Below are 72,089 nucleotides of genomic sequence, written 5' to 3' on the forward strand. Positions count from 1 at the left end.
ATTGTAAATAAAAATATCTTTACATAGAAAATGTGGCATATACCCACAGTGGATTTGTATTCAGCCATAAAGAATGAAATCATGTTATTTTAAGAAAAATGGATAGAACCAGGAAATGAAAATAGCCTAGGTGTCTATAAATGGATAAATGAATAACAAAAATATTGATATATTTATACAACAAAATATTATACAGACATTAAGAAAAATGGTTAATGCAGAAACTCACAACTGATCAAAATGCAAAACATAAGTGTCAGTAGAGTACTCAGCCACAAATGAAACATCTCTATCACACCTCCCAAGGCTTGGGGACCACTGACAAAAACGGAGCAGAAAGAATGTAAGAGCCAGAAGTCAGGGAGGACTGGAGAGGTAAAGCATCTTCTGGACATGACAGGATCACTGCACTCGTGAGCCCACCTGCTGTTGTGATTGCATGAATAAGCTTAAATCTGTCAATATTCTTGTTACGAGGAAGACAGGTTCATAAGAATCCACTCCTAAACAAGGAGCCATTGATAGATGATGGCATTTAAGGCAAGGAGACTTGATTTTCTTTAAAGGTGCGGCCCTGGTAGATTGAACACATTCCAGTAGATGAGCATACTCCCGTGAGTTTAAGGGCAGCACAGATCGTATTTAGTGAGTTATTGAAACAAAAAGATCAGGTGGGAATGTGGAGGTGGATCTTGGAGGAGTCAGGGGAAGTGATGGAGGAGAAATATCAAAATACACTGTATGAAATTTTCAAAGAATTAATATCTTCTACTGAAATTGTTCTATGACATTTTCATACATGTATAGAATGCATTCTGATTACTCCCCATCACCATCTTTTATCTCCCTTCTATTCCTATCATCCCCAATTTCTTCCCTACAGATAACTTTCCCACATTCATGACATTTTGTCATTTTGTTTAATGTCACACTGAGGTTGACCCTAGCCATCTGGGTGACCATTGGCTTGGAACTATCGATTGGAGCCTGGTGGCTCACCAGCAGATACAGAATGCAACACCTCACCTCCCCCTCTCCTGGAATCTGTTAGTTGGCAATAGTTAAACAGTACACAATAGGGCCCCATGAGTCCCTCCTCTAGGCACAGATGACTGTTGACCAGGGTAGTCTTGTGTAGGCCCTGTGTCAGGAGGTACAATTACTATGAGTTCAGTTGCCATGACTATGTCTTACTTAGAAGCTGGCATGTCACAGCCCTTCTCTTTAACTTCAGGCTCTTACATTCTTTCTGTCTCCTCTTCTGAAACTGTCTCTCAGTCTTAATGGCTAGACAAAGCTAGTCCTAAAAGCAATAGCTCTCTAAGCAATATCTCCAATGCCAAGTGAAAAATAACATCACAGAAGTTATTGCTCAGGGAGGCCACAGAGGTCCCCAACCAATTCGGACTCTTGGCATTACTCTCTTGCTGATCAGAATTAGTTGATAATACCTGTTGCTGAAGATTCCACATATATTATATGTGTGATACTTTTTAAGTCATATATTAAGCTGGGAATGTAGCTCAGTGATAGAGTGTGTAATACATTTACACACTGAGTTCAGTTCCCAGTACCATAAAATTACAAACCAAGTATGTATTCATAAGACAATAAAAAAGTACTTACTTGTAAATACAGGATTAAAATACATTCAGACTTAAATATGTCTAACATTATAACTTTTTCTTCTTATGCTGATTCCTTGAAGAAATAAAATATAAAGAATGAGAAAAGACATCGTCTTTGAAGTACTAATTCAGAATTCCCTGTGATCTGAGCAAGTACCCATCTGTGGTTAATATAGCAACATCCCACTGATCTAAAAACCAGACTTCCAAAACATTCAACTTTCTAAAATCAGAAGAAAGAAAGACATCTGAATAACAATCAGAATTGGCAAGAGAGCTTGGGGTTGGATCCCTAAGCAAAAGGAACAGACATAACCTCAGGCCCAACAAAAATTAAGAAGTTTGGATGGTGATAGCTGAGCAAATGCACATGTTAACTGTCCACAAAACTGGCAGCTGAAGTAGCTGTCACAAAGTTTCTGACTATGGCCATGAACTTTATAACAAAAACCTTATTCTCTACAAGAAGTAGTTGTGTGCTGATAAATTGTTTTAACTACGGTTGTCTAGAGGAAAGCCACAATTTGGAGTATTTGTTAATTTCCATGGTACAAGTACTCTTATTATGGCAGATTTTGAGGTACCAAGATAGAATATGGACCATGGAGCTTTGAAAAGATTTATACAATTGATTCTCCAGGCAGGGCAAGCCAAAATGGGGAAAACATTAGTTGCTACAGGAAATACAAGGCAGGCCTGAGGCCCAGGAAAAGGAATAAAATTCTCCTATAAAACATTTTGTTCCAAGGATTAACAAAGACAGAAGGTAGCTGTTTCTATGTGCTAAAATAAGATATTAATTCCAGTGGCAAAATCATCTTGGATAATCCAAAATTGAGTACATAACTATTTCCCTTGTCATTTCCTTCCAAAAATAATTATCTGAGTGATTTCACTATTAAAGAGCACATGTTTAAACAGCAACCATTTGTAAAAATATAAAAAATTAAAAACCCTGAAAACTGTGCCAATGATATGTTTTTATTAAAAAATTATTATTTGTTTTTAAAATGGAAGGCATGGCCAAGTAAAAATATTTCCTTTCTCCTTTCCTAATGGCTTAGCCTATGAGTCATCCTGTAGGAGTCTTATCATCCCAGAGAGCTGGAAACCTTATTCTTCATAGTAGAAGCAGAAGACTTCACTGCAGGTTCTATTGCTTTTGATAGAAAGGAACATACATGTTAAAATGTAATTGTTTCAGATCGTCACAGGCAAGGCTGAGAAACCCCTAACCTAAAGAATAGCTCCCATATCATTTTGAAACCTCTGAAAAGTGAAGCAGCCAAGCAAATTCTGGCTACCATCATGACACGATACAAGAGACTTCCTGGATGTTCTCTAAAGTAGCAGACATCTTGTTTCCACAGTCTGGTATAAATTTCAGAATGCCTCTTCAATTATCCTTCTTTTACCTAGAGGCAATATAAAGAAATTTGAAATGACTGTGCACTCATTCCCTACTCTGAAACCGGTAAAAGGTAGTTACCTTTCTGCACTACTTGATAAAACTGTAATCAGTAATCAACCATTCTCTTTTTCTTTTTTCCAAAGTATTTATTAAGTGCTTACTATTTCCAAGACTAATGTATCATTCTTGCTAAGTATGAAACCTAATTCTGACCTAGTACTTGGTGATACTGTGACTACATTATAGCTTGTTTATAAATAAGTTCTATAATGAATTCTAAGATAAGATACATTATCTTAAATGAAGACTATATAATGTTGATTATCCTTGATACACTTGTTTGATATAAGTTTATCCTTTTAACAAATATCACAGAGTCTATTTGGAGATGTTTAATTTGAAGCCAGTCTATTTTCTGACATTATAGCTTGCTAGTACAAGCATATGCAATGTCCTACTGAATTTAAAATACTCTAGTCAAGGACATCTAGAAATTTAATGGCGTTCACTATTTTATCCCATTAAACATACACATAAACACACACATGAACATTCAAGTACACACACACACACACACACACACACACACAAATGATATCATTATAAAAAAATTGTCACTGCTACAATGGACTTGGAGGATGGCTTAGTTGCTAAAGTGCCTACTATGCATACATGAGGACCCAAATTTCCTTCCCAACACCTACAGAAAAACACACACATCAGGTGCTGTAGTGGGAATCTGCAATCAGTGCTTGGGAGATGGAGACAATCAGATCCCTGGAGTTTGCTAGCCAGCCAGTTAGCTGCACTAGACTCAATGAGAAACCCTGTCTCAAAAAGAAAAAAAAAGTTTAAGAGTGATTGAGGAAGATGCCCAACATTGACATCTGGCCTCTACACACATGCACACACACATGGAGAGAGAGAGAGAGAGAGAGAGAGAGAGAGAGAGAGAGAGAGAGAGAGAGAGAGAGAGAGAGAGAAAGGAAACAAAATTAAATGAAACTACTATAGGATGGCTTCACCCATAACAATTTTAATGGGAAATTCCATTTAGCATAAGCTGTTGTTGGCATAGAGAAGCCAGTGTCAGGATACAAAGCTATGGATACATCTGAGGCCTTTGGGTCTTTTTTCCATGAATCATCCATGGTATTTGGAGACAGCTTTATACTGTTAGCCTTTCAATATCTGTCTCACCAAAAAGGAAGAATAATAACTTCCTGGAAAGCTAATAGCTTTGCAGTTCCTGGAAATCAGAGAGAGGAACAGCAGGCATTACATTATCCAAGCTATGGAAAAGCATAGTAACAATAAAGCATTTATATACAATATATGCATATAAGTGGATATATGTATAACATGTAGTACTACTATCATAATATGAAAACATTCTGTAAAGTTATGATCTGTAATACATAATATGATGGCATAGATAAACCATTATGTAGACCAGCAGTTCTCAACTTGTGGGTTGCAACCCCTTTGGGGATCAAATGACCCTTTCACAGGGGTCACATATTAGATATCCTGAACTTAAGATATTTAAATTACAATTCATAACAGTAGCAAAATTCCAGTTATAAAGCAGTGATGAAAATAACTTTATAGTTGGCAGTCACCACAATATGAGGAACTGTATTAAAGGGTCGCAAGATTAGGAAGGTTGAGAACCACTGATATAGACAATAGAGCATGTAGGATATAGTGTGTACTGTTACTACCCACATTAATTTCATTGATGTCCTAGGCTGTGGGAAAACCCTGCAGCCAAATTCCTTCTGAAATTTTAAATACTATCAGGCCTTCAGAACCCCACCTTGGTCTAAATTCAAAGATTTCTTTCTTTAGGAGAGACAAGAGCAGTTATTCTGTCACCAAATGACATGTGGTTACACTAACATCCTTGTTGACCTCAGGTAAATAACTATAACACTTAGGTTCTTAATTTTCGGAATGAGGATAGTAGTTGTCCATGTCTGCTAGGATAGTGGTGTCTGTTCAAGGAGTCAAGATGGGTAAAATTTGAAACCCACTGCTGAGTAAACAGCAAGTTCTGGGCAAGTGCTGTGAAAGAAATCACACGGGAGCACCCTGTTGTTCAACATTCTCCGAAGTAGTAAGGCTTCCCTCCTCTCTATCTAATATGAACACAACTCCTTTTCAGTTTTTTCTTTAACATAAGCTTCTTTTCAAAGTGCAAGCAAACCATAGAACTTTTAAGTAGTTGTCAAAATTGACATGATTTGCAAACTGGAATAAAAAACAAGTAATAACACTCTCTTCCCTCAATCGTATAAGGTGATCAATGATTTTCTTCCCTAAATATAAGAAACTCTTATACACACCTGCTTTAAGGTGGAAAATGTTGACAGTTTTATGTTAAGTAGTTAAGTACTCAGGTGAAAACAATTTAATGCTATTGTTAAATCACTTAAAAAGAAGAACATGAGACATGTTAAAGATCATATTCTTACATTTACATGATTATGTCTTCATGTGGTATAACAAGGCTTTCATTACAACAGTTTGTAGCTCGACTCCCTTTATTCTTGACATTGCATAATTTCTCAATAACACTGACTGGGAATTACAGAAAGACAAATATAAAATGAAGTCACCTGCAGATGAATACAGCATACGGACAGTTTATTTCTGAATCCTTGAAATTAAAATTTAAGAGGTGCCTGTTCTCTGTTAGCCTAGAGTCTCAAACAGGTTTTAAATCTACAAATCAAAAGATTAGCATCATTGATGACTCATTGCTTCAGACTAATTCCAAATGTAAGTTCAAAGTTACTGTTCAAAATATTGCCGCCGTTTACTTCCTTAAGAATATCTGCTAAGTGGTATTGAAACACAAAAGCTCAAGAAAAATCAGAGCTTCTACATTCGGACTAAAAGGAGGACACACACAGAGATCTGTTCTTTCTCTAAAGTAGGATTTACTAAATAGTAGGCTTGAGTGGTGTTTGTAAGTACAGCATTGTGGGAGGGAGACAATCAATATGAATTATGGGAAGCCATGGCTGTACCTTGAATAGGCTGTTATTGCACCTGCCACTCACAAATAGGCTGCTGTGAACTGCATGCACCTCCCCCGCTTAATGGAGCGTTTTCATATTCATAGATTTGACACTTTGTAAGTCTTGCCATAGAGTAGGCGATCAAGAAACATACTAAAATAAAAAGCAAATAAATGGATCATTGTCCTAAGTTGTTTACAGGCTAAATTGAGTGGTAAGACTAGCATATGTGGGATAATTAATCTTCAGGACAATAGTGACATCAACAGTCTCGTGCAGAACAAAATGTCAAAGAAGATGTAGAAAAACAGAAACCTTTGTATACCACTTAGAGAAATGCAAAATGGTACAACCACTTTGGAAAGAGTCTACAAGCCCTCAAAATGTTAAACATGAAGTTACTATGTGAGCCAGCAATTCTAGTTTTACATATACTTTATTTCATGAGAAATAAAAAGTGTGTCCATATAGAAACTCATACATGAATGTTCACAGTAGCGTTACTCATAAGGCTCAAACATTGATAGAAGCCTAGATGTCTAATAACCAATGAGTGCATCAACCAAATATTGAATTGTATACAATGGAAAATCATTAGGCCACCAAAGAAAACAGAAGAATGAAGCCCTAATAGTGGCTGTAGTGTAGATGAACCTCAAAATAGTTTTACAAAGTGAAAAGCAGAAATAGATCAAAGTGTCACAAATCAAATTAACTGTCCACTAAAGGCAAACCTATGGAGACAGAAAGTATTTAATGATTGGCACGTGTACTGAAGAGAAATAGGGACGACTGCTAATGAATACCTTTTTTTTTTTTTAAGATGGGATAGCTCTCTTCTAGATTATGTGGTGATAGCTACAACTACTCTGTGAGCATACTAAAACCACTGAATGGAAACCACTTTGAAATGGAAAATGTAGTGTATGTGAATTGCATCTCAATTAAAGTCACATACCAAAGAGGAGTCATTTCAGTGGGTCTCTGGAAAGATAATGATTAATTAGTAATAAATTTAGAAGACGTTTAGAGACTTCAAAAAAGAGGTGAGAATTGAAATAGGTTTTCAGGGGTGCGCTGGGTTTATTCGTGAGGAGGAAAAGTGTTTCAGCTGTAAGAAAGATGACAAAGTGAGTGGGATTGCAGTGCCAATCATACAGAGGACCCACCTAAGCGGAACTGAGATTGTCAATGAACTTCTACTCTCTTATGCTTACAAAGCATGATTGTCTGCCTCGACTTCACATAGAATTCACAGCTAAAGAGCAAGCAACCAAACTGCAAATCATCCCATATTATACTATTTTCCAGCAATGACTTACCATTTTTTCTTTAAACTAACAACTTTCTGAGTTCCATCCCACCAGACAACATTGAGAGAAATCCCACATAGCCCAACATTTATCCAGAGACTTGACCTCCACTGTACAGAAAGTGATGCTTATCTCATGACCATACAGTATCTTATTTGATGTTATGAATTTCAAGAAGAGGGTTGACTGTGTATCTAGAGGAATATGGAATAACTGTAGGAGCTTCGAGCCCTGTGACTTGTCTGGAAATTACTAGTGATGTTTCTCTTGTTAAGGTTTTAATAGCTTACTATGTGATGTTATACATCATGTCTCCATTTGGAACCAGCTCCATTCAGGAGATGGTTTCATGATGTTGCACAGCAGAATGCTATTTTAAAATAACATTTTCAGCACATTCATCAACATTCCAAGAATACTCTGCTTGGCTCTGACGGTAGGATCTGAGAAAAGACTATCTTTGGGGATCTTTGCTGAAACACTGTTCTAATGAAAAAGAAGGGAAGCATGGGCTTCCTGGAATTAGAAGGACATCTAATAGTGATTAATCCACCCACCAACTTGATAATCAAATTCCCTCTGACATTCCTCACTAAGACTTTAATATTTACAGCTTTATGTTCAACCAGCTTATGACTGGACAGTTTTTATCTCAACAGTCCTCATGGCTTGGCCAAAACCACAAATGAAAACAGATACCACAAACCCTAAAAAATGCATACTATCAAGTGCATGCTTCTCACCCCAACATCATAAACATCTGGAGCTGGATAACTCTCTGCTATAGGGGTATCTTGTGCACTGTAGGACACATAGTAACATTCCTGGCTTCCGTCCACTAGATACCACTAGCACTCTATTCTACTTGTGTCAACCAAAATCGTCTCCAGACATTTTCCAATGTCCCTGGGGAACATGCATAGAGGAGAATAAAAGTACCTCCAGTAGAGGCATATAATTTTAAGAGTAACAAGAAGAAATGTATCACTTAACTGTAAATTGGCAAAAATGTACTCTTCACGCCCCAACAGTAAGTTCTTTGTCATTACCTAAATTTATCAAATGTTTGTCAACTTGAATAAATAGATGATGGTGCCTATTTCCTGTTTTAGAATGAGAATAATTAAGTTAAACAGTTATGGCATTACATATTTTCACTATATTTAGTGAATATATATATATGTATATATTGGAAATATATAAACACTGGCATGTAATTGGAAGGCACCTGAAAACATGTTAAAATTTAGAACAAAAATGCTGTTTTGTCAGGCTTTCCTTTATTACAAGCACTTTATCTACACTGTCCTACTTCATTCTGACTTCAGCTCAGTGAGGTAGGTTTGCTGGTGTGATTATGAGATGATAACGCTGAAGTTCACAAAGAATTGGTTGAAAGTTTCTCTGTTAATCAGTAGCCAAGACAGGAGATCCTGCTTGATTCCAAAAGCAAAGCACAGCAGTGCCTTCAAACTGCAGGCTTGATCACAAAGCCCTTAGGCAAAGGAGTATATTGTACATGATTATCCTACATCTGTCTCATCTTAAAGAATTATAAATATGAATGAGAACAACTCAAACACACAGGAAATTATTTTCATCCATTTTGGATCCACCTTCACTGGATATTTTCAAAGCACGAAAGACCGTGAGTGAATCACCCTTTGAGCCCATGCCTAATTTAAGCAAAACTGCATCACAAGTTAATTAGCAAAGTACAAAGTTGCCCTGTGTTTCACATGGAGAACAGCATAGTAGCTTGTGTTGACAAGCTTCATTATGCAAGAGTCACTTATCTTCAAGGCTGGCTTTGGCTATAATTTTGCTCATATAGAGAAATCTACAAATCACTACTTCTTGTAGTTAAGCAAGGTACTGTGCTGACAGTATTAAAGCATGTTTATGGTGCAACAAACTTTGTACATAGAAGCAAAAAGAACCTTCCCCCTAAATGCATGGGAACAATGTTTGAAATATCTACTCCACATTTGTCTTCTACGTCTCTCTTCCCTGAGCCCTGTTACATAAAGGTTTAGGTGTTCTGGGGAATAATTGGGCATCAAGTGTGGCAGGGTGTGGGAGGATACTTAGTTACCTCCATTATTACACACTTTATTTAGGAGGTGGGCAATTCCTATTTTTATCACCTCAGATGAAGATACACCCCAGCAATTTGGGAGGGGGCAGAGCACCAAAACAAGTGGGTAATTTTACTTGAACACCTTGTACTAAGTACAAATCTGATTAGTTCTTTCGTCTTCTTAGAAAGGAACAGATAGCACTGCAAACAATAGTTTGTGTTAACTGCTAAGTGTGAGACAGCTAAGGGGTTAAAATTTAAAGCTGAGTAGAACACCAACAGAGAATAGCAAGTCAATTACACCATGCGATGTCATCACATGGCCGCACGCTTAACCCACGTATGAAGATGTAGTAGCGTATTCTAGAAGGAAACAAAAGAGTGGTCCTGGTTGCCCAGGACTAGGGAGAACATATAGATATACTGGTAAGCATCTCGCTAGTTGATATGGAAACTCTCCTAATATATAAAATATGTCTTTTTGTTTTGTTTCTAATTCAATCCTCTAAAGCCTTGGTGTCAAATCCCACATGGCTATTGAGTACCAGACATATAGCTAGTTAAAATTGAGACATATTATAAAAGCAAAATACATGCTTGTACTTCAAATACTTGGTAAGTAAACAGTATGTGTAATGCATGTTTTCCCTAAACTTTCTAATGCTTGGGTATCAAAGTAATATTTCAGAAACATCAGGTGAAAATAAACATTACGTTCCCTTTTACAGCTTTAATATCATTTAAACATGGCTATTGGAAAGTTTTAATTATATGTGTATATATTATTGCATAATTATATATATATATATATATATATATATATATATATATATATTCCACTGGATGACCCTGTTCTGAAGACTGAAAGTTTGAAAGTTACTTTAGGGCATGATTTATGTTGAACTTGAAGGTACTTCCATGCAAAAGTGTTGCTTGACTGAACTTGGCTCCTGAACTACAAATGTTAACTGCAAACATACTTGAAAACTGAAATTTCATTCACTGCCTTCTTAGCAAAATCTTTTATATAAACAAATCTTCTATGTTTTTGAGACATGAAAATGTAACTATTTTTCTCCCTTTGCAGATTTTCTTAAACCATGTTAAAGTCAAGATGAAACAGGCTCTAATCTGAAATGGACTCATAATTAGGTGCTAAGGTCTACACTCCTGTAATGATTTTAAAAGATACATGGATGGAGAAAGGCCAGGACTGCACGAGATGGGAGAGAAAACATTGCCTATAAGAACACACACATGCTGCAGATACCGAACTTTGACCACTCTGTGCTTTCGTGATGCTGTTATTTGTATCCTGGTTTTCGTATTTCCTCTCTGTGTTCACTACTGTCACCTGACTGCTTCACATCTGAGTCACAAGGCTAAAACCACCCTCCTCACCACTCTGCAGAGCTGTCTGCACTCTTTGTATCTCCAAGTGCTAATTTGTCTTAGACCTTACCACTGAAGCTCATTCTGAACATTTGACTCCAAATGTATCACAGCAGTCGCCAGCCTTCAGATTTACATTAAGGTCAGCCTTACATTAAAGTTTTAAAATTCGACTCTATCTATAACAGTTAAGCAATCAAGTTCGGAGATGAGGATGAGAATTATCCGTGATCAGCTCTGCCAAGCTATTCATGTCAACTCTCAGTCCTCACATTGCAAAACACAAGTTAAAAGTTTAAAAACAGAAGCTGATACTGGGCATAAGAAAAACAAACAAATTAAAATGAAACAATAAATTTTGAAGCTAATATTTTCCATTGCTTTTCTTGATCCATCTAAAAATTATTTCATGTCCTTAGAACTCAACGGAAGTAACAATGTCTGCCAACAGAGACCAAGTTTTCTTTTCAGTTCATAAGCTTTGTGCCCCCTTTGCCTCATCTTAAGAAGTGTTGTGCTTGTGGGTGGTTATGGATTTTTTATGATCTAGAGCTCAAAGAAAATAAGGTCAAAGAATACTGCTGTGGGTAACCTCAGGAAGGAAAAAATGTCTACAAAAATATTAAAAAGAAAAGAGCAGGTCATTCCTCTTAAGGCAGGCCCAGTACAGTAAATCCTCCACCATTTGCGAATGAGTCACTCTAGATAAGCACACATCCTGCTCAACCCAGGGTTAATTCGCTAACCATCTTCTATAAGAGTTTCAACTCTTTAACAGAGACTCATCCATGAATTTTTTTTGAAACCACTGAACCAGTACTTCTTATAGCTATAATTGCATTTGAAACACAGATCAAACAAAGATACGAGTGAGTTTTACAATATTACCACATGAAGTAGATTTGACTCCATGCAGCAACACCAACAATTCATTAGGACTGATATGCCTTTTCAGTAAAATACTTGGGGTACTGATAGTCTAGGTGTGAGTGACCTCTGGCTACCTCTCTGGAAAAGGTTAAAGGAGTTCCTGATTTTCAGTGTTCTCTTTCCCACTGGCAACAATATGGGCAGATCACTGTACCTCTGTAGAATCTGTTACCAAATCCCAGAGTCCCAGAGCACCTAAATGCTATGTCCACTGCCAATGTGCTCTTTTGTGCTTTCCACACATGTTCTCCTTCTCAAAATAAGCTCATTTGTCTATCACGTGTCTCCTTCTATAAGACACACGTGTGATGAAAGAAAGACCTGGATGAAAAGCATATCTGGATCTCAATTCTGTATCTAAGGAGAATTCCCTGTTTTCAATAATAATAATAAAGAAACATCTATTCATTATTATCAACTATAATCACACATTCTAAAGTTCTATCATACGGTTATTGTGTTATCGCAATATATACAATGTTTTTAAATTTTTAAATGCTGAATCACTGACACGGAAATCAGAAATCCTTCATTGCTGAATTGTTGAACAATCAAATTCTAGTCAAATAAGAATGTCTGCCTCCCTTTTCATTAACAATTAATTGAAAACATAGCAAAGAGTAAATTTTAGCCAAGTTGGTAAATTCTCCTTGAGAAGATGACACAAAGCTTAATGTGATGGATTCTGAAGACAGTCTTTGGAATCAGATGTCATGAGTTCCAAACACAATCCCAACACTTACCATCACTGTGACCTTAAGGAAGTTGCTTAGCCTCTACAAGCCTCAGTTTCCTCAACAGGAAAATAGAAGGAATAGATTCCACTAGAAAGCTGCTGTAAAAATTAACTAGTATGCATATAATGCATTGAGTAAAATATTTGATACAGAGTGAGTGAGAGAACTTCTTTTACCCAAATTCCTGATCTTCTGGCAAGAGAAAACTACATTGAGCTTCATCTAGGTAAAGCAATCTCTGAATAATTGAAAGCATTCAAGAATCCACTTTCCAAGATATCAATCTTTTTTCCTTTTTGAAGTTCATAGTATTATTTTGCCTGAAGCAATCTGACTAAGCTAGCAGTAAACACATACACACACACACACACACACACACACACACACACACACACGCGCGCGCGCACGCGCACACACACACACACTCACACACGCACACACACACACATACAGAGAGAGAGAGAGAGAGAAACAGAGACAGAGACAGAGAGAAGGAGAGGAGGGAGAGGGAGAGAGGGAGAGGGAGAGGGAGAGACAGATCCATACCACACAACCACCAGTACTAGGACTAAAATCACCACAGCAGCCACCATCACCACAGCAGCCACTATGACTACTAGCTAGTTAAATAGATCATGGTACACTTGCTTACAAATGCCCATGCAAAATGCATCCTTGCTTCCTGTGGTTAGCAGTTGTGGCTGTTCCTAGCATACTGGCCCTGATTAATGTGTGGGATATGTGGGTTTGGGGACATTAAAATATATCCCAGACTCCAGCAAAAGGCTAGACTATACTCACTTAAACAACCATTGCTCATTTTGTTTTGGTTTCCCAGGACATAAAATAAACTGGCTGTCAAATCCATATTGTAAGTAAACTGAAAATTTTCTTAGGTACATATATGGTAAAGCATCACATAACAAGATAACAGGGGAGCTTTTGTTTCATAAGTAAATGTGCATAGCCAGATTATTACCTTATATAAAAGAGACCATTTAACTCTATCATTGTTTGAATTTATATTTTACAACTCGTTTATTGATATATAATTCACCTACTATAAAACTTACACATTTCAGGTGTCAGTTCACTGGCTGCTTATATATTCAACTCTCACCACAACCAATTTCAGAATATATTTTTCAACTCGAGAAGAAACTCTATATCCATTCATTAACAGTTATTCTTTATTTTCTCCCACTTCAGCCCTAGCCTCAGTCTTGAGGAAGCACCAGTCTACCTTCTGTATCAGATTTGTCTACTCTGGACACACTATAAAAACAGAATTTTATATCATGTGTCTTTTCATATGATATAAACTCACTTCTTTCACTTAGTATACTATTTTCAAGGCTTATCCATGTTGTAGAATATACCAGTACTTCAATTATTTTATCAATGAATAATGTTCCCTTTTAGGATTAGACCACACTTTATTCATCAGTTGATGGAGACTTAGGTTGTTTTTAATTTTTACCATTAGGAGTGATGCATATATATTCATACACATTTTTCTCTTATGTCCTTAGGAGTAGTACTATGAGCTCATATAGTAATTCCATGTTAAGCTATTATGAAACTGACAGACTATTTTCCAAACTGGCTACATCATTTCAAATTCCCACCAGCAGTTTATGAGGGTTCTAATTTCTTCACATCCTAGCTAATAATTTTTATTATATTTTTCATTGTTGGCAGTCTAGTGGTTACAAACTAGTATTTCCTGTGATTTTCATTTACATTTCCCTAATGAATAATAATTTGATTTTCTGCATGTTTACATGCCCTGTTGGTGAGCTTTATGTTTTTAAGAGCTTATTGGTCATCTGGGGGCCAATGGGGAGGAGTTATTGCAGAATTCAACAGAGTAGTGAAGGAACCAGATCTAGGAATGACATTTTATAGCTGAATACTTCTGTTCTGCTAGCGCAATGAACACAATGAACACCTTAAGGGACTTCTGAATAGTTTTAATATTGTGAGTGGACTTTGTGAGCTATCAGTCACTTACCTAAAATATGATAGAATTATCTTCAAAAAAAAAAAAAACACCGGAAATAGAATTATAAGCTACAAGTTCATTGGTCAAAGGTCTTATCACTGGCTTCTGAGTCAAAAATTAAGAAAGTATCATGGCAGCCTATTAAGCAGAAAATGATGTGTGCATATTTGTTGGTAGCTGGAATCAGGGAGAACAGGATGTTTTAATAAAAATGGCAACCAGGTTCCCAATACATGGTATGTGACAAGTATTGTTGTAAACAGGCAAGAATTGTGTAATTTTCAGGGAAAATATCTACCATTCTCTTCATAGTTTTGCAGGGGTCTCTTTTATTACTGTTCATGGTGAAAGTTTGTTTTTCTGTAACAGAGAAAGGAAACAAAGAAGTGACAAAGTCCTTTCCACAACCATGGTCACCTTCTGTTATGGTGAGCAGCAATGGAGACTCCTTAAACATAAAACTCCACCTTGGTATTTATTATAAAACCATTGCAAGTGTTGGATATGTTGGATAACTGTCCCTGGGATGGCTCAAAAGTAATCCAATAGTCTCCAACTGACAGAGTTCTATAAAGAGATATGATGACAGAATTTGGTCAGCAGGGATGCTGTTGGTCAAATTGAAAATAGGATCCTCTTTTAGCTAATTAACTGGCAGATGTCAAAATTGCTGTTCAGTAAGCAGAGGCAGCTAAGAGCAAAGGCAAGCAGGTTTACAGGAAGTAGCATTTCACAATATGTCTCCATTAATTTTCTGATCACGGTTGAGAAGATAACCAAAGTTGGAGATAGTATGGATATCCTAGCAATATAAAGACATCCCATTACTGAGTGTCTTCAATTTCATTGTCTTTTAATAATATGAGAAAATTGATCAACACACACATACACACACACACACACACACCATACTTCACACCACTTAGATATTTCATATTTTCCCTTGTTCCTAGATCTCAATCTTCATCCTGTGAGCCATCCAAGACTATCATTCTTCTTACCCACCCCAACCCATCTCGCCAAAGGCCTCTCAGGATACCTACTCCTTCACTCAATCTGCTACTTTTTCTACTTACTTTCTTCCATATTCTCTGCCTTTTGGCTCTTTGGTTGTTCTTCTCCCAAATTTCTTCCTAGAGAGCATTCCTTGTCTTCACCCATCTACTGTCTCTTAGGTTAGGCAGAGACATTACTTTTCTAAGTATAACAGATACAATAAGGACCATTAAAGTTGAAGTTACTATGGCTCTGCAGGGAAGGGGGTGGAGTTGCCTCAGGATGTATCCCGTGATTCTGTGGCTATGCCAAGTGTTAACTCAGGAGCACAAGTCAGAGCCTGTGTCCACATGCCCTCTGACCTCACAGAATATTTCTGCTAAGCACTGGAACAGAACTCTTGACCTAGGGGCCTTTGCCACTATCCCATAAGTGGTATGAAGGTACACAGGGAATCCATGTTCAGGGATACATGTTCCCGTATTTGAACAGGAGGAAAGGAAGAGTGTGCCATTTACTTTGTGAAATAGATAGTGCTAGAACATGTGCAAACTCCAGTGATCTATTTTTAAGATGAAGATTCTGTTTTTAAGTACATGGTTAGTTTAACAATTTTTAAAAAGAGCAACACAAGAAATAGGGCTGTAAAGCATATGATCTCCTTCTAATGTGTCTTTGCCTCCAGAGAGAAAACAAGATGAGACAAAAAAAAAAGTTGTCCACAAACAAACAACTAGGATGGCTAGGATCAACAAGACAAAGAGTCGGCACCTGTTGATGAGAATGTGAAGAAACTGGACATGTTGAGGATGTGTAAAATTATGTAGTCAGTTTCAGAAAACAGTCTGGCAGCTCCTCAAATGAGTGAATGAAGTCCCCATGATGACCCAGAAAGTCTACTCCTAGGGATATTCCTGAGAAATGAAAATGAAAACATGCATCTACACAAAACACATAACATTCATAGCAGCAAGAAAGAAAGTGGAAGCAAGCCAAAAGTCTGTTATCTGATGAGAGAATAAACAAAATATGTCTATAAAGTGGAAGATTAGGGTTAAGGATATGACTCAGTCTGTAGAGTGCTTCCCTAGCATGCACTTAAGCACTGAGTTCCATCCTCAGTGCCACATAAAACCAGGTAGGATGGCACACACCTGTAATCCTAACACTCAGGTCACGGAAGCTGGACAATCAGAATTTCAAGGTCATCATCACCTACATAATGAGTTCAAGGCCAGCTATACACACACACACACACACACACACACACACACACACACACACACACACGCACCACACACACACACACACACACACACATACATACACACACAGTGTGTGGTGTGTGTGATGTATATGTGTGTATATTTGATGACTATAGACACATACACGCATACATACACACACACAGTTATTAAATAGAAAATTACCTGGATATGAAAAGGAATTACTTTCTGATAACATGTTCCAACACGTATATACCTTGAAAGCATGTTAAGTGAAAGGAGTCAATAGGAAAGGATCATATATTATATTGGCCCATTTATACAAAAATTCCATATTAAGCAGTTGAGAGGCAAAAAGTAAATTATTAGCTTTCAATGGCCTGAAGTGCTAGTTGTCATGGAGATGAATGGAGAATGGGTACTAATAATATGGAGTTACTTTGAGGAAGGCAAAAGCACACTAAACTTTGTCAATTGATATAACTGACCACTCCCCACAAAACCAAAATCCATTAGAGTGCTTATTCCTTCTTTTCTTTGTGCATCAAAACTTCTCAGTAGATTTACTATCCCTAAAATTTGTACCACAGGCTACAATTGAACAAAGGAAAATTCTCACATGGCATTCTGTTCCACAGCTTTTCAAGGGCCCTAGAAAATTTCCTAGACAGCAAACACTCTTTAAAGGTACTCTGGAATTGTGTCTCACTAGTCAAAAAGCCTTCTTAGCAACCTCATACTAATGCACATTTTCAACAATTTTATGAATAGATAGATATTAAAAGCTGCTATTTTTAAGGAACAGCAATTAATTGAGATATTTTCATTGAATTAATGAGGGGATAATATGTAGCTTCCACAAAATAGCTGTTTTGCCCCTTAACAATCTGTGGAGAAAACTCTTGTGAAGGTATATTGGAAGTTATTCACCATTCCATGTTCTCTCTCTCTCTCTCTCTCTCTCTCTCTCTCTCTCTCTCTCTCTCTCTCTCCTTCTCTCTCTCTACCTCCCTCCCTCCCCTCAACAAACATCATATTTCTCAAGAAAAGAAAATACTGCTTTTGAATTGTCTTTCTATAACAAAGAACTAACCACTGATCAGCATGACATGACACAAAACTGAGTCATTTCCACATTCCTGTGCAACACAACACAACTGTGAAAGGAGATAAGTATATTTCAGTTCGAGTTTGCACCACCCAATTACTTTCCTAAAACCAAATCCCCTATCTAGACCAATCCACAGACTTCTGACAGCTGCCTTCACAAGCCACAGGTTGCCAGTTTCTAAGTGGAGCATGCTATGGTTCTCACAAGGGTGCTGACCTGGTTTCTATTTTCAACTGGAATTTCCTCCTCTAGGGTCATTTGATCCCCGCCCTCAGGGACATTTTTCTAGTTCCCTGTTCCCACCCCACCTAGCCCCTTACTTTGGAATCAAAGAGAATTCCAAGCTCAGACTCCAGTACAGCCCAATGGTAAGACTCGTGGTCATTATGCTCAAACTCTTAGGGGAGCTAAGACTGTGAGCCTATGGAAATCCTCTTAGAAGAAAGACACCAAGGTGACTTTTACTCAGGAAGCTGCAGAGATCTAAGGCAAGACCTGCAGGAAATGATAGCAGGAGGCCATTTTGTAGAGCAAAAGCTGTTAAGACGTCTCCATTCAAAGGGTCACAGGAATGTGAAAAAGTCAGCCAAAAGAAACATCAGAGAGTGGAAGACCAGGCCACATCCCTTGGCAAAACACGGCTGCACTGGCAAGACCACAAGCTCACTTACACACACATCCAGCTCTGTGACAAAGTTGCTCTGTAAGCTAACTATGCAGAGTTGAAATCACAGAACAGTTGTGTGTTTATAGTGAGCCTTTAGAAGCTTTTTAGAATCTCTCCTTTACAGGAGCTCTGGCTACAGTGATGTTAAACCTGAAATGTATAAACAAGAAGACCCAGTATTCTAAATCAATAAAAGAATGACAGCTTTCACACTTTAATAGTCCTCTTTGACAAGATGAAAACAGCAACCCTTAAAACATTATTCTGCCTATAATATTTACCTAGTAAGCTATGAAAAATTCCCCATTCTCCCATTTATTTTTAACATCAATTTTTTTTCTGTGAAGTTGTACTTTTTTTTTTTTTTAACATGGCAATACTTAATGTAATAGATGTTATCCTAAAAGGGTAGGGAAAGTATCACAAGTTCAGCAAACACATTTACCTGTTAGTCAGTTTCTTCATTAATCAAATCTGATTTAAATTTCGAGAAACATCACTATTTAAGGAGTCTTTGGTATACAGTATTATAAACCAACAATATAGCTATAATGTACATAATTCAAGTACAGTATTTATAAAACACTGTGTCTGTAGGATTTCGGTCCAAAAAAGTTGTATTTTGAAGTATCTAAAGATTTATAAAGTTTTATATGTTTTTAATGTTATAACGTATCTTTTACAGTTTTTATTTTTAATTAAGTGTATATGTGTGTTTCTGTGTGGGTGTTTGCACATCATTCCAGTGTACATAGGGGCCAGAAGAGGGCATTGGAGCCCCTGGATCTATATTGACAGGGAGTTGTGAGCCAACTTGGGCACCAAAATCTAGATTTATGTCCTCTGGGAGAGCAGATGCACTCTTAACCACTGAATCATCTGCCTAGTCCCCAAAGGTAAGGGGTTTTCTATGTTTTTCTTGAGACAAAGGCTCACTGTGTAGCCCTGACTGGCCTTGAACTCTCTGTAGATCAGGCTGGCCTTGAAACTCATAGAGATTTGCCTGCCTCAATCTCCTGAGTGCTGAGATTAAATGTGTGTGCTACCATGGCAGGCCTTGATTTCAGTTTTTAAAATTACTATTTATATCTTAAATCTAAAGAATTTTCCAGTGATGTAGGAATTGGGAAAAGGAGATCAGCTTCACACACTCCAACCTGTATACATATATGCATTACATTTACGTGAGAGTTTGTCTTATTTTGTACCTTGTACTTACGTAACACTAGACCTGTCTACAGTCTATGGTAGTTTGAGACAACATTTTAGATTAGAAATAAACTTTTGCAGTAAAGAGCTAGACAGCAAAGCTGTACCATCTTTTGCAAATATTTGATTTTGCTATTGTATCCACAGATAACTGAATGGATGTGAATATGTTTTAATAAAACTCTATGTACCCAAAATACAATTCTACATAATTTTTGCATGACCTGAAACATCACGATTTTTTTTCAACCAACTAACAATGTAAAACTTGGGCTGGAGAGATGACTCAATGGTGAAGAGCACTGGCTGCTCCCATAGAGGACCCAGGTTGAATTCCCAGCACCCACATGTAAGCTCAGAACTGTCTGTAACTCTAGTTCCAGGGGATCTGTCACAATCTTTTTACTTTCTTGAGCACCAGGCACAAACATGGTGCACAGATATACATGCAGGCAAAACACACATACATACAAAAGGGTAAATAAATAAAAATGTAAAAGTTATTCATAGTTCTCAATACATATATGAAGGAGGCAGTGGTCTAGACTGTCCCATGGACCACAGTTTGCTGATTCTTGATTTAATAACTAATGCTGCAGTATCAGATATTTGATAGAACAAACTAGAAGAAAAAGCATGAAATGGCAGCTATGAAATTAAGTTGATATAACGAAGAAAAACAAGGCAATATTTTTTAAACTTCAAAGACAAGAGATTTTATGTACCTATTTTATTTTTAATTCACCTTGTTTATTTACATGTCAAGGTGGATAATAAATTAATGATTTAAAAATAATATTTTTCCAACTGTAAATCACCTCATTTGTAATTGCTTCTAGGTTTTAAAATAGGCACCAAGGTTATAAAAACTGTTAAGCGACACTAATAAATAGAAGTAAATATAAAAATCTTCAGGGAGTTGTTGGTCAAAGGACACAAATTTTCAGTTAAACAAGAGGAGAGTTTAATTTTTATTGTTAGTACTAAGTGACTAAGAAAACTATTCTATATTTGAAAACTGCTAACAGATAAGATGCAATGCTCCTACCACAAGACAAGTGTAGGAGGTTATAACTCTGTTAGTTACCTTCATTTACGCATTCCAGAATGCATACATGCCTAAAAACATATTCCATATTATAAGCACAAACATTTTTGACAACTAAGAATAAACTTTGAGGTGCTGGAGAGATTGCTCAGTGCTGAAGAGCTCTTCTGGATACAAAGGGACAGGGAAATGAATGAGATGGAGATGCATGATGTGAAAGACACAAAGAATAAATTAAAAATTTATAATAAAAAGGAGTTCTTCTGGAGGACCCAGGATCAATTTCCAGCACCCAGTCTTGAATACATTGGTACCAGAGATCACTTCCTAAATATAACACCAGTAGCACAGACACTGAGAGAAACAATTAATAAATGGGACCTCTTGAAACTGAGAAGCTTTTGTAGAGCAAAGGACACGGTCAATAAGACAAAATGACAGCCTACAGAATGGGAAAAGATCTTCACCAACCCCACATCTGACAGAGGACTGATATCAGAATATATACAGAACTCAAGAAATTAGACATCAAAATACCCAACAGTCCAATTTAAAAATGGACTATACAGCTAAACAGAGAATTTTCAACAGAAGAATCTCAAATGGCTGAAAGACATTTAAGGAATTGCTCAACATCCTTATTCATCAGGGAAATGTGAATCAAAATGACTCTGAGATACCTCCTTACACTCCTCAGAATGGCTAAGATCAAAACCACTGAAGACAGTTTATGTTGGAGAGGTTGTGGAGCAAGGGGAACACTCCTACACTGTTGGTGGGAATGCAAACTTGTACAGCCACTTTGGAAATCAGTATGGCACTTTCTTAGAAAATTGAGAATCAATCTCCCTGAAGATCCAGCTATACCACTCTTGGGCATATACCCAAGGAATGCTCAATCATACCACAAGGACACATGCTCAACTATGTTCATAGCAGCATTATTTGTAATAGCCAGAACCTGGAAACAACCCAAATGCCCTTCTACTGAAGAATGGATAAATAAAATGTGGTACATACACACAATGGAGTACTACTCAGCAGAGAAAAACGACATCATGAGGTTTGCAGGCAAATGGATGGAACTAGAAAATATCATCCTGAGTGAGGAAACCCAGACTCAGAAAGACAAACATAGTATGTACACACTCATAAGTGAATATTAGATGTAAAGCAAAGGATAACCAGACTGCAACTCACAACTCCAGGGAGGCTACCTAGTAAAGAGGACTCTAAGAAAGACACAAGGACAGCCCAGCGACAGAAAAATGGATGAGATCTACATGAGCAAACTAGGGATGGAGTGGGGTAATGGAGGGCAAGGTTTGGGGGAAAGCAAGCTTAGGGGAGCAGGAGGTCCCACTGGATCAGGAATAGAATGGGAGAACAAGGAAAGAGACACCATGATAAATGAAGACCCCATGGGAATAGGAGGAAGCAATGTGCTAGAGAGGTCTCCAGAAATCCACAAAGATACCTCTACTGTAGACTACTGGCAATGGTCAAGAGAGTGCTTGAACTGACCTACGCTGGTGATCGAATGGCGGAACACCCTAACTGTCATGATATAACTCTCATCCAGTGACTGGAGGAAGCATATGCAGAGATCCAAGGCCAAATCCCAGGTGGAGCTCCAGGAGTCCAATCGACAAGAGAGAGGAGGGATTATATGAGCAAGAGATATCGAGACCATGATTGGAAAAAGCACAGGGACAAATAGCCAAACTAGTGGAAACACATGAACTGTGAACCAATAGCTGAGGATCCCCCATGGAACTGGACCAGGCCCTCTGGATAAGTGAGACAGTTGATGAGCTTGAACTGTTTAGGAGGCCCCCAGGCAGTGGGACTGGGACCTGTCCTTGGTGCATAAGCTGACTTTTTAGAACCTAGGGCTGATGCTGAGACACTTTGCTCAGCCTTGGTGCAGGGAGGAGGGGACTGGACCTGCCTTAACTGAATCTACCAGGCTGGGCTGATTCCCCAGGGGAGACCTTGCCTTGGAGGAGGTGGGAATGGGGGGTGAATTGGGGGGGAAGGCTGGGGGGCGGAGAAGGGAGGACAGGGGAATCTGTGGTTGATATGTAAAATGAGTAGAATATTTCATATGTAAAATATAATAATAATAATAGTAATAATAATAATAATAGCCTCTAACTCCAGTTCCAGGGGATCTGACATCCTCTCCTGGCCTCCACAGGCACTATGCACATGCTACACAGACATGCATGCAAGGAAAACACAAATACACATAAAATAAAAATAAATCTATGTATAAAAAAGAAGAAACACTGAGCCAGCTGTGCTAGTGCACATCTGTAATTACAGTACTGAAGAGGCAGGGGAACAGGATTTTCATGAGTTTGAGAGCAGCCTAAAACAGTGAATTCCAGTACAGTGTAGGCTACAGACTGAGTTCTCATTTCATAGATCATAGAAAAAGTATAGGATAGATGAATAGATAGATGGTAGATGATAGATAGATAGGCAGATAGATAGATAATAGGCAGACAAACAGATAGATAGATAATAGGCAGACAGACAGATAGATAGATGATAGATAAATAGATAGGTGATAGATAGACAGACAGACAGACAGACAGATAGATAGATAGATAGATAGATTGGTTTTTTGAAGTCTTTAAAAAAATTATGAATGCCTCCCTTTTGCTAGTTTGAGGAACTAGAGCTGCTAAAGACAAAGAGACCAGGGAAGACTGTGGCAATTCTGCTTAAACATGAACATCATCTCTATAATATTTTCAAAAATGTATTATTATCCTATTACTGTGGGCATGGGGTAATTGACATTAGCGTAAGGAAACCCAAATTCTACCTCTGTTGTATAATTAGGTAATGATGAAATATATAGATTTTTCACTACAGAACGACTTCACTGACCGAGCTGGAAAAAAAATGGGATAGATTTCTATATTCTTTGTTTGTTTGTTTGTTTTCTTTTGAGACAGGGTTTCTCTGTTTAGCTTTGGAGCCTTTCCTGGAACTCATGGAGATCTGCCTGCCTCTGCCTCCCTAGTGCTGGGATTAGAGGCGTGTGCCACCACCACCCGGCTAGATTTCTATATTCTTAAAAACATTAGTGCTCTCAACAATTTGATTAAAAACTGTGTGTGTGTGTGTGTGTGTGTGTGTGTGTGTGTGTGTGTGTGTGATGAGTGCATTCCTGCATTTCTTAACTTCTTCCTCCACTCACCTTTTTTCTGTAGCCCCATCTCGAAAGGAAAGCATTTCCCTACCTACTACAGTAGTCTCGTAAATGTGATTTGCTCTGGCCAGTGGCAGGTAAGAGGAGACAGCAATGTTCTAGATACCTGTACTTGGTTGATTCTATTTGCTTTCTTGTGCTCCTAACTCTATGTGCTTTCCTAGGTAGACATTATCCTATGAGCCTGAACTCCAGAATAAATACACATGGAGCAGAACTGTCAAAAGAGCCACACTTTCTGGGACTGACTTCTGGACCTCCAGTTAAACAGCTGAGTTCTACCTAGGTAAGCCAGCACAACTGACCTACTGATCCAAGAAGATAGGTGATGTCTGTTTTATGCCACTAAATGCCAGAGTAGTCTGTCACATGGCATTAACTTGACAATAGCTGACTGATACAAACACAACTATAAAGTAAGCATTAGTTCTATGTTCCAATACTTTATAATGATGCTGCATTACATAGAAAAGTGCATCTTATAGTACAGAGACCACCTAGAACAGTGATTCCCAGCCTTTGGGTCACAATCCCTTTGAGGTTGAGTGACCCATGCACAGGGGTCACCAAAGACCCTTGGAAAACACAGATGTTTACATTATGATTCACAATAATAGCAAAATTACAGTTATGAAGTAGCAACAAAAACAATTTTATTGTTGGGTGTAGCTCAAATTTCTAAAGGTCTTATAATAAAAAACCTGGAGCCAGATATTGGGGTAAATGTTAGAGAGACAAAGGAACAAACCACTGCCTCATCCTACCTCTAGGACTCTCAGCCTGAAAAGTCCTCAGCCCATAGGCCTGTAGCCAAATGAGCTTCCTCAGCTGAAATGGCTTCAGCTGAAAAAGCCTCTAGCTGAAAAGCATACTTCTGCTGAAAAGCCTTTATTTAGTTCCTGCCTCCTCAGGCCTTATATACCTTTCTCTGCCCAGCCATAACTTCCTGGGACTAAAGGCATTTGTGCTTCCCAAGCAAAGGCATGAGATCACAAGTGCTGGAATTAAAGATGTGTGCCACCACTGCCTGGCTCTGTTTCTCTCCTAGACTGAATCAATGTCATGTAGTCCAGGGTGGCTTTGAACTCACAGAGATCCAAACGGATCTCTGCCTCCCGAGTGCTAGGATTAAAGGTGTGTGCCACCACTGCCTGGCTTCTATGTTTAATCTAGTGGCTTGTTCTGTTCTCTGATCTTCAGGCAAATTTTATTAGGGTATACAATATATCACCACAGTTGGGGGGCACCACAACATGAGGAACTGAATTAAAGGGCCACAGCATTAAGAATGTTGAGAACCACTGTCCTAGAAGATCCCACAGTTCTTCAAATCAAAGCTGTCCTTAGACTCCCTAGAAGAGCCTAGGTTCTTTTACAAATGTTTGTAATGAATGATGATAAAAGAGTTCTAGCAATGTAGTGGTAGCTGCCTACCTTACTGAAAGGAGGAGGCTTGGTTCCATATGTCTAAGTTGTAAAAATAGTCTCCCTTTCCAATATATATCAAAGCACAATCATATAATGAAACATCCCTAACTGAAGTCTCCAGTAAAAGTGTCCTTATGTTTGCAGACTGGGACAGTGTCAGCACTTGTGACACCTTTTTTCTAAATGTTGGGAACCAAATAAATGCAGGAAGTCTTTATAGCTGTGTCTTAATGATAAGACTTTACTCTGCAGCCACCCTGAAAGAAAAAAACAGCAATTATAGGGTTTTTAAACCAGTTGATCTTGATAAAGGTCAATCTTTCCCCAAGAGAGGTCTATGAATTGCCACTCCCTTTAAAATGAGTAAGAATGCATGTGTGCCATGAATGCCAGGGTTTACATAACCACTGTTCTGCCCAGAGTCACTGCAAATACATGAGGGGCTTGTGTTTATCCTTGTTCATAAATACTTTCGGAAAACTTTGATGAAGACTGCCAGCTCACGTGTACCTTTTCCAGGTGGCTAAGGGTTCAACCATGTGGTGTCATTCATGAAATGAATGCTCCATTAGAAGAGTCATGTAAAGAATACAAGAGAAGCATTCAAGCAGGGTTAAATTCTGTGATGTTTCAATCAAAATAACTTTACTAGTGAGAATTATAAAATCATAACAATCAACTAAAAATATAAAGCAGGGTGTTCATTGGTGGTGGTGGTGGTGGTGGTGGTGATGGTGGTGGTGGTGATGGTGGTGGTGGTGGTGGTGGTGTGTGTGTGTTGTTAACAGAACACCAAAATCCTTCTGATCTCTTTATCAGTTTACCTAATTTTCTCCTAGTGTTTCTGATCAATGATCAATGCGGTCAAGGACATTCCCAGTGTGGGAAAGATGGAGAAAATAGCTAGATTATAGAAGCATCTTTTTTAAGGATTAAGTGAAATGATTTGTGTAGGCTATTCATGTCTTCATGAAAAGTACTCAACAAATATTGCCTATTATTATTACTACTGTCAAACTGAATATTTCTAAAAGATCAAGAACTTTAAATCATTGATTAATCCTTTGACAGTAATGCATCAGGCATATGCTACAAGTGGCCAAGTATGCAGAGTCATGATATGGTTCATGGTTTTGGCCTCTGTCCTTTAATATTTTCCAATGTTTTGTGCATATTGTCTTCAAAGAAACAATTAGAAATAAAATAGACATCTTGAAAATAGATGTACTTATGTTTTAAACTATTTTTGTTCTAAGTTGGGCTGACACATACTTATATAGACATTTTCCTGCAAATGTTATTATTTTGCTTTTTGTGACTGCATAAAATTCCACTGTGTATGTGTATCTAATTTTCTTTATCCATTTTTCAACTTCTGGACAATATGCTGAATCCACTTTCTGGCTATTGTGAATAGTGCAACAATAAACAAAGATGTGCAAGTGTCTCCTTGATACGTCGTCTTAAACTCCTTTGGTTTATTCCTAGAAGTAGTATAGCCGGGTCATATAGTAGCTTGTTGTTTTAAAGAAAGCTCCATACAGATTTCCACAGTGGCTGCGCCAGTTTGTTTTCCCACCTGCAGTGCATAAGGGTTGCTCTTTCCTCACATGCTCACCAACATTTGTTGGCATTTGTTCTCTCTGTTGTTTGTTGTTCTGATGATAGCCATTCTGAATGTGGTAAGATAGAATTTCAAAGAAATTTTAATTTTCGTTTCCCTGATAGCTAAGGATATTGACCCCCCTCCTCTCCTTTTTGAGCATTTATTGGTCATTTGTATTTTTTTCTTCTTCTGAGAACTATTAAGCTCATTCGCCAAATTACTGATTGAATGATTTGGTGGTTAATTTTACAGTCTTCATATAACCTGAATATCAGTACCCTGTCTGATACATAGTTGGCAAAAGAAAAAAGTCTTGCACAGTAAAGGAAATAATCACCAGTGAAGAGCTAGCTCATAAGAATGGGCTGAAAGATCTTTGAAATGGTAATTTTTCTCTTTGCCAAATTAGCTGAGTTACAAGGATATTCAATTGCAGTGTTTGGCTGCAACCAGTTCTTAACCAGAAGAAATAAATAACAATACTTTTGTACTAAAAGCTGAAACTATACTTATCAATCAGAAAAAGCTAAATTAATTCTTTGTTTGTCATTGTTTAGGAAATGAAATACATTAGACTATTCTCATGAGCTTAGAGGGAATAGTATCCATTGTAGTTTTCATTTATAGTAATAAATTTTGATCAGAGCACTCAACAGCGTTCTTCTAAGATACATATATAATTATATATACACATATAAATATAATGACATAATGTAAGTGAAGATTAGATCCTTTAATGAATACATAATATGAATATCCTTACTGGAATATATAGTACACATGGGTGGAGTTTACATAATACATGAAGAGTTTAAATATGCTAATTAATCACTTTAAGCAATTTGGAAGCCCTCTAAAGGAATATAGGATCTTTCATTAATAAGCAAACCCCAAGACTGCATACGCTGAGGTTGGTACTGTTTGGTGGTATCCTCCACTCAGGTTAGTACTGTATATTTGTCAACATCCTCCCCTCCACACACACAATGAAAGGAAACAAAGTGTCTGTCTGCCCTTCTGTGTGCTGGGCTCTGCCTTACCACACTTGCCTCACTAGAATGTCTGGGCTTGGTTCAAGAAGGAGATGGGAAAATAAAAAAACAAGATGCCAGGGGATGGATTGTTGCAGTCTACTTTTGCATCTCCAGATTTTGCCCTCTGGACACATTGCTAGTATCCCTTCCAGTCAATGCTGAGGGTCATTGGGTTGTCATACTATTGCTCTTTCCATGACAAGAGTTCCACATAGCTGATCACTGCGTCCCTTGCCACCCTTCATTGCTTCCCTTACATCTGTCAACATGTCAGAAATAGCTCACTCCTCAAGTTAAGCATTTTGAGTGCCTTTTCTGTTTGTATCTTAACACTATGATTTCCTCTATGATTCAATAGCTTAAAGTAAGAGAATGGCCTATCTTTTGAGACAAAAGTCAAGATGTTTTGTTCAGACCACCATTTTACACTTTGTTTAGATCATCAAGACCAACATCATAACACCTGGTAGAGAACTGAAAGTCATATGCATATATGCAGAAATAACACTGAGTGTTACCATTTCAAATTATTCTACAAATTCAGCATGCCATCCCTTTACTACAGTTTTTTTTTTATTATTATTCTGTGGTTGTAACTAAAGTGGTACAGGGATCTGCAGTATTGTCAAGGGCTCTGTGCCTATATGCAGCATCACCCACCCAACATAAGGTTGCTCAGAGAACAGAGCTGGCCACTCTCCATGCCAAAAATGTGCCTTCAGTTCGTTTATTACTCATACTGACTTAGGCAATTTCTTTACCAGATACTTCGGTCAGCTGTATAAAGGGGCCATCTAAAAAAAATATTGTTAAAGTCAATCTTCAAAAGTTTGTGTTCCCATAGCAACTTTCCTCCAAATTCTTCTGAAAATTCTTTTCAGAAATCTAGTTGACATCCCAATAGCTCACATTTTATTATAATTTTTTAATTAGAAAGTACTAAGAATATATCAGTCAAGATGGAAAGGAAATCCTAATGGACTTTCATTTAAAAGGGTCACAACATCTTTTAAGGAAAGTAGAAGTAAAACCATATTTAAGTGAACAATGATCACATTTAAACTTATGGTCAAATTCCTGGTACTACATCATATCCCTTGTTTGCATCAATTGTTATGGATGTAACTCAGTGGGTGGAGTGCCAGCCTAAAATAACATATTCAAAGCAAAGTAACCTGCCTCAATCTACATAGAGAAAGCAGTACCATATAAGTGGTGATGACAGCCCTTGTTCCTTTTGTCCTTTTGTTTAAAAGAGAAGATGTGTGTTTGGGAAAACTGGTGACTACTTTCCAAAATCTAGCAAGTTGCTAGTAACTCTATTTGCTCCTTGGCTATCATTTTGGAGTTTACATTCGAAAACAAGTCATGCTAATTGTCATTAAGTGAGATGGCCAGAGGTTTAGAAAAGGCCCCTACAATCATGTCAATGGCAGAAAAGAGAAACCACTAACTGCAGGCTAGCATGTGCTTGTCCATATGAGATTGAGGAAGAACAGTTGAGAGGCACAGTCTCCTTCCCCCTTCCTTTTGTTCCTTTCAGTGTCTTGGCTCATAGCAAAGAGTCTATATCACATCCCCAGCCAATGGAACAAAAGAACACATCCTCACTTCTTGCTGTCAGACTGTTGAAAATCTGTTGTTCACTCATGAAGGTTTTCTGAGAATGCTTCACATCCTCTTTTTAGAATTATACCTTCAAGTTTTAGACACAGATTTATCAGATTTGAGCAACTGACACACCTGCTAAGTCCAAACAGAGGGAGCACACCAGGTAAGGCTCCGAGATGTTAATGCATAAAGAAGGAAACATTTTTAATCGCAGAATTTGGTAGAATTGGTACTGAGGAATCAAGAAGCAAAAGTCCCAAGGTGTCAAGACTTCTATAATGGCAATGTCCTTTGCAGTTTAAATATGCTATATTATTGTGTCTTAAAATATGCTATATTATTGTGCCCTACATTTACCCAAGTGTATTTTGTCAATACCATCTCTTAAAAGGCTGAGAAATGTATATGACATGTTTCGAGGTATGTCATGCAAAATGGTTCTCCAAACATTAAAGATTTTGATTTCTATATTAAAAACATCTCAGCTGTGGCTTTGGGTCCTCAGGACAATTGACACTTAGAACTAGGCAATTCCTCATTGGGCATGCTATATATTGTGGGATGCATACCTGCACCTCAGGTCTCTACATACAAGATGACAGGCACAACTCCTGCCAGTAATGACTATCAGAAAACTACCTTGAGACATTGTCAAATGCCCCCTCTTAGAGAACTACTGACTTAAATTAAAAATGAAAGCTGAGGGACATATTGGCAGCCCATAATATGGAGACAAAGAAGCATTTATATGTCTCCAATATCCTTCAATGGTTTGTCTGAAATGAACACTAACCTCTAATACCAGGGACCTCTGAAAATCTGTACTCTATTCTTTTGAAGTCACATGAATTATAACATTGTACTATCTAGAGGTGCTTTGTTGTTGATTCTTAGCTTTTAACAGATTTGGATTCTTGCTTGCTTCAGTACTAAGGAGTGAGCTAAGTACCAGTATCAAATGTTTCCAAACATGGCTGATATCAGAATCACCTACAAAGGTTTTTCAGGTTACTAATTTCTAGTCTGGTCCTTGGAGATGCTAATTTAGTAGGAATTGTGTAAAAAAGATGAAAGCATCATCTTTACAGTGTCCATTTTTCCTCTAACCCACCAAATAATCAATGAAGAGTTAACTTTGGAAACTCCTGTTATATGCTATGTAAAAACAGAATCTAACTTGTGCCACTGACTACTCTAGGCAGTGGAGATAGATGGAAATGTATTGTTGAATACCTGTCTTGAACAAGCTTCCACATCAGTTTGGATAATTGAGCATTAAATATAAAATATGATAACAAACCCAATTAAAGCAGAAGTTCATGAGGTATGATCAATAGTAACTGAGTGAGGTCAGAAACACTTTGAAGAAAGCCATCCCAGAAAGCAACACTTTTTCCCCTATAATGTGAAGGCTGCAGAAGAGTGTGCCGTACAAAGATTGTTCTCAGCATAAAGGGCAGGTACAAAGGCTCCTCAGGGATGAAGTGGTCAATTTTATAGATCAGAAAATAGTGTGACCAGCCTAGAGAAGGGTTATAAGAAGCAAAAAGCAAAGAATATCATGTAAGAGGGCTTAGAAAGCTAAGGTCAAGGATGAATACTATTCTACATATAATAGGAACAAACCAAAGTGCTTTAAGCACTAAATATCACTGTTTCATTTTATTATTAAAGGGTTCTTCTCAATACATGGCCCCCACCTCTTTTCTGAGATGGAAGAGTCTAGAAAGTATCAAAGGGTGAGGAACCAAGAATACAGCAAAGAATGCTTATGATTGGACCATACTCTCACAACCAAGTTGAAAATCAAATTCATCCAGTGTAGGGTTATCACGGTATGGTGGAAGAAGTTCATACCCAGAAAAATGCAAAATAAAATTAAGCAACATGTAGTATATGTTTCCAAATGATTGGCTGATATCTTTACTATACAGCACCCAGTGAGAATCTGATTATCCAGTAAGTGATGCTTAATGAATAGTTTGAAGGATGGGAGGTGTGCCTTCTTTAAACAGTAGTGTTTCCAGTCCAAAGAGGCTTCATTCAAGAAAGAGTAAAACAGAAAAAAAAATTACCAAGCTGGGAGGATGGGAAGTTAGGAAAGGTATTTATAATGAATAGAGGTGTCAAGAGGATTCAATAACCTCCCATTTATTTGTAAGTTTTCGGTTTTGCTGTTTTTTGTTTTTGTTTTGGTTTGGTTTTCACTTTTATCAGGAGACAGATGCAAAGCAAACAGTAATATCTGTTCCATTTCTTACCTGCCCCCACTGGCAGCACTTATGGATGACAAGTGATTCCTATCTGCACAGCCCTGCAGCAGTGCCCAGCTTTTAGTAGCTTCAGAATTTCCAAAGAGTACCCTGTATTCAACAATACTGAATCATGAAGCAACACTAATGACTTCAAAGTCTATGGAAAGTGAGTGTTTCTGGAGGTACCATGTGGAAAGTTTTGTACTATGACCTCTGCCATTCTGTGTGAAGAGAAAGCTCACTTCCAAGGTGAAGGGCTTAATCCTTTGGGTGGGCTCCTTAGGACAGGGTTAAGTGGAGCTGGGTGTAGTCAACATCTGATTACAATGTTGTGCTCAGAAATACAGATGGCAGGGCGAACATACCCAACAGAAAGTGAGGTCAGCAACAGAGCTGTTAAGAAGTCGGCTGAGTAAAATGGGAGAGAGAGTGAACAGCTTAGAACGATCAAAATTAGGTCTCATTTACTGGATTCATGCAGCCTAGTCATCAACACATGTTCAACAAGCACCTCCTAGGCTCCCAGCACTTTGCTAGATACTGGTATGATGACAGGGACAAGATACACCCATTACTCACTTCACAGAGTTTCTATCTACCAATAAAACAGAAATGAACACTCTCATTCCAGTGGCTTTTCGTGTTGACTATAATGAGCATTTCATCTGCCTTTCTTTGTCCAGCTCAAAGAGAGCACAGGTCGAGGGCTCAAAAGAGAAGAGTAAACTTAAAGGGAACTCCATGAAGTCATAGTGCTAATTTTCAAATCTAAATTTTTTTCTAATAGTTTCTTGGGAAAGTCAAGAGGTTATGGCATTGAACTTCTTAGATATTTAAAATTTGGAATTTTGACTCTACTAGGCAAATTAAGGAGGTATTTGGCCATGTGACTTGACAATATGAATGAACATATTAAATCACTAAAAGCCTCATATTTTGTTGTTGGATCTTTATTGTGACAGAGGGTATGGGAAGAGTAATAATTTACTTTAACTGTTTCAATCATATTAATGACACAGAAGAATTCTGGGTAATGTTCTTGGTTCTTTCATCAACTATTTCTGTACCACCTTCAACTTTCCTGCTCTTCCTTTTGATTTATTTAACCAGAGGATGGAAAATTCTGCATAATCTACCAGTTGAATTTGAATCTGAAATTGACCCAGATTATTTACAATCACTTTGAAATTTGAATAAGTCTGATGATGTTATGATAGCCTGGAGTTTCTCCAGAAGTGTGGCCAAAAACCATTGGTTCATTCATTACAGCCTTGTTACTTATACTCTATTCCCTGTATACCCCATCCAAACTAAGTCTGGTGGGTTTGATTTCCTAAGTTCTTCTCAAACATGTCAACTGCTTACTACATCCTTCCTAGCAATTGTAAAACACAGGTCATCTTCTCCCATCTCTGTGAGAAGATAGGATACATTTCAGATACACCTTATGCTTGCTTCAATTTGGAGCCAGAGCAGATATCCCAAAATCTGATCAAGTTACCAAGAGGTATGAAGGACAACATCCAGCTGTAATGATGGGATGACCATAAACTGGATGTGAGAAAACCATGGAGAGAACATTTAAACAAGAACACAAGCTGCTATCATACAGTCTGATGTGAAGATAAATAAAAGCATTGTTGTACCATACTTTGAAAAAGTAACTGATACTATAAATGTTTGGAGCTCTTATCACTTATGCATTTTTCTCAGTGATGTTTAAAGTGGATCTTAAGAGGTGAATGAAGTGTCCTGTGTCTGGGAAATTGTTCAAATACCTAACACACAATAGATACTCCACATAAGGTTTTTGAGTGAATAAATGGTAAGCACTTATTTAGTACATGTAGTCTTGCTTTGGACAGGAAATAAAAAGCTCCGAAGGAAGAATATTAACTATTTATCCCTGGGTTTTATTTCAGGGAAGTGAAAAAGTACTAAAGACTCATAGAAGGGAATTCTTCTCCAGGAAGACCATAGTGCAGCCAAACCACATAGAGCTATGCAAGTGTAATATTTGTGCTGAAGAACAAAACAAGCCCAGAATTATTAAAAACCCAAATGACTGAGGTAGACAGAGTTCAGCACTGAACCTTAATCCCTGAAAGGTCTTGCTAATGTGAAAAGCAACAGGTTGTACTTTGAATCCCACCTTTGATGCTGCTGAACACAACTGCTTTATCATTATAAAGGATATATAGAAATATTCAGAAAATCTCTCTAAAATGTTCCCTTTCCCAGTCTTAATGCAAAATATATGTGCATGATGGCCTAATCTAGTACAAAGAGCTGTTTACCAGCAAATATTCAGAGCTTACAAGGATACATCACCATGAGCTTGACCATGAATGTATTATTTTAGGAGAGAGATAAATTAAAATAACAATATAAAATTCTTGGGCTGTATCGATATATTTGTACATGGAGGTAATAACCATTCATTAGATGGGCACATAGGTTTTGAGGTAAGGAGCCAGTTTTCAGCTCCCCCCCACACCTGTTCTCTCAGGAGGGGCTCAAAAGGACCTGTAATCACAAACCAAAAGACACCAGGACACAGCATCTGTAAAATACGGCGAAGACAGCTGATGAGAGAGCACAAACAGCACAGACCAGCAACCGTTGCAGAAACCTGATTACCCCTAAGACCACTTCAAAAGGTCAGTCCCCGAGCTACCAGTGTCTACGCAGAAAGGAACAAGCGTCAGTAACTGTGCAAGTCTCACTTGACTTTTCCAGACAAAACAACTGTGGCTAAACCAGAGAAAGAGCTGTTTCTTGTTCCTTGAACATCAGCCTAGGAAAGAAACTTAACAGTTTCCTAGCTCACAGCTTCACCTTTCCAGTGGAAGAAAGTGACATTCAAGAGGTGCTCAATTTGCCCCAGTGGCTGATCCAGAACCAACCCTGGCAGCTCCTGGACCTCTGAGCCTACCACTCCGGCCCATATAAAATCCTCCCTGGAAATAAAAAATACAGTTTTCATGTAGGGAGGGATTGGGAGAATGTGAATTCCAGACAGCTTTTGCCTTACTATAAATATTGATTTTTTTTCCTGTCAGCTCTTTGTCTTGTCTGTTTCTCTCCAGTTTTTTTTTTTTTCAAATTGGCAGTCAGAATGCTCGATCTCACCAGTGAAAAGCATGTCAGAGTAAACTAGCAGACAACAGAACAACAGTGATGTCTCATCCCAAAACTACACATCTTCAAAGCTGAAAATAAAATGTCCCAAGCCAGCTGCCTGTCCCTCTCCTGACAGTCTTCAGAAGTAGTGCTCATTCCTCAAATATCTTTCTTTTCTCCCTTCTTGCTGCCTTCTTCTTCTTCTTCTTCTTCTTCTTCTTCTTCTTCTTCTTCTTCTTCTTCTTCTTCTTCTTCTTCTTCTTCTCTCTCTCTCTCTCTCTCTCTCTCTCTCTCTCTCTCTCTCTCTCTCTCTCTCTCTCCCTCTCCCTCTCCCTCTCCCTCTCCCTCTCCCTCTCCCTCTCTCTCTCTCTCAAAAAAAAAAAAGCTTAATCTAGAATCTTGTTTGGTTAGCCATTAACATGAAACCTTGACACCTTCAAAGGACACAAGTTCCATGAGCTTTCTGTATATTGCGTATGTTCAGTGGGTACCTGCAGCGTCTAGCACAATGTCCAGCACAAAATAAATCCCCAATAAATATTTGTGGGTCTTTGAAAACAACAAAGAGAGGAGAGGTCACCATGAGGTAAGGAAGGGTCCAAAAGAGGACTTCCTGGCAACCCCTTGAATTAAGCAGATAGTTGGCAACCTTCTATCCCTTTGCAAACTCCTCGGAAAATGTACAAACTCCTTCCAAGGAATAAACTCGAAGCTCCCTGCGACATTTCTCCAGCAACTCCGCTGGCCACACATCCAGATCAGTCGGTAGCCTTCATTTCTATCTACCTCAATTCTAGTCTTTCCATTATATCTGACCAAAAGCTTGCCAAGCCCCAGAAGTCCTCTATCTCAGCCCTAAGCATCAAGGTAGCAATGGGGTCCAGCCCCCGTAGTGACCACTACTCAAGTCAAGAAAACAGGGATACTGAGAGCACGGACTCCTTCACTCAGGGGTTTCGAGGGGGCATGGCTGAGTTCTGGAGCAGGTGGCTCTCCGGGGTGAGATACCTGACACACCCGATTCCCCAGCCAAAAGACCTCTTAGAGAGCCACGGATCCCATCACCTCCAGGCAGTCCCGTTCTTCGCCAGCCAAGTGGCGCCCCCTTTCGTCTCCGCGCCTGCCGGGACACTCACTTACCGCGTAGTGCAGGCGCGGCTTCTCGCTGTAGGACGGGTCCCCCATGTCTCCGCCTGGAGGAGCAGCAGGCTCTACAGCTCAGCCTAGGGTCGCAGTGTCTCTCAGAGGTCCCCTTACTTCACTGCCATCTCAGAGCAAGCTCTGGGCGTCAGCCCTGCTGTGCTCTGTGCGCTCTGAGCCCGAGCTTGGCTCCAAGAGTCCCTGGCACCAAGTCCCGAGGCAGAGCCTGTGGGGACTGGGAGGAGGAGGCAGCGAGCAGGGGGAGGGCGAGGAGGAGGAGGAGGGAGCGGCCAAGTCTGATGAGATGGGCGGGCGTTTAATTCCTTCCGCTCCTGGCGGGTCCCTGCTGAGGCAGTGGCCACTGCCAGCTGTTGGAGGCTGCAGCCACTGAGGTCACCCAAGACAGGTGTCAGGCTGGCCAATGCCCCGCCCCCTAGCACTTGGCTCCTCCCCCGGCCCCCTAGACCTGACATTTAAGGCTGGGGCTTCAACACCTGCGCAGAGAAGAGCTTAGGTTTTCAAGAGAGATTTTGATTAACTTTGAAAGAGCTGGGAGCCTGTTGCTGGAAGGCGATTCCCATCGGTCTCAAAGGAGTTTAGGGTTTTGGAAAGGCTTGATCTGAGTCTCAAAATGCTGGGACCCTCAGAGATCTCAAGCATCTGAGAAGAATCTAAGCAATACTGTCTCTGGGACCTGTTGAAGCTAGGAGGATGACTTGGAGGTTGGACCAGAAAGGCTAAGGGAGTTTGCACTAGCCAGGCAGTGTAGGGAAGCCCGAAGAGCAAGTCCAAGAGGATTTGTTAGAACAGAAGTGAGTTTCTACTCCGACTGGATCGGAGCATACACTGCAGTATAAGGGGCAGCGTCGCACGAGGAGCTGTCTTTTGTTTTGATTCTTAGATACCAACAGAGAAAACAGATCTACAAAGATTTGGAAATGAAAGAGGAACACTAATGGCAAACACTGCCAGGTAAATCAACTCGTTTTTAGCACACACTGGAACTGCACAATAACTCATACAATTGGCTTCTGCTCTTAAATTCCCCCCATGGAAACTTGTCTTTTAAAACACCTCATTTTTTTAAAAAAGGCACCAAGTTTCCTCAGAGAGAAATGCAGACAAGGCAGGAGGTGAGGGTGGTTTGGGGAATAGAGCTGAGACTCCAGACCCACGAAACCAACAAATCGGGCCCCAGATTGGTAGCTGTAATGTGGAAAGTGGATTTGGGGATGACTTATGTAGAAACACCTTCTGCCGCATCTATGTCAGGGGCAAAGAGAGGAAAGTAGGATGTGGCCTCTGTTGAATTCATCTGGACAGGCCTGTTCACCAACATACATATAATTATTTGAAAGCAATTGGCAGCATACTTATAACAAACAGTGGAAGTGTGAGCACAAAGATGCAGGAATCCTGGAGACTCTGTCACTCGATAATCTCACAATGGTCCAACTATCTGGAAAACTGTAGTTATATCAAAGCTGCATGACTACCTTCTTATCCAACAATTGTACTTGTGTGTGTGTGTGTGTGTGTGTGTGTGTGTGTGTGTGTATGGAATAATTTAAATGACCACAACACATACAATAGTGTTTATAGTATTTTCAGGCATATTTCACACAAATAATCCCAACATTTGTAAACTGGTGCAAATAAATCATCTGCACACTATATACACAGTAGAATACTACTCAGAAATAGTCTGATGTGATCCATGGTGACAGAAGTCAGAATAGCAATTATATCGAGGTGGAGAAAGTGGAATAGACTAGGAAGGAATCTCAGAGGAATTTGTGTTCTGGCGTGATAAAGACGGTCTTTGTTTTGATCTGTAAGACAGTTACTAGAGCATATTTGTGTGTAAACAGCCATTGCACCACAGAGTTCTGCAAACTGGTGCCACTTATATCTTTATTCTGTGTTCTTTACACTGTCATAAAACATACAAAATAAATGTAAAGTCAAGCCTCTTCTCAAACAGAAATCTGCAGCCAGAATGTTGTCTATCTTATGAGCAAGACATTCAGTCTTTATCTGTTGTTCTCCCTGCAGTCTGGATTGCTCAAGTCCCCTACTCCTTTGCTATAAAGGGGGGGACAGACTCAACCCATTCAGTTTAGAGGCCTTCCTGCTCAAACATGTCCAGGCAGGACTGGGAAAATGACCCATTAAGTCCTCTCCTTTTACTTTCATTCTCATCTGTGGCTGAAAAATAATCTTTAGAAAGAAGTCTTCAAAGAAAGTAGAGAACTACTGCTCCCTTTACAACCTTCCACCATTCAGAGACTCACAACTGCCACAGACTTCGGAGGATGTGTGGATACAAATGAGAAACGAGATGGACTAATCGGGATAGGCCTGGTTTAGGGACTTTTGCTTCACTGCTTTCTACCCAGATGAACTCTCAAGCAGGATATGATGGCTCATGCTTGTAATCTCAGCTTTTGGGAGGCTGAGGCAGGAGGATTGCCATGAATTTGAGGTCACACAGTGAGGCCCTGTTTCAAACAAACAGGATGAACTCTCTGACTTCAGGAATTTTTCTTTTGTCATATAAGCTCAGAGTTTCAATTAAGCACTTTTTTTTTTTGGAATGCTACATTACCAATGCATATAAACAAGAAGCGTTGAGTTTCTGCTTGATAAAATCCCTTCACCAGAGTCTTTTGATCATTACTTTTGAGCAAGCCACTTCTTAAAACTGGGTTGTCCCTGAATTTGCTTGCATTATAACCTTGAAAATGTAGCAATAAAAAAATTTGTGCTTCCCAATCTATGTGCTTACCTTTTAGACAGGACTTCTGTCTTCTACAATATTTCTTTCTAAAGTACTATTATTAAGTTGCCATGAAATGTTCAAGTGTGATGGCTCGCACACCCCGTGGTAGAAGGGTTTTGTGGTGTAGGGCAAGCATTTAAGAATATGAATGATTAGTCCCCTAGGAAATAAAATAATCATCTGCTCATTTAAATCTCATCCCATGTGCTTAAGGCTCAAGTCACAAAAAGGGACCTTAAAGATTGTGCATAGCACTAAGAGGTCTGTGCAGTTGAAAATAATTTAAATTCACAAATTATTTCTATGTAAGTACATTTCAAGGTCTACTCTTGAGTCTCCACTTGTGAGTATCTTCCCTCATTGTTCACATTTCCAAATGCAGTTGTTTCTTCCATAAATTCAGTGCATTAGTCTGTACGTTCTGGTACCTCTCTGGGTGAGCTGAACTGTGTCTTATTACTGGCACAAGGTTTCAACATTCATATTTGATCCTTTAGGATAATGGGGAAGACTAGAGGGAACAAGAAACTTTTCTGCTGGGCTCAAACTTCAATTCACTCATTAGTTAAGGGCTGTGAGGCTAATACTCCCTTTTCTTCTTTTATTGTGCCACTAGAATGGAACCCAGGGCTTCGTGCATGGTAGGCAAGTACTTTTTTCCCCAGAGCTATATCCCCAGGCCTACTTCCATTTAAAAATAAATTTCTCTCTTTTATAACTCTCCCCAGAGGAGACTCAAAAATAATCTCTGAGTTACTCTAGCAGCAGCATCTCCGAGACAAAATGTGTGTGCCATGTTAGTAGTAGAGTGCTTGTGCATTCCTGGCCCCAAACATCATGGTGCTGTGAATACTGAATCTTGTGGCCCAGAACATTCAACCTAAAATGGAGTCTGCCTGCCTATACATTAAGTTACAATTTTCCATAACTGGTGAAAACTCAAGGGTAATTGATTACCGCTACTCTGGAAAATGTTAATTACATTCGTGAAAGCAAATTAAACTGTGGAGTTTTGAAGGAGCCAAGAACATACCTGAGTGTGCTTAGCTCCATCACTGCTACTGGAATGGTTATGGGATCTTGATGCTTGAGTAGGGTATTCCTGCCCCAAATTCAATGTTTGTACTCCTCCATACTATTATTCTGAAAACCCAGCCCTTTGAAGAAGTTTATCATTTTGAAACAGAAAAACAGATACCATACGAGGTGCAACTTAACTAATTTTTACAGAACATTTCTGCATCTAGCTTTCGTCCAAGTTAAAAAATGGAGTACTGCTAACTCCAGATCCCCAGCCCCTTGGATTCCATAACCACAGCCTCTTCCTCAAGTGGAAAACATTCTCTTATTTTCTATGATTTGTATTTTTGTTTATATGTATAGGTGTTTTGCCTGCATGTATGTTTATACAACCTGTGTGTACAGTGCTTGTGGTGGCCAGAAGAAGGTGTATGATAACCTGGAACTGGAGTTACAGACAGTTGGAATTTGCCATGTGGGTGCTGTGAAACAAGTGTTCTTAACCATTGAGCCATCTCTCCAGCCCCAACACTATCCTATTTTTGATTGACTTCATTTTCTGGCTTTCTTTTTACACCATAGTTCCTCAAATCCAGTGCCACTGACTTTGGGGGACTCATAATTCTTTGTTGTGGGGCAGCCCTGTGTCCTATAGCATGTTAGCAATACCCCTGATCTTCACTAGTATTTTTTGTCCTTCTCCAATTACAACAACCAAAACTGTCTCCAAATATTGACAAATATTCCTTGGTACAGGAGGACGCAAAATCACACCTGGTGGAAAGCAGCCATATTTTAGGAAGCTAAGCACCCAAAAACGCTAGAGTCATTTCCTAACTTTACATGTATATACACACTTGTATAAATATGCTTTTATTATATCCAGCCTCTTTCGTTCAATACCATATTTGAAGGTTCACTTATATTGTTGAATGTCACTGTAGCCTTTCATTCCCATTGCTGTGTGGCATTTCATTACATGTGGTTACCATTGTTCATATTTTTGACTGCTAATGAACATTTATGGTCATTCCAATTTAGGACTAGTGAAAACTACATAGCTTGAGTATCCTTATACATATCCACATGTACACACGTGCATGCCTTTTTACAGGGAAGAAACTGGAAATAGAGTTGCTGGGCTATAAGCATGCCTGAGTTTAATGTTACTGCATAGTGCCCTACAGTTTCCCAAATGGATTATATTAATTAAAAGCTTTATTTACTCTACCATATAAATAGACTGAACATAGTTTATATAAAGGCTGAACATAGTTTAGAGTTGACTCTCTTTTAGGTTTTCTCACAGAACTACAGAAATGAAATTAAAGAAACCAAACCTCAGAATAAGGAAAGAGAGCTAGGAAGTAGCTCCATGCCCCCCTTTTCCAAAACATGTCTCCTGAAATTAAAGGAGTGCCTTCCAGCTCTGCTGGGGCCCTGGCATCAACAATGTCATTGCTGATTTCACCCACTCACAGACAGGAACAAATGAGACACTTGGTATGCTTTAGATGGAGGACGTTTCATTTAGGAGAAGTTCAACTTACTTGGAGGGGTGGCAATCTCAAAGAGCAAATTGTAAACATATGTGCCACTTCAGGAATGATCATTTTTCTCTATAGTCACAATTCCTTACTTCACTTCCTAAATCCCTAGGAGTGATTCAAGGAAGAACAAAAGGCCCTTGTTCCTTTCTCCAACTCAGTTAAAGATATAACCCTCAGCCTGAAAGCAGATCTGGGACCAGGACTAGTGCCTGAAGAATTCCTGGTGGTCTCAACAATATTGTCTGGAGCTGCAACCACACAGGAGAGATTAGAGAGAGGGATATGGCGCTAACATAGCCTCATTGCTGTCTGTGGTCTCAATCGCCAGCACAAAGAACATCATAGAGTTATGTGTCAATTACAGACAGGAACACTATAACCTGAGAATGCAGGGAAGAAGACAAGCAAGGCAGAGTTGGGGTAAAGCAACTATTGCAATAGGTTCCATTAAGGTACCATTAGTTCTACTATACTTGCTATCTGATATGTTCACTGAGGAATTGCTACTCAGTGCCAAGGATCCCGGGAGAATGCCCTTTAAAAGAACCCACAGAAAGATGGTTCTAAAATAAATGTTCTATTCAAGGGTCATTAATCAGAAAAGGAGAGAACACAATCCCTCTGGCTATGACTTTCCAAACTGCAGCTTGAGAATCAAGAAATGACATGGCCATTGCGCTCTTGAAATAACAGTAGCTTCAATTACCTGCACATGATCTGCATAAGACTGTGTCTGCCAATACCCTGTCATGGAGAGGGGAGGGACTCATGAGGCCCAAACCCTCCCTGAGCATCTGTAGGTAGTTAATGGTTCCTGAGAAAGACAGACAGAGAGAGAGAAAGAGAGAGAGAGACAGAGAGAGACAGAGAGAGACAGAGAGACAGAGAGACAGAGAGAGAGAGAGAGAGAGAGAGAGAGATTTTTTCTTCAGTGGTATAGCCACTGATTAGTTGCCCATGCTCTTTTATTTATTTTTTCTTCTTCTATAATATTTTAGTTTTAATTTTTGAATTTATAATATAATTACATAATTTTCTCCCTTCACTTTCCTCCTTCCAAACCCTCCTGTGTGGCTCCACTTGCTCTTTCTCAAATTCATGTCCTCTCTCTTTAATTGATATGTATATTCCTAAATGCATAAATATAACCAGCTCAGATTTCATAATGTTACTTCTATGTACATTCCCAGGGCTGACACTATTTAGTATTGGATAACTAGTTTGTATGGTCTTCCTGGAGAAGACTATTTCTCCCACTTTCAGCAATCCTTGTTGACTATAGTTCGTTGTCTAAGGTTGAGGTTTGGTGAGCTTCCCACTACTGTGTTATGATACTCTTTTAAATAACCCATCACCTAACTCAAATAAAAAAAACTCGAATTCAACCCACTGGGTACCAAACAGAAGAAAAAGAAGAAGAGGAAGAGGAGGAGGAAAAAGAAAGAAAGAAAAACCAAAAATCAGAAAAAAACAGATATGAAAGTAGAATTAGAAAGAGAAATGAGATGAGCAGGAGTGTCGGGGGGAACAGAAGGGTGCATGTGATTAAAATGCTTTAAGTACTTGTATGAAAAGTCATAATGAAACCTGCTGTTATATATAATTAATATCAGTTGATGAAAAGAAAATGACTTTACATTTACAGCCAAAATCAATGGTATTATATTCCTTTCTCTAATCCTAAACTGTCTTCATCTGTATTGTGGCTCAAGTGCCCAAACTCTGCAGAATGTCTAAGACAGTGAAATTACTACAAGTGACAGAATGATTATTCTAAGTAATATTGATTCCACTGTTTATTGAGCACCTGAATCAGAGGTTCTGTGCAAACAAGTAGGATCTTCATTACATTGATGTGAGGAAAACACAATTACTTTCATTTCATTCAAGAGGAGAGTTATTGTGTGCACATAATACATGGTATAGTTGAAATGTAAATAGAAAGTTGGACACAAAACAATTTGCACAATAATCAAGCAGGTTTCAAAGTAATGGTTACTTTCATGATTAGTCATATTCATTCATTGAATTACCAGTACCTCTCCCCATATCTATTTGGTCAGTGATTCCCAAATGAAGATGATTTTGCTCCCAAGGGGATATTTGGCAATGCCTAGAGCTACCATGGCCTGTTACAACTTGGAAGAAATGCTAAAGAATAGAAGGAAACTCCCACCACCAAGAATGATCTGGCGCATAATACCAAGATTGCTGAACTTGTGAAACGTTTGTAGCCATAAGAAAGTCACTCTTAAAGAATTTCCACATAATAGTAGTGTATCTCCTACCAAGAACATTGTTCTTCCTAGTAAAGTATATATTGCACCACCCAAGGATAAAGATCCACCTAGCGAAGGAGTATAACTGAGCTGACACTTGGGAACCACACAATATGGCAGATTGTTGGAATGCCAGCAGATTGGTTGGCCATTTGTGGCACCCTTTTAGAGCATTTGGTTACTTGTCCAAGTAAACCAATTTGTAACCTCAAAAATGCCTTATTTTCTAGGCCCAACAGTAGTACAAAAGGTGACACTGTGTTACTGTGGTGACTATAGTTTTCAAAAACATTTTCACATGTAGTGGTACTCCCCCAATAAATCTATCTTACGATATATCTATTTTATGATAATGAGGAGAACATATGAGACTAACCTTAAAATTTTGTTGTCAGGCATCTAATAAAACGAGGAGAATGAAACAAAATGCCCGTCTCCTGCCAAGACACTTAACCTATCTGGAGCCCGTTAATCCAACAAATACGATGAGCCAGAACATTCCAGAATCCTGAGAAATGTTTAATACACAAGGTCAGAGCATCAACAGTTTAGCAGTTTCTTGCCTTGTAGTACAACAAAAACCAAACAAAGGAAACAAAGATTTCTTGAGTTTTTTCTTGGGGACTAACTGCATTTTTAAGTGTGGTTCCCAACAGGAGTGAATTAGTACACACCCCCTGGGCACATTCGGTAATATGGAGAAGCAGCTAGGGTTGCTGTAAACTGAAAGCAGGGAGGGCTGCTACTGATATCTAGTGTGCAGAGGTCAGACATGTTGTTCAGTATGCTATTGTGAATATATGAGACAGCTTCACACACATAGCAAAACCTGGTCTGGCCACAAATATCCATAACACATAGGTTGAGAAATTCTAGTTTATATAGAAATTGTTCTGGTGAAAGGAACTCTAATAAACCAGGATCTAGACTAGAATTTTTTATTTATTTTGATTTTGGTTGTCGTTTTCCTTTGCATCCACACACAGTAGATGAAAAAAAAATATGACATGAAGATATAATATTTTCTTTCCTTTCAGCAGAAGATAGAACAAGAGAAAAAACTCCAAGCAGAAATGGCTAATTAGTAGTCACAAGAATGGTCTTCAGGGCCACAGGCATCAGCACACATTTGGATGTAGGTTTTTCAATTATTATTGTGAAGAAAGTCCTCAAAACATACTGATCAGAATCACTTTAAGCACCAGCTCAGAACTGACATTTTAAACAAGATCTCTATGTACAATACTATTTGAGAACCACTGAAATGGTAAGAAGATGCAGAAAATGATGCTTACAAAGGCTTGTCCTTGGTGAAGACACTTGTGCAAGGTCAAGCAGGTAATATGACACAATACTGGAAGCTATCCTAAGCCCTGGGTATCGTATTTTAAAAGATGTAAAAATATACCTAGGTATATGACTAATCAGCAAGAATCAGATCCACTGATAGCTACTGAATAGCAATGAATGTTACATTTAACCTAGTTCAGTAGAACTCTGCGCCTACTAAATAACTGGCTTCATTTTCCTGCGACATCATCAAGTTTTCTGCCTATTGTCTTCAGGCCACATGATTTCTTCAAAGTTCTCAAGATAGATTATTTTTCTTTTTCAGAAACAAAGATTTGTTTTCACATCAACATGTTCAGAAGTGACAAATGTATGTATGAAATTGACCAATCCTTGTGATTTTCCAAAGGGATAACCGAGTTAGCATCTATTGAAGAGTCTTCTTACTCAGAAAGTGATTTTTTCCCTCTCATCTTGGAAAATTAAAAATAATCCATGACTAGTTCGCTGTTGTTGATGGGAAAGCATTAGCTTTGAAACAAAAGCAAGCTGTTTTGTACATCATAACAGATATTGTAACAACTTCAAAGCTCACCGTTTTTATTCCTGTCAGTACCATCTCTGCCTTGGAATGATTAGAAAACAGAAGAGAGTCAATCTGTAAAAGTTGAGGAAGCACATGAAGATAATGATGAATGATTTAAAGGGATGTCATGTGTAAGAAAGAAAAAGTCTTTGTTCATTTTTCTAGAGAAACTTGGACAAAAACCAAAGGTGGAAGTTATGAAGACTTTTGTTTTGGCTGTAGATAAGAAAGAAATCTTTGTGTCTGCCCTATCAATTCTAAGTATATAACCAAGAGAAATGAAAATGTATATCCACATAAAGGCTTGTACAAAAATTGTCATAGCAGAATTATTCCCAATAGTCAGAACAACTAAAATGTTCCTCAGTTGATGACTAGACAAAGATAATCAGTCTACTCGATAGAAGGTTACTTGGCCATAAAAGGGATGAAGTGTTGTTACATGATACAATCTGAATACACCTTGAGATATTGATGGTGACTGAAAGAAGCCCAACAGAAAAGATCACATACTACATGATTCTATTTATGTGAAATATGCAAGCAAGTAAATCAACATAGACCAAGAATTCATTTGTGGCTGCTAAGGACTGGACACTCGAATGGTTAATAAATTAATAAGCTCTAGGGTACCATGCTCCTCTCATTGCTCATGAAAATGTTCTAAAATGGACTGTAATGATGCTTTTTTTTTTTACTTTAAATGAGTGAGTTTTATGACATACGAATTCTGTGGAAGGAAGGAAGGTAAACTGAGCTTGGAAGATCTATAGCTGTAGAAGCTGCACTACACCACAATTTCCCTAGAAGATTGGACATTCTTTCATTTACTCTTTCCATGATAACTGAAGGCAAGATCTTGTGCTATTCTTTTATTTTACTTATGTCATTGCTTATTGCCTTAGGTAGAGATCCACAGAAACATGATAGGACAAGGACTGACATGGGGGGTGATTTTCAAAGAATGCTCCCAAGAGAAACTTATAAGGATAGAAACAGGGATGGGAAATGGAAGGAGTCAATTACGGGAAGAGTGTCTAGTGTTATCCCTGTCTAGTGTTATCCCAACCTCAGTCTAATCCTGAGGGAGAGAAATACCAGAGTTTGTTCCTCTTCAGGCCAAGGGACCTCTGACTTCATAGTTTTGCTCCCACCAGCCATGGTCTACGGGATGTCCCAGGATGACAGAAACTCCCAGGAATTTCCTGTTCCTTGTGTGTACAGGGAAACTGCTCCAGAACCCATAGGAAATCCTTTGGAGACATTCAAATGTTGTTCACAAGAAGGTGAAGAATGACTCAGAGAATTGTGTGTGTATGCTGTTGTGTTTATGTCTGAGGGCATATATGCATGGGGGGGGGGGACAGGCACGTATGTGCGTGTGTGTGTAGAAGCAAGAGGTTAACAACATCCGGTGTCTTCCTGATGTGCCCTCTGACTTGGTTTTTGACACAGGGTCTAAGCTGGCTGGCCACAGAACTCTAGTGATCTGCCTGTCTGCCTCCCCAGCACCAGAATTACAGGCATACACAGTTAAACCTGACTTATTACATGGGTACTGGGGGTCTGAACTCAGGTCTTCATGCTTATACATCAAGCCCAATGTAAAAACAAACAAACAAACAAAAAACAATAGAAGCATCTCCCCAGCCCCATCCCACCCAGAAAAGAATCAGTTCAAATAAAAAGATCTGAGACATTCTGAGCAGAACTCCAAAAAGGATCAGTACAGGATGGCCTGAAGTATTCAAGTTGTTTAAAAAAAATAAAAGAGGAAACTAAAAAGACTGTTTATTATTCTGGACCTATACCAGGCCCTGAACACGGTAGAAGCCTACAACATCTAGACACATTTCAAGATTATGTGGCTCAAGCTTCTCAGGCTTGGCCTCTGCATTTCTGCCGTTCTTGCGGATGAATGCTTTATCTGGCATCTTTGCCCACATCACACTTGTTCCATTTCAGAAGCTGGAAACCTTCTGAAGTATCAGAGCTGCTGGTTCACACTGCAGGCATTTCTCAGCAGCTTCAGCAACCTTATTTACCATTTCACCACTTAGTTTAAGGTCAGACAGGTTCCAAACCCATAGAAACACCTATGACTGACTTGAGTTCTCCTGAATTAACACAAATAGGCCTAATATACTGATCATCCCACCACATATACAAAGACTCTCTGATTCATCAGTTTGTCAATCATCACATTTGGGGTGGTCCTGAGAATTTGATTCAGAGCCTCGGGCATTCCAGACAAGCATTCCACTAGCGAGCTGTACTCTTAGCCTAGCATTATTTTGGTAGCGTTTAAGATAGTGTTTGCTGTATGTATATCTAGAAACTCCCACACATTTCTTGCTCCTTTTGTGTACAGAATAACAGCTCAAAACCCCATAGGACATCCTTTGCAAAAGTCCAAATGCTATTCACAGAAGCTGCACAATGACACAGATGTAGAATTTGTGTGTGTAGTAGGGGTGTGGGTATACAGTCTATGTTGTATAGGTACAGATGATCCTTGATTTACAATGGTTTGACTTGCTGTTTTCCTACTTCATTATAGTTCAAAAGTGAACAGGGATGGCACCAATAGCCATGCCAATGTGGACAGGGGAAAGTCTATGAGACTTCAACCATACACAAAGAAATACACACAACTAAGGAATGCTGAAAGTGGGAGAAATAGTCTTCCTCAAGGAAGAGCATGCCAATTGGTTGTCCAGTGCCAAATGGTCAGCCCTGAAAACATAAATATAAGTAACCCTATACAGACTGAGCAGGTCGTATTTAGGAATGTGTGTGTGTGTGTGTGTGTGTGTGTGTGTGTGTGTGTGTGTGTGCATGCATGTGTGCATGTACATAATAACAATTAATGAAAAAAGAGGCCATGAATCTGAAAGAGAGCAAGAAGGGGGATATGGGAAGGTTTGGAGGGAGGAGAGGGAAGGATAAGTGATATAATTATAATCTCAAAAATAAAAGAAGAAAGTCATATTCACTAAGTAGAAATGATCCATTCAGCTTCAAAGTCTTTTCCTTGACTTGAAATATATAGTACAAAAAATTCTTAAGGTCAGATAGCAGCAGCCAGCTACAGCTTCTGCTCAATCTTGGGGTCATGGGAAGAAATGAGCAATACTGTACTTAGCTAGAGGGACTAGGGAGTTAAATATATTGGATGCATAAATGAATATTTGACTTGTGGCATTGTCAATCTCTGATAGATTTATTGGGATGTAACCTCATTATAATTCAAGTAACACATATACTTTTAAATATATATTGAAAATACTACCAGGTACATATAAATTCTCTCTAGGATCCCTTTTATTAGAAGCATGTACCTTCTCACAAGTTGCATGACAACATCTTTGCCCTGAAAATTGTTCTGTCAACAGACCTGATAGGTTTTCTGAGGTATCTCAATATTTATAAGTTGTTTCCACTTTTTGTTACTCCTTACTGCACTTTTTCCTCTTCTCATGTCCCATGAGGTTATCACACAAGATGAGGTTTAAGCAGAAATGCAGTAAATATCTGAAGGATTGAATAAATGAGAAATCAAAGACACAAGGGAGTAGAAATAAAAAGAGCTCCCAGAAGCTCTTGATGCATATTTGGGTGGCAAGGAGTGAGCCAGAGGGCTTTGCTCCAGAGTCTGCTTTTGTTTGTATCTACGAAAGTGCACGAGTTGAAATTCCATAAATAGAGGAGCTTCTGTACCACGTCCTATTGCTAATATTTTCTTTTCCTCTGACGTCTGTCCTCAGCATTTCAGTTCACTGGTGAGTGCTTAATAAATGCATGACGACTGGTGTTGGAAAGTGTCACAGGCACAAAAAGCATTTCAGAGAAACCTAGGAAAATACCAAAGGGGGGAAAAATCATCATTCAATAAATTCTCCCAAACTTAAAAGGGCAAGGACGTTGCTTTTCAACCAGGAGTGTCTGAAAGAACAAATTTGTGAGGAGATGTTTGTCTCAAATTTAGTACACGAATGAGTTCATTTTTCAAATGATTTGGAAAAAATCAAAGGACTGTTATTACATGACGTGTGAAAATTATTTGAAATTCAAATTCTTGCCCCTGTAAATAAAGACTTCTTAGAGCACAATCCTGCCCATCCAGTTAAGTATTTGTCTATGCTGCTTTCTCCTTAAACTGGGAATGCTGAGCAGCTGTTACAGAGAGTCATTAAACGGGCCAGAAAACCTACAGGATCTGGCCCTTTACCAAAAATGTTCACTGACCCTCAGATTTAAAAAATGAAATGACATCTTCTTTCCTTTATTTCTCTGTTTTTCCCACTTTGGGCTCTCATTTTCTCCCTCCTGGGACTCTACAAATCCCAAGAAAGGATTCTATCTTCCATATATTCATTTCTATGAACATCCAAATTGTTTATATCAGACTTAATCAGATAAAGCACCTTGAGCCCCATTTCTTTTAGAACAATATAAATCACAACCAACTGCATAAAACAAACATTTAAATGATGCTTTGTTGCGTTTATATTTCTAATCTCAACCATTTGTCAGAGTCTTCTCCTCACTGGATGGTGTTTTAAGCTTTGCCGGTGCCCTTTTTTTTCTTGAAACACTCATTCTACTTTTGAACACATGTTGGTCCCTTAGTGTTGAAACAGGCTTGCTATTTATCTGTGCTGGATTGACGAGCCATGTGCTTTGAGACTAGAAAAGCAGATTGGAAAGAAAGCACACATGTCCTTACTTAGTCCCCAGAATTCTATGATTCTACCTTATCATTTAAACCTTAGGACACTTACAAGAATCAAACGCATTTTCTAAAACTTTTTTTTATGGGATAAAGTTTTTAATAGGCTGTGACTTTAGAGGAAAGATACACTGTGTGTGTGTGTGTGTGTGTGTGTGTGTGTGTTGAAAAGTTCAGACTAGTCAAGATTCTGGGGGAGGTATTCAGAAATCCAGCTCACTTTCCATAACTGACATAGTGTATATAGCATCCTCACTATGTTATGAATATTCCACAGTGCAGCCATGTATCCTCTTGGCTTTTCACACTCTGCAGTTCAAGGTCACATATTAAAAAGTTTCCTTGTTTACAAGAGGAAATTTCTCTGCTTATTGTGCCCTCTTCCACCATTGCATCAATCACCTCTCTTCAATTCCACTTCTTCCATTTCCCCTTGGATACCAAAACTCCCAATAGCTTCTCTGGAGTTACTGGAGGGACAATTCCTGACTCACATTACCACACTCCTATAAGAGGCTCTGCAGCCTTCTTGCTGGCATCTCAGTTAGAATACCTGTCTTATTTGTTTTATTTGATATATCTTCCCAAACAATGTTCTCCTAAAAAACAGAGCTATCACATTAATCTTTTATCCAGAAGCCCAATCCGCTTCCTTCTGTATAGAAATAACTTGCAGAACATTTGTTGAACACTTTTCAGCTATGACTACAGGAGATGAGAACAAATACTGTGAATGTTTATAGCTCCAACAAATCTGTAATGAGTCTGGACCAGAATTAACTGCAACTACAGCAATTGTTCCTTGGGGTAGCCTGGCAATGATTACAACAGAAGCATTCCTTGGGCCCAGACTTGATGGACACACATATGGTTTGATCATTGTAGATAGCTAGCAACTCTCTTTCAGACACTGGGATGTGGTGTTTCAAAAGAAAAACCTTCTAAAATCAGAATTATGTCCCTTCAGAAATAATAAATCACTTATTCAGAAAAGGAAATCACAGGGCCTTTGTTATCTCAGAGCTACAATTTTTGGTTATGAAATGTATTAAACGGTCTCCCACAAAGGAATTCAACGGGTGCTGCTTCCCACCTGCATGATAATCTCTGCAGAGTTCAGGAATCAAGACTTCTTAATTTGACTGCCCACTGAAACAGTATAATCTATGAAACCCCTTTCCAAAGGGCACTTGATAACTCTTAGTTCTGTGCTTTGGTATTTGTCTTATTTGTACCTTCTGCCCTGTGCAACTCTGTCATCAGAAATTAAGATGTAAGTCCTTACAATTCCACTACATGAGGCCACAATGGGCAGAGTAACTTAAGATAACATTATCCAAACGCTTTCATCCACAAAACAAGAATTCCACTTAGCCTTAGAGCATAGGAACTTGGCAATGAGATCATTGTTCCAATAGCCTCAATTTCACCAAATCTATTCTGTTTTCATGGGGGAAAAAGAAGGAACCTGGATGCAATTTTTCTAATGAGATGTCCATGGAAACAACAGTAACCCAAACACTGTGAACAGCTATTACTTCACCTCCTATTACTAGACCTCAATATTCACAAAAATATAAACCTTGCAAGTTTTCTCCTAAACTAATTGTATTTCTTTAAATACATGGTCCTTTGAGGTGCTGTAACTAATCTGAGAGGCTGAATGAAGGTCATCTAAATCTTCTGAGAGTCTAAGAAACAATCAGCTGCAGTTTCTTCTCATCATTTTGCAGGTAGCTTAGAGGATAGCAGTTCTAAAAATCATATGCATGTTTATATTTACACATTACACACATATATACACATAATATATATATAATGTATATATATAAAAATGTGTGTATGAACATGTGTGTAATATACAGATACTCAGTAAAAATTATGTTTTTAAATGAAATATTTTGAATAATCAAAATGTTAGTACATATTACACATGTACACAAACTTTTATATTGAGTATCTAGATTTATTTACAGTTACTTAATTTTAGTTTATGACAATGTTATTTTTAAGAATGGCCATCAATCACTGTAATGCCTGGGTTATTACTTCCCCCTCATTCATTTTTAGAATTTAATGTTGTTCTTTCTTTTATAACTCCTGACTTGCATCCATGGGAGGAGATGAATTTAACTCAATATGTCAGCCAATTATTTGAGTGACTCTTTCTAAACACCAAGCTATTTCTTCTGGCCTTCTCCTTAAAAAAAAAAGCCTCATATTTCTCCTTGGGGAGTAATAACACTTAAATCCTTTTGTAACATCTAGATTGTTTTTGAGAAGTGCACACATTCTATTTGGACTCTCACAAAAGACTGGGAAGTCAGCCAAAATTCAAGAGGGCAATTGAGGCAGACAACATTCTGCATACAAACAGCTCCCCTAGTCTCCAGCATCTCTTTAAAATTTCACCAAGTTAAGACTAAACAGAAGTGGAAAGATGCTATGCTATTCTTACAAATTTCCTTCTCAGGCTCTATAAATCCCACCGTGCAGCTCTTTCTGGAGCCTTCAGTGTCTCCTTTGGGCTAGCAAGCCTATAGGCATGAGGTGTGCTCAGGTAATGCATCACCTGTAGTTAGAACTCCACCTTCTTAGGTTTGCCATGGGATACTTGAGCTGAGAAGACCTGGTCTTCCATACTTAAGTGGTAGAGACAATCTAATGCAAAAAAGTATTCTATTTGCCAAAACACAGTCCCAATGAGAGGTCCAGGCCTATTGTTGTTGTGTAGTCCCACATGGTTATTTTATGAGGTACATGCCAGAAGTAACACTTGTAGTAAACTGGTTGAGTGCAGCGCTACTAGTTCTCCATCATTGAAAAGATGGGTGTTCTTTCCCTTGCCTTTAGTTCTATATTTAAAGCTTTATTGCAACCTAGTACACAAGCAGATAAGTGCTGAAGTAGGAAGCACATACATCAATGCATTTTCTTAAAGTGACCACCACTGTCCAATGTCCTTCTGGGTCATGTAGGTCTCTTCCCAATCTCAACCCCCAAATGTTACCATATCCTGACTTCCAGTCCAGTCCCATTGGCTTGCTGGTCTGGCTCTGAGCTTTACTTCAAGAGAATTACACAGTACACAGTAGACAATCTCCTTACCCATGTTTTTTTTTTTCATCCATACTACATGTTTTGGCATGTAATCATACTTCATATTTGCTGCTGAGAGGTATTCTATAGTATGAATAGAACATGACTCTTTCCCTTCCTGCCTGTCAATAGACATTGGGTTGTTAGCAGCTTGGGATGAACTCTAGCACATGCCTTTTGGTGACCATTTGCGGTGTTTCTGTTGGATGTATAGCTGAGGGTGGAGTTGTTCCTCCTCAGAGAATATCCATCTACCTCCTTAGTAGGTACTGACCACCAGATTTCCATATCATTATACCAACCTACACAGCCACCAACATACACACATATAATAAATAAACACAAATAATATATAAATAGTGAAGAACGTCTTTCTTTGAGCAAAATGACATGTTTTAGACTAGAAAGACAGTTAAAATTGTAACATTAGAGGAGGGGTATATAGGCGAAAGATGAAACTGGGCAACATCTTCAGTAGAGTATTATAAAACTAGTACTTGAAATTTTGGAATCATATACCAATACCCCCAGGATCCTTGCATATTTAGCATTCTTGCATATATAGCATCCTTGCATATTTTGGCACACTAATGAGATACTGATTGATCTGACATTTTGAGTATGTTTATGATTAAGGTTCAGGTGGTATTAGAATGTTCTCTCTTACAAAACAGAATAAAGGGATAATGTTTCTTGATTCTTTGCAGTTATATAGAACTGACACTTTGCCTTCTTAAAATACTACTTATTAAGATGCTATTCTAGATAACTGAAAACTATGAAATATTCTTCCTAAAGCATGATCCAGTTCAATAATTTAAAAACAGCCACTTCTTAAATATTATCCATAGCCTACCTACTAATTTTTTGAGCCAATGACAATTTTGGAGTCAATTGTTTCATTAGGAAAAACCTGGACAGGGACCATAGAGAAATAGCACATTGATTAACTCCTATTGCAAAGCCAAATGAAATTGCAACCAGAAATGAGGATGACATCGAGAAAACACTTCAAGATACAGATATAGGCAAGGATAATTTGAATAGCTAAGGAAATAGTACCAAGAATTCGCCAATAGAATCTCATGAAATTAAAATTTTCTACTATTGGCAATTCACAGCTGCAAGGAGAGAGAGGGAGAGGGAGGTGTACCTTCTGACTACAGTCTAGTAGATGGATGCCCACGCATCTAAAGTATATGGATTTAATGGGTTAAAAAATTGGATTTGATGGGTGAAAAAAAAAGGAGGACACAAAGTTTGGTGGGTCAGAATGTACCTGGGAGGAGGAATTAGAGCATGTGTATGATCAAAAAATATTGTATGAAATTCTCAGAGAATTAATTAAAAGCTTAATGGTAAAAAGGTTTCTACCCAGCAAAGAAACCCAAACAATTAACAAGAGTGTAGAAGACAGCAGTCAGAAGGTGAGAAAATCTTCACTGGGTATTTATCTGTCCTAGGGTTTCTATTGCTGTGATAAAATATCATGACAAAGTCAACTTGGGGGAGTTATCACTGTTTATTATTGAAGGAAGTCAGGAAAAGAACTCAAACAAGGTGAGAAGCTAGAGGCAAGAGCTGGTGCAGAGGCCATGGGGGAGTGCTGCTTACTTATTTGCTCGTTATGGCTTTCTCAGTCTGCTTTTTTATAGAAGCCAGGACCACCAGCCAGTGGTGACTCTACCCACAATATACTGGGCCCTCCCTCATCAATCACTAATTAAGAAAATATTCTACAGCTGGACCTTATGGAAACCAAACATTTTTCACCTGACTCCTATCAAAATGCTTATCAGTAAGAAAAAGATGATGACAGATGCTGGTGATGATGTAGGGTTGAGGGTAGGAACCACTCACTACACACATTTGGCAGGAATGTAAATTAGTCAGTCACTGTGGAAATTAGTATGGAGGTTCTACAAAAAGATAAATAGAGCTATCATACATATGACCTAGTCATGTCACTATTGGATATACACCTGAAGGAATCTATGGCAGCATGGCACAGAGATACTTGCACATTCATGTGCATTGCTGCACTATTTGCAAATAACCAGGAAATGGAATCAGCCTAAATGTCTACCAACAGATGACTGGACAAAGAAAAATCGTACACACACACACACACACACACACACACACACACACACGCACTGAGTGAGAGAGAGAGAGAGAGAGAGAGAGAGAGAGAGAGAGAGAGAGAGAGAGAGAGAGAGAGATTAAACCACTGTAGAGAAGAGCAAAATTATGTCATTTGCAGGAAATGATTAGAACTGGATATTTTGAGTGAAGTGAGATAAACAAGACTCACAGAGATAAGTATCATATATATTCTCTCATATGCAGAAATCCAGATTTAAACATATTTGTACATACTTATGACATAAAATAAATGGGTATTATTTTGAAAGGGGGCCAGCAAAAGGAGGAAAGCAATAAGAGAGGTGATGGGGGATGAAATATGAATAAAAGAAAAAACAAACAATACCTGGAAGATCCTCTAAAACCATATGATGGTAAAGACTTGAACTTGAGGAGGCTTTTAAAGATAACATATATCATTGGTGTCCTGCCATGTGACTGCAGGGAGAAAACATCACAATGTGAAGGGAAAGAGATTGGGGCAAAGACTTATCGGTGGAGGCAGCCAGCTGGCCTTGATTTTTCTGAAAGGGATCTTCAACTTCAGTTCTCAAAACCAGGGCTTTGTGTGAGTTAAAGAGCAGGGAAAGGTTCAAAACTGCTGACAAAGAAAATGGTGGCAAAGATGGTAGATTGCATGCCCAACTTTTTCAAATGGATTCCACGAATTCCTATTACTTTAAAAGCCAAATATGAGACAGTCACTGAGCTGTAAATATAGAAATTAATTCCAGCTCTTTGCACAGGATAGGCCCTTAGATTATCTTAGCTTTTCTCCAGGCTGAACAACATCTTGTCTTCACATTTCCAAGGGAGAGGCTGATTCTGATTAGAGGTTCAAGTGCATATTACTACCTGGAGAAATTTTTTTTGTATGCAGATTTTCATAAAGGTACATGCCAGTGAGCAACACAATGCAAATGTCCACTCCGAGCTTTAATGAGCAGTCTTTACAGCATATGACAGGATTTAATGAGAAGGGAAAACTTTTTTCCCCTATTCTTAAGACCAAAAGAAAATGATTGTTTTTCAAATTACCACCTGGTTTCTTCGGCTCACTTGTCATGCACCCTAATCTGTTCTAAACATTTAAAATTTTTCCAAGCAGGAAGCCTGGGCCCAGTAATAACGTAATTGCAAAAGCAAATATAAGAGCCATCAGAAACTTAGAATTTTTGAATCTTTTATTTTTAATTGGGCAAAGATCATTTATTTAAAAATACTGTTCTTTTCCTTTTTGTCTGAGTTCATTTTGTCTACTTCGAACAAAAATTAAAACCTCCAGGAAAGTGTTAAGGCTCAGAATTTGTGTATGTAGTCCCTCCAGGCATAGAATGGTTCAGTTTCCAGGCTGTTATTGCAAGAGGATGATGTCTATAACTTCTGCTGAGTAAAAGAAGGGCTCGCTGAGATTGTAGGATTCCGTCAATTTTTTTCCCTCTTCCCCAAAGCTAAAAGTGGGCCAGATAAATTTCACTCTTCCCTGGTCACCCTCCAGGGTTGTTCTTCATAATTATATTAGGATGACAGGCACAAACAAGGTTGTTCTAGGCAAAGCTAAAAGTATGGGCACTCTACACATGTTACCTCTTCCTCTCCATACTGGATATAAAGCTGAGATCAAGTACACAGAGAGAATCCTAGAGGGGAATCATGTGGTTATAGCCAATGGTTTTCCAGGATACTAGTTAAATGACATCAAACCTAGTACTGAAGTAGCTAGAGAACTAGCTTCATCTAAGGTGATTCTGTCCAGAGGCACTGAGAAATATCTGGAGGCATTTTGGTTGTATGACTCTAAGTTAGGGAAAGAGACACTATTGGCATCTAGTGGGTATAGCTCAGGGATACTATTAAACATCCTGCTGTGAGGAGAGTACTCACAAACAACAATTACCCAGCCACAAATATCAACAATTCTAGGGCTGAGAAACCTTGAATGAGAGCAAGCAGAAAATACAGCAATAGGTAGGATGGTTCATTTCCATTTCAAAGTTCATTTGCATGGTACCTATACTTGATAAGTGAAGCAAAAGAGATTCAGTTTCACAAGTTGGAAAAAGTTAACATCCCATCACACCCCAGTTGCCACATACAGAGAGAGCAGAAATGAGTATGAGACTCTTATTACTGTATATGTTCAAGTTACATTTCTAAATGGTCTGGATGATTTCATTCTGTGACTCATTACTGTCAACAAACTCTCAGAGTTATTGATGTAAATCTGGAAGAGAAGGAGCAGTTGGACAATACTTCTTAATGTCATCCTATCTGAAGAGCATTTCTACATCCAGAGTGAGAAAAGTAAGTCGTAACTTCTGATATCTTCATTCAAAGAGTGACCTGAATAAAGCCTATCCCATCCAGATACGTTTCCAAGGAAAAGTTTAGGAACTCACCTCTCCAATGGCAGAAAGATGACTGGTAATGCTACTTACAACTCGTTTTCAAATTTGCACTGACAGATGCAAGAAGCTTTGCTTATCCTCTACAGTTGTTTTCCCTTGATCCTTTCTTCAGATAAATTGTCTATGTGACTCAGGTTGAAGAGAGAAAAAATTGAGAAACTTTCTTGGAGCCAGAAGAGTTGTTGGCAGAAAGCTAACATTCCATTCCGTTCTTGTTTGACCAACACACACACATTTAACTCCAAAGAATGACTGGTGAATTAAAAAAAAAAAAACTCTCCCAGCCCCGAATGAAACATCAAAACATCTCAGAGTGGCAGCTGAGATAGTATATACTGAATAAGCTTTGATCATAAATATATAAATCAGGGTACATCAAAACCATATAGTTTTGATTTGACATTTTAAGGCATATCTATTTTATTTGAAAATAAGTATCTTCCCACTTCAGTATGACATCTAAATCATAAAAACAACATTGATTCTTTACATCTTGTCAGAGATTATTTTGGTCAGGGCATTTTTTTTTACCATAAAAAGTTATATACAAATTAAAATCTGGGAAGGAATTTTTCAGACCAATATTAGTTTTCCTAGAATGCACTGAATTTTCATCAAAAATCTCCTTTGTCTGTCAATTACACAGCTATAGAAAATGATACTTCAGTTGAAGATACTCTTCCTTGATCCCAGACTACAGAGGAAATATGTAGATCATGGGGGAGAAATTTAAGATGACAAGCTGATGCCTATGATTTCAGACCATCAGCACCTCTTAGGAAATTAGAAACATCCATGTGTCATTATCATTTACATGTTACTTAAAAGCCAAAATTGAAAAGGCAAGTTTATTAAAATGTGAACTTGATTTTCCTGCAAAAAAATGATATAATCCACTAGAATATTGTATTATCTTACATGAGAGGTCAACATTCTACACCTTTTGGGCCAAATCCAACCTATAGTGGGTATGTGTTATATGACCCTGAAGCATAGCCCTAGAGATGTCGCAAGTAACTGCTCAATTCGCCTATTACCAACCATTGCCTCTTTTTTGATAAATAAAGTTTTATTGGCACACAGCCACAACTCATTCATGTATTGTCTATCTTCTTTCAACCTATAAAAGTAGAGTTGAGTAGCTATGGCAGATTCTGTCGTCTGAAAAGCTGAAACTATTTACTCTTTGAACCTTTATAGAAACAGTTTATTGACTCTTGCCTTAGATCCATGGGCCTCTTCTAATGGACATTTTTACATAGGAGCATTTGTATAATTAATAATCAGAAAGAAATTATGCTTTTTGCATACTTAGCAACAAAATATGCAAACAATCAAAAAGCAAGAACTCACAGTTCTAGCAAAAAAAATTTCAAAATGATGCTTACTCTACAAAGCATTAGCTTAATCCAATGCAATTTGCATAGATAACCTGCATTTGCTATAAAGATTTTAGATGATATATACACTTCTTGATGCAAAGGTGTTTAATTTGCTATGGTTAAAGGTTGTAAACAATGGAGATAAAATATATTATATAGTCATGGTAAAATACTCGAAATCACTGTTAACAGCCTTCATGTCAAAGAAATTGTCTATAACCAAAGTAGACTGCCAGAAGAAAGTAATACAAGAAGAAGGAATACCTGTTTCTCTACATTTATTATTACAGATCAATTGGAATGCCTTTGATCTTCAAGCCAATTTGGCCAGTCTCTCACATGTGTCTACTCTCATTTTGAAATCTTCAACTCAAATATTCTAGTCTATGCAACATCTATTGCTAATTAACATCAGATCACACTCCCCTCCCTCATGATGGATGTGAAGTACTGGCAAAAAATGCACAAATATGCAAACTAGACACAGTCACAGAGGGAATTTCAGGAACTTCAGCTTTTAGCTTAGGTTACTCTTCCTAAATCCTTTTTTCTATTTACACCACTTGATGTTACCTCCTCTCCCACAGAGGAACCAGCTCAAGTTCCCAGGAATTCTTCTTTATCTACCTACATGGGTCTGCTGCTATTGGTCTACAGGCCAATGGGAGTTTAACCCACAAAGGCAGTCTATAAGTTTCTCAAATTTACCATGTGAATTACCAAACACTACCTATACTACTATTTTACTATCTAAAGCACTCTTTTTCTTGAAATTTCTAACCTTTATCCAAGTTTCTAATCCAGGAGCCAGCTGATGACTCCAGAATTTGACATGCAGTCTTTTGGAGATAGCAAACTAGGGAACAGATTAGTTTGAGCTAGTTTCTATGCTTATCTTGGGTGATGAGGAACAAGATGCTTATGAAAACTTTGAGAAATTGGATCCTCCACCAGCCTTCCTTTGCTTCTGTCAATCAACAGATCAGCATTGTGACCTAGTCCAAAAAGGCGCAACATCAATGGGTCTATGCCAGCAGTCTCCCAAATCCATCACTTCCCTTTTGTCACTGCCAGCAATCTCTTCACTGGTCATCCTGGCCTCCCTACTCTACCTCCTCCAACCAAGCACAATCCATGCATTCTCTCTCCACAATAGAACCACCCTCTCTCAAATGATGTTTCAGTTAAATACATCTCATTAGAAATGGAATGTTGACAGCATGACAACCTCAGTGGTGTTTGTGGGTCCTTGAAAGACCCCACATTAGCCAATATTTGCATGTATAAATCCCTCTTCTTTTGCTTTCTTGGTCATACTTGCCTTTATGGCTGAGCACTGAAGTGACATCTCTTTGAGTGATGCCTGCCCTAATACCCAGAGTCCAATGTGCACTGCCAGCCTTGGGTAGCCTCTGGATGTGTCTGTTCTTGGATAAAACGTTATCATTTGCTTTTCACATGTATCTCCTCCCTTGGCTTGGTTCTTCTGAAAGCAGTGGAAGCAACTTCTGAACTATAGAGCTACAGCTATATATTACAGCACACACCAGGCAGTGCGGGAACATGTTCTCATGACCAGAGCATGAAAATCCAAGGATTCAGATTTCAGGATGGTTTATCTCTGGTTGACATGAATGAGCACTGGTGCCTTGGGAAGATCTGTGAGAAAACATTTGTAGGCCAACATGGCACAAAGTCTTGGCTTAGAGAGAAAAACAACTGACAGGTTGTCAAGTTCCACAGTGTCACTGGGAAACATTGGAAGGCATGTACACAATTGTGATACCATTTTCTGATGACAGGTGAGGAATTCACCCTGACAGCAACAGCTGGTGAATGAGCATATTCCAGACCTGTGTAGTCTCACAGTTGTCATCAGAATGGCCTCCAGATACTAAGAAGGCAGTTTGTTCTTGTTCCTTTGTAAGAGATCTTTCTAGAATAATAAAAAAGTGTGCCAATATATAGCTGGTATTTCCATAGAAAATGGCAAATGATTTATACTTAAAGTACTCTTTCTAGAACAAATAGTAAATTCGTGTGTGTGTGTGTGTGTGTGTGTGTGTGTGTGTGTGTTTTCTCTTGCTATCTCTTATATTATATCTCTAATCCCAAGCTGATGAGAAGGATGGAATTCTACCTTTATAAAAAGGCTTATTGGTCTAGCCGTCTTGTTAACATATAATACTCAAACTAAGTACAAGTATACCATTTAGACATGCTCTGGTAACCTAGGCTAAATACTAAACAAGTACTATAAAGTGAAGCAAGAGGTATTTCTTCCTGAAATCGAGGCCCTGAACCTGTTAAGCTTCTGACTCATCATACTTGCAAAATGGTCCCTTCCTGGCCAAGATCTTGCCCCGTGAGCCCTTTGTAAACCACATTCTTCCAAGATGGACTGTCTTTGAAAATTCCTCAGAAATCACAGAAAACAAAACAAAAACAAAAATTAAAAAACCGAAGAAATCCCTTTTACAGTATCATATTCATACACAACTCTGCTATTACTTCTTGAATGTCAGCCATTCCAAAACATAAAATCATAGTCCAAATCCTTTTTCTTAGTCTCAGCACTATGAAATTTTGGGGCTGATAACTAAGTGGTGGGACGCTTTCTATGCATTACAAGATTAGTGGCATACCTGGCCTCCACCTGCTCAATATCATTTGCCCTCCCCATGACAATTGTGACAACCAAAAACATCTAAAAGCATTACAGATGCTCCATAGGGAGACAAAATCCTCCTCTGCCTTTTCACCCCATGATGAGACCCACTGGTCCAAAAGATGGCATTTCACTGGAAGCCCAGGAAGAAACTCAAACATCCCCACTGGTGGACTTGTATGTACAACAGAGTTCACCAACAAAGATCACCTACCCCAACCAACACACACACCCTGTATTCCACACACATGAAATGTAGTTCTATAGCCAAGGTTATGTGGAGTCTCAAGGAAGATTTATCACAGTAGCTACCCCTTCCAAGAGGTTGTCAACCAGAAGGGCAAAAACCATGACACTGCTTTCATTTCTTTCTCCTTTTTGTTCGTAATTATCCAAATGGAAAGCAAGCGTAACTATCCTGGAACCACTTGTTGCTATAGCAACAGAGCCAGAGTGTATTTCCTCTACCCTTGTGAGTTCACAGTGCAGGCTCCTGGTGCCACCCGACTTAATTTTCTAATTGCTTGAACAGAGGAATCCAAGCGTCCAAGCACTGAAGTTAAAGAAAACCTTGATCACTAATGATGATAAGCTTCAAATACACACATACTCTTCAAACTAAAAGGGGTCTTTGTATTTTAAAAATGTCTCAAGGGGGATACATGAACCATGGAGGCTCTTTGTAGATTGCTGTTGTCACTTCAGAATGAAAGCAGGCCCAGCAATACAAGTAAAAGTTACAAAAAGTGAAATGCAGGTAACTTACAACTCCACTCATCTGAACTCTCAGCTTTTACAATTGCCTCTCTCTGTAGTATCTTTCACACCTTGTGCCAATGTAACCTCTCTGATTCCCTTTCTCTATGATCCCCTACCACCTTGTTAATCATTTGCTCCACTGTAATGACATTATTTTACATATCTAAGTGTGTTGCTAGACTGGAGATTCCAGTCAACTGAACCCAGAAAACCACTTCCAATTGAATTGAGAGGATCTTTTTCACTTGACACTTAAAAGAAGAAAATCAAAATACAACAGAAGAAACTTACACAAAAATTTAGAAAAAAAAGAAAGTAGAAATTATCTCCAAACCCAGACTTTTTGGGAGGATATGGAGAGTTGGTATAAACAAGGTCTGAAGTCCTACATGTTCCATTGATATGTTTAAAGTGCCTATGACATTCATGCATTAAATAAATACTGCCTACTCTGTGCTAGGCATATGGCAAGCTAGAGCAACACATCATGTTTCTATAATGTTTGACAGTCTATTCAATAATTTTATATACATAAGCTAATAAAAGAAATATCCAGAAATTTGTTCGGAGGTTAAATGCCCTAAGCTATAAAAGCAACAGATCTGACTTTTATTCTGGATGTGATATTCATGGATATTTTACAACCACTTACATTCAGAAAGATACCCCAGAAGAATGCATGCCTCTAAACAACAAATAATTTAAAATTCCAGTTTTTAAATGTTCGATGTTGCACTCATCCAAGAAGCATGCTAGTGAATCAGAGTTTTGCTCTAGGGAGATTTTGTCATGGAAGCAGGCATTTCCACATAAGAACTCCCCCCCCCCCATGACTAGTCAGTTGGTGCCTGTCCAAGCCAGGAAGCCCACTGAGTTAAGAGAAATAGCAAAACAAACGACGCAGAAGCTAAATGAGTTTGACAATTATTACTTTGCAAAGTTGCCCTGCCAAGATCTCCAAAGTTACTCTTCACTGGTGCACTCCAAAGGTTAGGTTAGAGACGCTTCTAAGTAAGCCTTGACAAAGCCTCTGTGCAAAATAAGTTTACACCAGTAGATTTTTAAAAGAGTAGGAACAAGTTACATTTGGGCAATGTAGACCACAGAAGTAGGAAAGCTCCAAGTTCATGTTGGATGTCCTCAACTTACTTGCAACAACTTGTGTGTGTGTGTGTGTGTGTGTGTGTGTGTGTGTGTGTGTGTGTGTGCGCGCGCGCGCGCGCCCGTGCATTCCTACATGTGTTTTACAAATTTTAAGGGTGCCCCTAGATATTCCCCTTTCCAGAATAATAAAAATCTTTTTTTGGCTGGCCCAGATTCGGTATGCTCTGGTTTCCATGAGGAACTCAGCCATGCAAAACTGGTTCTTGAGATTTCTGAGTACTTGAGAGGTGCCTGAAATCTGGTCATGGAGTTTGAGGGTAGTAGATGGGAGCAGAAAGAAAACACTGTGTGTAGTTTTTGAACATTTTGCTATCCTGAAGAGGTTCATGTAGAAGACTTGATTTGTTTCAAAATTGCTTCTGATGGAGTCAATAGTAGTTTTCAACTCTTCAAAACTAAGCCACATGAGTTACATGATAAACTCCAATCCATTTAAAAGTATACTGCTCAAAAATCTACTTGTTTTGTATTTCAGAGAAGAGGAAGCAAAGTTATATGTCAGCTCTTATTTTTCGTAATGTTTATATTTCAAGACAGGTTAATAGTAAGTATATCTTTGGAGAAATCTCTTGTGGTGCTTGCACTCCAGGTGTTATTTCATCTTCTTTTGTTGGCTCTGTTTCATGCTGTCCCAGAAACTAAAAGAGCCCTTTCTTGAAGGTTCATTTCGGAAATTACCAGTCTCACATGGAGCCTTCCAGAATGAAGCTCATTTTCTGTAAAAGCACTTGTGAAATGGAAGCTTTAAAACCCTTTCCTTGGAGCAGTAGCACTAGAGCAAAAAGACAAGAGACATCTAATTTTTTTTTCTTACTTCAAATAAAAAGAGAGTATCATTTTGTTTTCTAAAGAACGTTACTACCTGAATAAGAAAAAGTATTTTTCCTCCTTGAGGAGGCTTTCCAACAATCTGGTATTTGAACTCATTAGAGGCTTTCCTATAGTGAGTTTCCACGTGGGCTTGCACTGGCAAGAATCAAGGAATGCGGTTTTCGGTTTTTGGAGTTGATTAGGCTTATGCTGTTTCATTTACTGATGGGATAGCCACTCACAGCTGGAAGTCCTACTTGCAAATCTTCAATTTCCATTTCCATGTGAAACAGATGGTTCTCTGGAGGAGTAATCTGGAAAGTGAGCATTTCTTAGTCTACCTTGCCATGGGAAGGACCTCATGACACAGGCTAGAAATTATATAAAATGTTTTTTATTCAGAATGTAGCCCTCTATCCACTTCTTTCTCGTGGTTGGAACCATCTCAGGTCATGGGTCAATAGTGAAACACCTTAGTTGGAATAGAAACTGATTGTCTTCTTATGCACTTTTTTTTCCAGCACAACATTGAGATTCATCAGATCTTTATTATAAACATAGAAAACAACACTTGCTTTCACATGACTTTCCTGGACTATATTCCCTGATTTCCAACTAGGCAAAATCCAATATATTGACTGGACATTGAAGATGAACTACATTCTCCAAGGTGGTGAAAGAAATTTCTATGTTTACCAAATGGAAATTCCATCATTTGCTTTCCAGGTCATCTTTTGAAAATAAGCACAGAAAGAAATGGAATATACTCTTCCTGGTTCCCAAATCTAAAGTACTTTAGCAGATTCTGCAGAATGAAGACAAAAGGAATTGTGCTTTTCCACTGGAAATGATGGCTGCTATAAACAGGACTAGATTCTTTGGTGATCTATTTGTCATCCTATAAATATTGTGTGACATATAGGATGATTACTGATACCAGTTCCTACAGCTTACAAAGTAACCACCTGAAACAGTAGCAGGTGATTTGATCACACTCATATAAATAGAGCCAATGACTTCCTTACCTCAGTAGCATGGGGACAAAACTGAGATAGTAAAGATTAGAAACATAGCAATTATATGGAAACTTGCAACCTGGAAAAATGGGGGGAAAAGCATTTATAAGTCCCTATGGCTAATAAATCAAGACTTGGCTGATTTAGACTATTTTGATGTTCACATGGCAACTGGAATTGTTTTCTTCTTTTCCATCTACCCTTATGATACTGGCATCTCTCTGATTATAGTTTTTTTCCTCCTTTTTAAGGATAGTGATTTTAGGAGACAGAAGGCTGTGTGAATAGGAAAAGCCTAAATTTTTCTACATAAGTCTTTCAGCATATATGACAGGTCATGTGGCTATTGTTTGTTATGGAAAAATCAGATGGTATAATATATGTGAAACTCTTTGAAAATCCTAACCTGTAGTCATGATCTACAGATAGTACTGAAGTTAACATTTGAGTTTAGTTGTTTCAATACACAAAACCAAATTGAATTTCTATGAACTTGCAGCCAACAGTAGTAAACTATAATATTAGAAATTATGCCTTATATAATTATAGAATCATATATAAATTTTTAGATATCAAAATATGCAAGACTTTTAAGTAGGAAATTTAGACATTTTTAACTGTTAAAAGATACTCATGCTGGGTCGTGGTAGTGCATGCCTTTAATCCTAGCACCCAGGAGGCAGAGGCAGGCGAATCTCTGAGTTCGAGGCCAGCCTGGTCTACAGAGTGAGTTCCAGGACAGCCAGAGCTTCACAGAGAAATCTGTCTCAAAAAATACAAAACCAAAAAAAAAAGATACCCAGGAAACGAAGTGAGAAAACTACTTTGTTCCTGCATATGAATACCAAAATAATAATGACGATGATGATGATGATGATGATGATGATGATGAACTTTTGTGGATTTTATAAAATTTTAATCAAATTCCCAATTGATTATTGGCCATGGAAGTTAATTAGAAAAAGGCCAAGAATGGCCAGGATTTTCTTGAAAGAAAACAAAAAGAGGTAGAGCGAATTATACTACTTAGTAGCAATAAGGTACTGTGACAAGGACAGCGGAAAGGACAAAGAAAACTTCAAAGCAGATCAGAATTTAGCTATAGACCCTGACATCTTAGAATGAAGAACTTCAATTACCCAGTCAAGTTGACTAGTGCAGAGACTAGGGTGGGAAATAGTCCAAAAATCTAGAGCCAAACAACCTTTTTGTTTGTTTGTTGGGTTTTTTTGTTATTGTTGTTGTTGTTGGCTTTTTGATTTTTGGAGACAGGGTTTCTCTGTGTAGTTTTGGTGCCTGTCCTGGATCTCACTCTGTAGACCAGGCTGGCCTCGAACTCAAAGAGATCCACCTGGCTCTGCCTCCTGAGTGCTGGGATTAAAGGCATGCACCACCACCACCACCAGCCCAGGCCAAACAACCTTTTGTTGCATGCCACAGAGTGTAAAAGCACTGCTTAAAAACGGAAACATATCTATTGTCTTGATATGCTTTGGAAAACCTATACTGAGACAAATAAATGGATCCATGCTCAATATCTAGTGTTCATGACTGACATTTTTACTAAGTGATAGATAGACTTTGCCCCAATGATGACAGGAAATAATATTTGGCATGAAACATTTTAGTATGAAAACACAAACATTAAAATCCCATTACAAATTAAAACCTAAATATTTCCAAAATATTTAGCATAATTTAATAAAAAATAATAATATCTATGTTCACCATCTAATGAATACGTTGCATCTCAAAACGGAAAAGCTTTCTGGAGCTTGGAAAAGTGAAAGACAGAATGAGTATTCAGTGAGCAATAAATGGGTATATGAGATAAGCTACCCCTCCCTCAATGTTTTGTTCTCTTTATTTTTAAAACAGGGCTGGTAGTACTTAGCGGAATTCAATAATAAGCTTTGGTGTTCAATCAAATATATAGGAGGACACAGAGATTTGACACTACTACTGTTATTAATAAGGAGAAACAATGGCACTATAATAAGCACTGCTTGAAACCCATCCACAGCCCTTGGGTCTGCCCTGGGTATCTCCCAAAGCTGTGAAAGGTCTGAGATTTCACCCTACTCGAGAGCCAATAAGTCATCCTGTCATGGTTTCACAGATACTGGCAAAAGACATGAGACACCTGAATCAGAGACGAAAGGACAGTTATTCACACAATAGCAAAAGTCAGAGTTTCATCATTTTCTCCATTCCCTACAAGGTGGCCTAAAGATCTGGCAAAGGCTGCTCATATGCTCATGGATTTCATTACAAGTGATGAATCCTGACGTTAGGGAACTGAAATCTTATAACAGGTGGTAACCCTGCCTAACCTTTGTTCCCAAGGGAGACATTCTCTTTTATTAAACTGGATAGCAAACAAACCTACCTTAAGTCTTCTTCAGTGCAGTGTCTGGCCAAAGGAGCATGCTAGATCCCCTACACACAGTAGGCTAGAAGTGCAGGGCACAGAAAATATTAGAGATGGTGGCATAAATGCCCCTGCCTCATCATTTCTCACTGATATATTTTCAGCATACATTTTATGCAGACTCAGTAGAACTGAGTCCCAGTTAGCCACAGAGCACTGACTCACTAATACCCTTATTGGCTTTCCTCCTGTGCCTGTCTCATCTCCATATTCCTTCAGTGTGTTACTAGGATTGTCTCCCAAACAAAATGCCTGCATCCAATTCCTGTTGTCATGCATCGTTTTGGAAAACCTGTACCAAGACAGATAAAGAAATAAATTCATGCTGAATTTCCAGTGCCTATACTGAAATTTTATTATGTGAGAGGTGAGCTTGGCCTCCAAAGTAGAAGAAAATCGTATTCAATATGAGATATTTTAGTATGAAAGCATCATCTTGGGCCGGCAAGACAGCTCAGAAGGTAAGAGATTGCCGCCAAGCCTGAAGATCTGAGTTCCATCCCCCAAACAGACGTGCTGGAAGGAAAGAACTGACTCAATGCAAACTGTTATTATCTGACCTCCGTGTATGTGCATGGCCACAGACACACACAGACACACCACACAGTAAATAAATAAATTTTAACTGAAAAATGTTAACAAAAAGTAAATACAGTCTTTCCTCTAACAGGATGGTGACTGATTCAGTGTTATTTTGATGACCCAATTCTTGATTCTTCTGGTTTCTTAGTTGGCTTAAAACAAGATAATCACAAACTTGATGGAGTCCAACCTTCTGCAATACGTACAATAGATTTATTGAAGACTTTAGCAAGGCTGAAGGCCAGGAAATGAGCTCATCCTTCAGAAATATGACTCTGCATCCTGCCACTCTCATACTTTGAAATGCAACAGGGGAAAGTAGGGAATTGGCTTGGCATAAGCCAATAAATCAAAACCCCAATGTGGGTAAACATACAAATTGTTTGTGTGTTACTAGTGCTGGGCAATAATTCCTAGCTCAGAAAATCTGCCCATGGAAGGCCCCGTACAGCATCCTATAGACAACAGTGTACGTTTTGGAGTGGTGTCAACTATCTATCTTTTGGCAAGCTACAACATGTCTAAGATTTGCTTTCTTCCTTCCTTTACTGAATGATAGTGATACTATCTATATTTCATGATTTTGTTGTAAGGATTATGTGTGGTTGTACATATAAGTCTTATGCCACAGATGGAGATTTCTTTCTTTAAGCAAGTATTTACTGAGCATTGGTTATATGCTATACTTTGTTCTGAGAGTCCAAGTTACAACCACAATATTACATAATAATTTCTAGGCCCATGGATGTGTGATATGTAAATATTTTGGATGTTAGACAGTGATAAACTAATAGAAAATACAAAGTGGAGCAGGATGTTGAAGCATCAGGAGGGAAGGAGTGGGATGAAGAGAGTCATAACAAATGGCACCAAATAAAATCATCAGAGTAGGTCTCAATGAGGTTGAGATCAAAGAACAACATGTAGACATATCTGAGAGTTATCATGGCTTCCATTCCTCATCATTGAAATCAAGTAAATATAATGGTAAAGTCAATCGTGATTTTTAAAAATTTCCTAGTGCACATAAAACTTCAAGTTGTAATATAATCTAGTCTATTATGGGTTGATAGCATTGTGTATAAAACAACAATGTACACACCCAATTTTAAAGGCGTTATTGGTTTAAAAGAAAAGAATACCAATGATCATCTGAGCTGTGGGAGAAATGATACTTGTTCTACCTTAGATTGCCACAGTCCTTCAATTTGAAAAAGAAAAAAAAACATAGTATGTTCAAAGCAAGATGAAGTAAAATATAAGCCATGAGATGCAGATAAACTAATACAGTGTCACATATATTAAGTGTCTCCCAGTAGTCATCTTCAAAGTTGCTTTGTGATTTGGTTAAACTGCACTGAACATCAAAAGAAGAATGTGTCAAGCACCGTTTAGGTTTATTTTTGCAAATATGTATATATATATATATATATATATATATATATATATATATATTACTTTTATAAATATATATAATATATATATATTACTACTACTTTAAATTGTGTGTAGGTGTATGTGTCTGCATGTGGGTAGGTGCACATGAGTGCAGGTGCTTGTGGAGGCCAGAGGTATCATATCTCCTGGAGTTGGATTTACAGGCTGTTGTGAGCCAATTAACATATATGATGAGAACTGAACTTGAGTCCTCTAGTTAAAGCAGTAAGTGCTCTTAACCAAGGAACCATCTCTCCAGACCCTAGATTTATTGTATATTAATTAAATTGAATTTCAAAGACATTTTTAAAATATGTTCTATCTTTTTTTTGAAATGACAAAACTGAAATAAAGAGAAATTAGTAAATGATCAACCCATTATTTTATGTGTTGCATGTGTATAGTGAAATTACATGCTATATTTGACTTTCTTTTTTAATTATAGATTAGTGGGGGGCTGTTAACATACAAAATAATGAGTTCATTGTGAAATTTTCATACTTCCATCATTGTACTCTCCCCAGTCTCCCCTCTCTGGTCTCCATTCTCTCCTCTAAATCATTCCCCTTCTGATTTCATGTCACATGTAAGTCTGCACACATGTGTGCCTATTAAAATCACCTAGATTCTACAAATAGAATAAAATTTTGATCTTTGTCTTCCTCCCCCAAGTATCATCCTCTGCCACCTCCTTTTAGACCTCTTCCTTCATAATCCTCCTTCTATTTTCATGTAATATATATTTTTATATTTAAATAGATTCTTTATACATGAGAAACTATGATTTTTTTATTCTAACTATGGCTTATTTTGCTTAAAATGATTATCTCCACTTCCATCTATTTTATTACAAATGACAGGTTTTTGTTATACTTCATGTCTAGCTTTAATTTTCTGAGAAACCTCCATTACTAGTGGTTGAAGTAATTTGCATTCCCACCAGCATTATGCAGAAGCCTTTTCCTACCCCAATCCTCACTAACTTTTGTCTTTTTGTCATTGCTGTTTCTTTGCTTTGTTTGTTTTCTTTTGTTAAGATTTCTTTATTTATTATGTACACAGTGTTCTGCCTGCATGTATGTCTGCGCACCAGAAGATTACAGATGGTTGTCAGCCACCATGTGATTGCTGGGAATTGAATTCAGGACCTCTGGAAGAACAACAGCTCTTAACCTCTGGACCACCTCTCCAGCCCTTGCTTGTTTTCTTAATGATAGGCATTCTGGCCAAAGGGAGATGGAATCTCAAATCAGTTTGGGTTTGTATTTACCTGTTGGCTAATGGCATTGAACACATTTTTATATATTGGTCATTCTATTTCATCTTTTGAGAACTCTGTCCATTTCTTTTGCTCATTTATTGATTGCATTATTTTGTATTTTGTGGATCAGAATCTTCATATATTATAGATATTATTCTTTTGTCAGAGGCATACCTAGTAAAAATTTTCTTCCATTCTATAGGCTGCCTCTTTGTTCTCTGTTGCTTCATTTACTGTTCAAAACCTTTTCGTTTCATGCAATCCCATCTATCAATTCTTATTTCCCTACTGTTGGAAATATTTCCAGAAAGTTCTTGCCTGTACCTATATCTTGAAGTGCTTTTTATATGTCTTCCTGGAGCAATTTTAACGTTTCAGGTCTAACGTTAAAGTCATTGATTCATTTTCAAGTGATTTTTGTATAAGGTAAGAAGCAGGAATCTATTTTCATTCTTTAACATGTGGGGATTCAGTTTCTAACACCAC

This window comes from Peromyscus eremicus, chromosome X, assembly GCF_949786415.1.
Source record: "Peromyscus eremicus chromosome X, PerEre_H2_v1, whole genome shotgun sequence".
Lineage (NCBI taxonomy): Eukaryota > Metazoa > Chordata > Mammalia > Rodentia > Cricetidae > Peromyscus > Peromyscus eremicus.